The sequence below is a fragment of the Eulemur rufifrons genome, chromosome 30 (genome assembly GCF_041146395.1).
Source record: "Eulemur rufifrons isolate Redbay chromosome 30, OSU_ERuf_1, whole genome shotgun sequence".
Taxonomy (NCBI): domain Eukaryota; kingdom Metazoa; phylum Chordata; class Mammalia; order Primates; family Lemuridae; genus Eulemur; species Eulemur rufifrons.
Window position 1 is genome coordinate 37,879,882 of NC_091012.1, and position 72,089 is coordinate 37,951,970.

Consider the following 72,089-nt stretch of genomic DNA (forward strand, 5'->3'; position numbering starts at 1 on the left):
TTTCTAATTTTTTGTAGAGACATGGTCTCACTATGCTTCTCAGGCTGGTCTTGAACTCCTGGTCTCAAGTGATTCTCCTCTCTTAGCCTCCCAAAATACTGGGATTACAGGCATGAGCCACCACACCCAGCCTACTTGAGAATAAATTTAACCAAGAGGTGAATGATCTCTACTCTGAAAACTATAAACGATTGATGAAAGAAATTGAAGAATACACAACTAAGTGTAAAGAAATCCTATGTTCACGGACTGGAAGAAGAAATAGTGTTAAAATATCTGTACTACCCAATGTGATCTACAGATTCAATGCAATCTCTACCAAGATACCAATGACATTCTTCACAGAAATAGAAAACACAATCCTAAAATTTGTATGAAACCACAAAAGATTCCAAGTAGCCCAGCAATCCCATGACTGGGTATATATCCAAGGGAAATGAAATCAGTATGTCAAAGACACATCTGCACTCCCATGTTTACTGCAGCACTATTCACAATATCCAAGATTTGGAATCAACTTAAATGTCGCTCAAGAAATGAATGGATGCCTGTCTGACAGACCTTCAGCATGGCTGCTGTCACCATGTTCTCTTGGGCAGCCATTGCGGGGGTCTCAGCCTGGGCCTTGCAGCCGCAATGGGTCCAAGTTCGAAATATGGCAACTTTGAAAGATATTACCAGGTGACTAAAGTCCACCAAAAACATCCAGAAAATTACCAAGTCTATGAAAATGGTAGCAGCAGCAAAATATGCCTGACCTGAGAGGGAGCTGAAACCAGCTAGAGTGTATGGAATAGGATCTTTGGCTCTGTATGAAAAAGCTGATACTAAGGTGCCTGAAGACAAGAAGAAGCACCTCCTTATAGGGGTGTCCTCAGATAAAGGACTTTGTGGTGCTATCCATTTCTCAGTTGCTAAGCAGATGAAAAGCGAGGTGGCTACACTCACAGCGACTGGAAAAGAAGTTATGATTGTTGGAATTGGCAATAAAATCAGGGGCATACTTCATAGGACTCATTCTGACCAGTTTCTGGTGACATTCAAAGAAGTGGGAAGAAAGCATCCTACTTTTCGAGATGTGTCAGTCATTGCCCTTGAGTTATTAAACTCTGGTTATGAGTTTGATGAAGGCTCTGTCGTCTTCAATCGGTTCAGGTCTGTCATCTCCTATAAGACAGAAGAGAAACCCATCTTCTCCCTTAATACCATTGCAAGTGCCGAGAGTATGAGTATCTACGATGATATTGATGCTGATGTGTTGCAAAATTACCAAGAACACAATCTGGCTAACATCATCTACTACTCTTTGAAGGCATCTACCACCAGTGAGCAGAGTGCTAGGATGACAGCCATGGACAACGCCAGCAAGAACACTTCTGAGATGATTGATAAATTGACTTTGACATTCAACTGCACCTGCCAAGCTGTCATCACAAAAGGGTTGATTGAAATTATCTCTGGTGCTACAGCTCTGGATTAGTGAAAATCAAGTTCCATTCTCACATAAGAAGTAAAGGAGGAAAATTCAGCCAGCTGACTTGTTTTTAACTTACTGCTGTTTTGTCAGAAGAAGTTGTTGCTCCATTGTTTGAATTACTGAAGACAGCAAGATATCTGTAAATTATCTTACAATAAACAACTTAAAATAAGAAAAAATAGAAATGAATGGATAAAGAAAATATGGCATATACACACAATGGAGTACTATTCAGCCATAAAAAAGAAGGAAATACCGTCATTTGCAACAACGTGGATGAACCTGGAGAACATTATGTTAAGTGAAATAAGCCAGACAGAAAGACAAATACTGTATGATCTCACTCATGTGGAATCTAAAAATGTTGAACTCATAGAAGTGGAGAGTGGAATGGTGGTTACCAGAAGCTTGGGTGCTTACAGGGAATGGAGGGATGGGAAGATATTGGTCAAAGCATATATAATAACAGTTAGATAGGAGGAATATTTTTAATATGTCCAGAATAGGCAAATATATAGACACTGAAAGTAAATAAGTGATCACTTGGGGCTGGGTGGGAGCAATGAGGAGGATATATGAAGAAGGGAGGAGGAAGAGGGAATGATTACTAACTGTTATGGGGCTTCCTTGTTGGGTGACAAAAATGTTCTAAAATTGTTTGTGGTAATGGTTGCACAATCTGTTAACAAACTAAGAAAACATTGTATTGTATACTTTAAATGAGTCAAGTGCATGGTATATGAATTATATCTCAATAAACCTGTACAAATATTAAACACATAAAACAATGAAAAAAGATGGTATTGGAGAAAATAATACAAAAGACTTCATATACTAATTTTCTTAAGAAAGATCTAATTTTACTAACATAGTAATAGCTGTAATGTCCCTATTGTATAAATAGCTCTAAGTAAAGAAAATTACTGTAATCTCATTAAGATTTAAAAAAGTTCCAAATAAAATCATGAAACTGCTTTTCAATTCTCATATGTGCAAAGATTCCAGATAATATTTCTGCCCTTGACAACATGGCAGTATTTCTGCCCTTGACAAACAGGCAGTATCAGAGCCCAGTGCTGAGAGAATCAGTTAGTATAATAGAACTAAAGGATAATTTGATAATAGCCATCGAAATGATAAATATTAATATTTGGACTGAGGTGATATTTGCTAGACTCTGTAAATCTACAAAAGTCATTGAACTATACTCTTAAGAGAACTTTGTGGTATATAAATTATACCTCAATAACCTCATTTTAAAATGTTTAAAATGTAAGAGTACAGACTTTACCAGTATACAATATATACATGTAACAATTCAACTTGTACCCTCTAAATCTATCAAAATTTTAAAAAAGGGGAAAAAAACGAAGAAATGTGAATAAAATAAAATAAAATGCTTAAAATTCATGTCATTTGACATAGTAATTCCACTACTATGAATGTATACTAAAGAAAATGTTTTTTACCTGAAAAAAGGAAGTGTAGGATTACATAGAGTCTAATGATTACCACTTTTAACCAGATTTTACACATACTAGAACAGAGAAACAATTTTTACATTTTAAAACAGAAATCACCACAAACATTAGAGCATAACAGCCTACAGCTTTAGGGAAGTGGGACTTCAAATTCCAATCTACATTCACTCTACAGGTCACATTAGGGTGTTGGATTAACACAAGAAAGGAAAGACTGAAAGAGGATAAGAGACAGACTTTATATATGGTAGCTCTAGGGAAAAGAAGATGGATGACCAGAGACATTGGCTCCCAGATCGTCTCAGACAGAAGGAAAAGTTTTAGATAAAACAAACAAACAAAGAAAGAAAACCCACCATAGATTGCGATTCTGAGGGAAATGTGCCAGAACGAACCAGAGATTCCATGGGAAGAAGGTGCGGAGCAGAATTAGAAGGAGCAAGATATCGGCAGAGATCAACCCACAAGAGGCTTGGAGCCAGCAGAAAGGGTAGGTGGGGGTTATGTTTCTCCTTCCCTCACATCTCTGGAAGTCAGTGGGGTCCTGAACTGCTGGAGAGCCTTTCTACCCTCATGAGCCCAAGGGCTGCTGCCGCCAGTGAACTGGGAGCTTCATGAGGACAAAGCACCAGGCTGCCAGCCCCCTTCTCAATACTGTAGACCCGAGCTGAGACGGCAGGTGCCATACTGCTTCTCCACCCACTATGCATCTTTGTCCTTCCCAAGTAGCTTCAGCTCCTCAGTTTTTGCCTTGCTAGTTCCCACACAAACATTTCCCAACTCCTGCCCAGACTGCCTGAGCCAGAGGGGCCGGTGGATCCCGGGGGATCTGTGTAACCCCAGAGCGTGGACATTCTGGGTGAGCTGCCATCTAGAGAGAGGGACAGAGATGACCAGAGTGTTAGCTGTCCTCCCACCAGAGTCTTTTCTTCCCCTGCCCCTCCTCCACCTGATGCTGCCAAGAGGTACGACTGAGCTGAGACTCTCAGAAGTGCCTGCTTCCCCTCTATTTAGTGTGCCTACCACACTGAGGCTTCCACAGAGAGTGGGACTCACACCTTTCCTCTTAAAGATGTGCAGCAGGCCAAGAGATGCTCAGACTGTGAGATCCCTGCCTTCCAGCCCTCCCAGGTGCTGCTCACCTGGCTGCTCCAGCAGAGCAGGGCAAACCCTGAAGCTGAGGGACATCAAACCTGCTAGAGCACTCCATGAGCAACTCGGGACCAGCATGCTTCTCCCTAGCACAGTCAAGAGCTTGAACTTGGGGACCGGGAGACAGGCCCACAGGCCAGATCCCATATCCTCAGGACTCGATTGGTTGCTCAGGGGCACAGAGGGGAGATTTGTGAACTAATCTCAGGATGCAAGGGAGTCCATGTGGGCAGAACTGAAAGGAGAGTGCAGTGTGGATCCCAGCCACACCACACTCGTGGAGCATACGTCCCTTCATAAGAAAGCTGTGCTCTAATCCAGGGGCAAGATCCTTGACAGAGAAGCTCCCAGCCTGCAGCATCAGTGCTGGTGAGCTCAGTTAGTTCAAACTCCTGCCTGTGGCCAGATGCCAGAAGGAGACTGCAGGGAAGAGGAGGGGGAAGAAGAGTGAAACCCACTCCTGACAGCCACATTGTGAATCTCAGATGGCCCCACACTCACAAGCAGACTTTCAGGCGTGGCAGGGCTGCTTCAGCCCCTCCCTGTTGGCTTTCCCAGTGCCTGAGAGCCGACCCTCAACCTCTGCCAAGACAGATCCCTTAATGCCTTTTGTGGAGCCTGAAGGCAGGCTCACTGGACTCAGTCCCACCCAGCCTAACTCCTCCACCCAACACTGCTGTGGTGGAGAATAAGGACTCACCTGGAAGCTCCAGGGCTACCAATAAAATAAAATACCTAGGAATATACTTAACCAAGGAGGTAAAAGATCTCTACAAAACATTGAGGAAAGAATTCACAGATGACACAAATGGAAAAACATACCATTCTCGTGAATCGGTAGAATCAACATTGTTAAAATGTCCATACTACCCAAAGTGATTTACAGATTTAATGCAATCCCCATCAAAATACCAATGTCATACTTCACAGGTCTAGAAAAAATAATTCTATGCTTTGTTTGGAACCATAAAAGAGCCCTAATAGTCAAAGCAATTCTAAGCAAAAAGAACAAATCTGGAGGCATCACATTACCAGACTTTAAACTATACTACAAGGCTATAGTAACCAAAACAGTATGGTATTGGATGAAAATAGAGACATAGACCAATGGAACAGAACAGAGAATCCAAATACAAAACAGTCTACCTATAGCCAACTGATCTTCGACAAAGCAGAAAACAAGATTCACTGAGGAAAAGAAGCCCTATTCAATAAATGGTGATGGGAAAATTGGATAGCCACATGCAGAAGAATGAAACAGGATCCCTATCACTTACCACTCACAAAAATTAATTTAAGATGGATAAAATACTTAAATCTAAGGCATGAAACCATAAGAATTCTAGAGGAAAATGTACAAAAAACTCTTCTTGATACTGGCCTAGGCAAAGAATGCATGACTAAGACGCCAAAGGTAATTATGGCAGCAACAAAAATAAATAAATGGGACTTGATTAAATTAAAACGCTTCTGTACAGCTGAGGAAATAATCAACAAATCAATTAGGCAACGTACAAAATGAGAGAAAATATTTGCGAACTATACATGCAATAAAGGGCTAACATCCAGAATCTACAAAGAACTCAAGCAAATCAGCAAGAAAAAAAAAACAACAAACAACCCCATTAAAAAGTGAGCAAAAACGTGAACAGAAGTTCTTCAAAAGAAGATAGACAAGCTGCCAACAAACACATGAAAAAATGCTCAATTCCACTAATCATTGGAGTAATGAAAATTAAAACCATAATGAGATATCACCTTACTCCTGTCAGAAATGGCTTTTATTTAAAAAGTCCAAAAACAATAGATCCTGGTGTGGATATAGAGAGAAAGGTATGCTTACACACTGTTGGTAGGTCTGCAAATTAGTACAACTTGTATGGAAAACAATATGGAGGTTTCTCAAAGAACTAAAAGTAGACCTACCATTAGATCCAACAATTCCACTACGGGGTATCTATCGGAAGGAAAAGAAGTCATTTTATCAAAAAGACACCTGCACTTGAATGTTTATTGCAGCACAATTCACAATTGCCAAGATGTGGAATCAGCCCAAGTGCCCATGAATTCATGAGTAGATTGACAAAATGTGGTATATGTATACCATGGAGAATTACTCAGCCATTTAAAAGGATGAATTAGTAATGCCTTTTGCAGCAATTTAGATAGAACTGCAGTCCATTATCCTAAGTGAAGTATCTCAAGAATGGAGAAACAGGCCGGGCGCGGTGGCTCACGCCTGTAATCCTAGCACTCTGGGAGGCCGAGGTGGGCGGATTGTTTGAGCTCAGGAGTTCGAGACCAGCTCTGAGCAAGAGCGAGACCCCATCTCTACTAAAAATAGAAAGAAATTATATGGACAGCTAAAAATATATATAGAAAAAATTAGCCGGGCATGGTGGTGCATGCCTGTAGTCCCAGCTACTCGGGAGGCTGAGACAGGAGGATCGCTTGAGCTTAGGAGTTTGAGGTTGCTGTGAGCTAGGTTGATGCCATGGCACTCACTCTAGCCTGGGCAACAGAGTGAGACTCTGTCTCAAAAAAAAAAAAAAATAAGAATGTATAAATATTGGCTCATCAATGGTAATAACTATTCCACATTGGTGCAAGATGCTAACAATATGAGAACTGTCTATACTTTCCACTCAATTTTTCTGTAAATCTAAAACTGTTGGAAAAATCATCTATGAACATAAAAAATTAAGTTGGGTCTGTAGATTCAGTGAACAGTTGACAAATAACCTAAGACTTTGACTATAATGGAACAAGTCTGTGTGTGTCAGGTGTTTAACAGTTATCCAACAATGTGCCCATAATGTCCCCAGTCCCATCACATTCTTCGTAGATGCTGTGGGGCCCCTGCTGCACCCTGTACACCTGTCTAATCACCTCCCCAAAGCTCAGAGCAGTGAGCTCTTCTCTGAGATTGTTGAATTATATAAAATGTGATTTGCCAAAGAGAAGAACTCATGAAGTTGAATATGGTTGGATTCCCTCCAAACAGAATGCAGCAAAGGCTGCATCTTCACCATTACACTGGGAAAATTTGGAAAGTAAATGAGAATTGCAAACTCCTCTACAGAATAATAGCAATGAGAGAAATAGTAATCCCTAACACTTGGAAACTGATCAATAATTAAAGTGTGACTTCATAGCCATGAATATGATCCTAGAGCCATTCTGTGAGGGAGTAGAACAAGTATAAGTATCTTTCCTCGGAGATGCAGAAACCAAGACTCATTGGAGTAACCTGACTTGCTCAAGGTCTTGCTGGTCCTTAGGAAAAACAGACAGTCAGTGCTTGGACCTTTTGATTCTGAATCTAGAATGGTTTCCATTTGATCACACCAAATCTTAGCATTTAATGGTAGAGGAAGTGAACACAAAGGCTTCCTAAAATACCCATGTTTGTCAGGGCTGCCGTAACAAAGTATCAAAGAGTGGTTTAAACAACATAAATTTATTCCATAACACTCTGCTACCCATAATGTCATAGTTTTGGACGGAATCCACTCTGGTCTGGCTCCCTGAAACTCCTACAATAGGCCTGCAAGTCTGTTTTGTCTTCACTTGCACCTGACACACAGGTAGAGGCCACGACTTTCTTGTATTGGGATTCTTGGTGTCTGACTCCCATTTAGCTGTCCCTGCCCTACAATCTGGACTTAACAGAAGTAGAGGCAAGAATATAACACACTTCCTACTGACTACAGGGAAATAGACGAGAACTGGAGACTTAAAAGGATAAATGTGAAAGCAGGGACTCTGAGGAGATGCAAAGGAGAGGGGACCAAGGTGTATGACATAAAACAGAAATATTTTCAGCTTTATTACCAATTTAGAGGCTAATTAGAAACACATAACTATGTGCAATGATTTATACACCGAATATTCAATAAGCATTTTTTGTAAGGCAGGCACTGGGTGCGGGGCAATGAACCAAATGTGATGTCTTCCATCTGGGACCTCACAATGGCCTGAGAAGTCCCAACAAGTGAATAAGCTGAACTCAGTTCCTTAAGTGTGTCAATAGTCTTGTCACCCATTACTATACTGTCTTGAATTAGGTAGAAAGTTTTATAAAGTTTACTCTGAAAAAATAATGGCCTCCACAAATAATTTTAAAATCAGAGAAGGTGAAATTTGTTGTTCTGGATTTTATGCTAGAGGGGCCTGGCAAGTGCTGAGTGTCCAGTTCTTTTAAATATTTTCCAGGTTCCTAATGTAAGCCAGGCTCTGGGCCAAGTACTACGGGTGAATACATTGAAATCATTCGCCACAAAAAGAGCCTACAGTAAAATGAAAGCAGACATGTAAACTAGAAAATACATCTTACAAGAACTGGTATAAGACAGTTGACCACTGAATGCTAGTAGAGCAGAGGGAACATATTTTAAGCAAACTTACAAGAAGGAAAGACTTTTCAAAAGACATGATGAACGTTCAACTGAGTTTGAAGGGGGAAAGGAATTTACTAGGTTTTATAAAAGAGGGGATAGATGGGAAAGGACATTTAGAAGGAAGACTATACTTGAACAAGGTACATATTGTCAAGATAGTGTATTAAGCAGATTGATTATGTCCAGAAATTAGAGATATATGTGGAATAAGATGATGGCAGAGAAGTAGGCAGAGGCCAGTTTGTGAAAGACCTTGTGTCCTAGGCATTTGAAATTCATGCTGAAAGCACTGGAGAGCTCCTGAAGAATTTTCAACCAAGAACATTTTCATAATTGCAGCTTGTTCTACTCTAAAAGCAGTGTGCATGATGGACTGAGAGGGACCAGAGTGGGGGTAAGAAAGTGAGGAGGCTAAAGGCACACATGCTGTTTGTCCAACATCACAGCCATCAAGGTACCAACTCTCTCCCATTCTTATATGCTGCTCAGGCCACACATGTGGGGCTCGTGTGTCTTCTTCTAACCTCAGGAGTGGACACATGACCTCAGGCCTGCATAATCAAAATACCTCTTTATCATCTTATCTCCTACCCACTTGGGCCATAGTGATGGATTTGGGGTTGAGCATGCATCTTTTGCTATTTTAAGAAAATAGCTTTTGTTGAACTATCAAGAAAGATTCTTTGGAATGGCTAGCTGAAGTTCTTGTACAGGCTCAGGGATGCAAGTGGCTGTCTTCCTACTAAGAGAAGCTGCCTGTTGGAGACAAAGAGTGGGTAAATAGAGTCCTGGTGAAATAATATGAACCTTTGCATCCAGAAAGCCTGGAAAAAATTTCACTCTTGTGACTTCTCAGTTCCATAATCCAATAAATTCTTTCTCTTCCTCCTACTCTTCTTTTTCTTTCTTTCTTTCTTTGTTTCAGCTAGTTGGAGTTGAGTTTCTTATATTGAAAACTCAAAGTCCTGATTAATACAAGGTCCACTATAGTAATCCAACTGGACAAGTAGACAAAGTTTATTTTCTTTCCTAAATAACTAGCTGAAAGATGACGTTCCAAATGTTTACAGAACATGTACTGCGGCCAATCACTGTGTCAGGCATGTTCACATGTGTGTCTTATTTGATACTAAGAGCAGCCTGAGAGGTAGGAACTATTATCCTCATTTTATAAGCCTGAAAAAGGGCTTAGAAAGGTCTCTTGGTGGCAAAAATATCTGAAGGCATTTATTCCAAAACAGTGAACACTGGCCATTTCTGGGCAATTTGGTAACAAAGGAGTTTTGTTTAATATTTAAATTTAACATGAAACATGTAATTTTCATTAAAAATTAAAATTTTATGAAATCATAAATAAATAAATGGAAGCCTTGGCCAACATCACAAACCAGGATGATATAGATATAAATCCCAGCCTTCCCAAGTCCCTTCACACCACATTATCTTTTCTTAAGAGATAGTCACGTAGGCCAGTGGGGAATTGAGGGAAACCAGTAGCATCAGAAAGTAGTTTTCATCTGGCCTGGCTCTGACTGGGGCCATCCCTCTAAGCCACATGCCTTACTTCGTTCTCCTATCAGATGTGCACCAAGGCTAAGAGGCCACAGGGCTCTCCTTGCCATTCTTAGTAAATCAGTTTTGCAAAGTCTTTAGACCTTCTTGCAGAGCATTCAGGTATACAGGGTTGTGACTGAGCAACCACAATGGGACTCCCTTTAGGCCCTGGAGCAGTGTGGCACCAATCTGAAAGACTGAAGTTCACATAATCAAAGTCAAAAGAGTCTGTTCACCATTGTCATGTGCTTTCTAGAAAGAGACAGATACCTGGATGATGGCGCAGACTGCCTCCCTCACCATTTCATTCTATATGCCTGTACTGAGAGGATCAGCAGGAGGAGAGTTATCAAGTGCTTGCAAGGTCCCTAGGTCTGTACTGGCATTCAGGCCTTCCTCTGCTGCTGGGAATTCCTTGACAGAAGACATTGCAGTAGTGGGTACTCAGGAGAGAAGCAACTACAATGGGGGCATTTCTCCCAGGGTAAACACTGAATCCTTTCTTCCTGTTCTAGAGTAGATTTCCCTGAGCCCTGGGGCTTGGTTGTTCATGCAGACAGAATGGTAACCATTGAAACTGTCCCTAACTCAGTAATTCTCTCTGAGCTCCCTTTAGAGTACCTAAATACTCTTATTTTCCATCTCTCCTGAGAAAGAACGAAGAATGAGAGTAGGACTCATGTCTATCACATATTTGCCAAGGACCTTATACCTGAAGAATTTAGGTGACTGAGGGTGGGGAATATCTGAGTGATCAGATAAATAAGATAGACAGCTACAGATACCTGGAAGCTATATTTTTATTCTTTTATTTATAACATACTCATTATTATCCAAAAAGAGAACATATAACTCTTGAAATACTTGAAACATGAACGCCATCCAAGAAAGACAATGTGAAACAAGTACACATAACATTTAAATTTAAATACAAAAAATAAAACAAAATAAAATATTCATTATGTAACAGTCTTCTGCTAGGCACTGAAGAGAGAATGCTGAATAAGAGAGACAACTTAGATTCCCTTCTGTAAACCATGACATGTACCCCTCCCAAATTTTCTGTTGAGGACAGATTTCTATCATTGGGTGCCTTATAATTTTGGATTCTTTCCTCACTTATAAGGCCAAGCTCAATATGGTGACTTTCCTCAAACCTGAGACACTGGACACACTTCCCTTCTCCTGTGGAGTTTCTGGTTTCTAAGAAGGCTTGACTGCCTGCTAAACTTTCTCCTGCATACGCTACAAGTATAAGGCTGCTCACCTGGGTGCGTCCTCTAGTGTTTAATAAGGTGGGAGTTCTGAACGAATCTTTTCCCACATTCATTACATTTAAAGGGCTTCTCTCCTGTGTGAATTCTTTGGTGTGTCTGTAGATTTGTAATATGACTAAAGCTTTTCCCACACCATAAGCATCTATATGGTTTTATTCCTTGGTGTGTCATGAAGTGCTTATTACGATCTGAACTCCATCTAAATCTCCTATCACACTGTTGACATTTATAGGGTTTCTATTTAGTGTGAATTCTCTGGTGCTTAATAAGGTCAGAGCTAACGTTGAAGCTTTTCCCACATTCCTGACATGTAAAAGGTTTCTCTACTGTGTGGCCTTTCCCATGAAGATCTGTAAGTTTTGGAAGGTCTTCTTTACAAGTTGAAAGTTTCTTTCTTTTCTTCCCTGGAAAAGCTCGACACCATTTCTGAACCGTGTGTGTATCACCATGATTTTCCTTGTTCGTTGTTTTCTGGGAAACTTCCATTCTGGTCTTTTCTGATACTTTGCATCCTGGTATTTGTATTTCTGATGCAGGAGCAGATACAGGCTGATCGTTTCCAGTGTGTTTTTTGAGCATTAACCCTGTTAGAATCAACAGAAGAATCAGCCATCTGTATCTCAGTACAAGAAAACTACACAAATGAAGACAAAAGTCAATGATGATTGCTTTTAAAAAAAAATACAGGAACAAGTTGTTTCTAGTTCATTTCTCCTTGATCCTCCCCATGAGGCATAACAACAAACCCATTAAATAATGCTAGAGATAACACAAACAAAATTCTAAAAAGTGTTAAGAAAAAGACAAACCGGTTTTGGACCCCAGAACTAGAATCATAATGTAGCAGGCTGTCTTACATCCCCATATCCAACAGAAAAAGGCAACCCAGATCCCAGGTTGTTCCAACCCTCAACCTATCAACAGAAGGCTTCCTGGGTAGGTTTATTCCTTCCCCAGCATGAATGGGAAACCTGACAACATCAAGCAAACCACACATCACTGGCAAAGGGGATCAGCCTGGAGTCCTGTCAACAGTAAGTGGCAAGGAGAGGAATTTGCCCTCCCTACTGGGCTACAGACTCTCCTCAACCCAAGCCGAAAGATACCAAAACGTACAAGCAGAACTGGCAGTAGGGACCCAGCCCCATCAAGAGGAATGCTTGGGAAGCCTCTGGAATACTGTAGATATGAGACTCCCTCCACTCAGTAGGAGACACCAAAGTGGGCAGGCAGAACTGGCAAGAGGGAAACAGCCACAACAAGCGGCCTGGACTATGAAGTCTCTTAATCCCCATGGGTCTGAGACTCTCCTTCCCCACTGAGATATACCCTAGCCTAAGAAAATGCTTTCCACACCCTCAGGCAGCAGCAGCAGCAGCAAGGACCCATGGGAGCCCCAGAAGTACCAGATAAACCAAGGAGACCAAAATAACACCACACAGGCTCTGAAAATTATCACTGGAAGCATATCCTACAAAAGAAGGAAAGAACCTCTATGCTAAACTAAAACAGGGTGACTGCCTGCTAAAATAAAATATGATTTAACTACGACCCAGACTTTCCTAACATAATAGACAAAATGATCAAGCAATGGAAATATGACAAAAATGTAATCAAACTAAACATCAAAACCAGAAAACCTAAAAACATGTGGAAATCAAACAAAACACTTCCAAATAACCCATGATTCAAACAGAAAGTCTCAAAGGATATTTAAAAATAGAGTCAAACTGAGGAAGGAAATCGCAGAGCGTGTAAACAGGTGGAAAACCATACCATGCTCGTGGATCGGAAGAATCAACATTGTTAAAATGTCTATACCACCCAAAGTGATCTACAGATTCAATGCAATCCCTATTAAATTACCAACATCATTTTTCACAGATACAGAAAAACTAATTTTACGCTTTGTATGGAACCAGAGAAGACCCCGTGTAGCAAAAGAAATTTTAGGCAATAAAAACAAAATGGGAGATATTAATTTACCAGACTTCAAACTATACTACAAGGCCGTGGTTATTAAAACTGCATGGTATTGGCAAAAGTGCAGGGGCACAGACCAGTGGAACAGAACACAAAATCCAGATATAAAACCATCCTCATAGAGCCATCTAATCTTTGACAAAGCAGACAAAAATATACTCTGGGGAAAAGAATCTTTATTCGATAAATGGTGCTGGGAAAACTGGATAGCCACATGCAGAAGACTGAAACAGGACCCACAGCTTTCACCTCTCACAAGCACCACATATACTCAGCAGCAAATTCGTTTCCCTGATCATCACCGAAGTGCACATTTGGGAATAACACCAATTGGGTGTCAGACAGATGTGGGGGATGGCTGTCTACCTACATAATGAGTGTGATGTGCACTGTCTCGGGAATGGACAGGCTTGAAGCTCTGACTCGGGGGGTGGGGGACGTGGGCAATACACATAACCTAAACTTTTGTACCCCCATAATAAGCTGAAATAAAAAAATTGAGTTGAATGAACACAAAATTACAATATATCAAAATATATGGAATTCAAGTTGAAGAAGTCCTCAGAGAGAAATTTATAGCTCTAAATGTTAACAATAGAAAAGAGGAAAGGCCTCAAATCAATAATCTAAGTTCCTACCTCAAGAAACTAGAAAAAAGGGAAAATACGCCCAAAGCAGAATGAAACAGGAAATACCTATGAGGGCAGAGAGCATCATCGATAAAAGGTATGCTCTTCAACAAATTAATAAAACTGATAAAACTCTATCAAGATTGACAAAAATAAAAAGAAGACACAGATCACCAATATCCAGAAGGAAATAGAGCATACCACTACACATTCTACAGCAACTAAAAACATAAGAGAATACCATGAGCTTTAAGTTCACGAATTTTAAAAGTTAGGGAAAATGGAACAATTCCTTGAAAACCAGAAACTACTAAAATCCAACCAACATGAAGCAGATAACCCGAACAGTACTATGACCATTAAAGAAACTGAATTCATAATTTTAAAGCTTCCCCAAAAGAAATATGCAGATCCAGATGGTGTCACTGGAGAATTCTACCAAATATTTAAAGAATTAACGACTGTGATGAATGTCTTCCAAAAAAGAGGAGGAACTACTACCCAAATCATTTTATAAGGACAGTGTTACCCTGATACCAAAACCATACAAAGGCAGTACTAAATTAAAAGAAACAAAAACTACACACTAACATTTCCCAAGAATTTAAATGCAACAATTATCAACAAAATATTGGCAAACTCAGTGCAACAATGCAACAATGCATTGTTGCAACAGTGCAACAATGTATAAGGAGAATGATATACCATGACCAAGTGGGATTCATCGCAGGTATGCAAAGCTGGTTCAACATTTGAAAATCAATCAACATAACCCACCTGATCAACAAACTAAAGAGAAAAGATCATATGTTTCCATCAACTGACACAGAAAAAGTAATTGACAAAATCCCACATCCATTTATGAGTAAAAAAACACTCATAAAGTTAGGAATGATATCAACTTGATAAAGAATATCAAGAAAAACCCCTTAATAGGTAATGGTGAAAGACTGAATGTTTTCATGCTAAAATTGGGAACAAGATAAGGATGTCTGCTGTCACCACTCTTATTCAACATAGTGGATCTAATGCAATAAGGCAAGACAAAGAAATCAAAGGTATTGTAGATGATATGGATTGCCTATGTAGAAAATCTCAAGGAATCTACCAAAAAAACCCTTAGAACTAGTAAGTGAATTCAGTACAGTCACAGGATAAAATAACAAAACCCAAAATCAATGGCATTCCTATCTAAAAACAATGAACATGCAGAAACCAAAATTAAAAATAATACCATTTATAATTGCTCCAATGAAAATGAAAAGCTAGGGCATATACTCACCAAAACATACAGAGTATATGTATGCTGAAAACTACAAAAAGTTACTGGAAGAAATTAAAGAAGACCTAACTTAATAGAGACACACTGTGTTTGTGGATTGGAAGAATCAACATTTAATAGCAAAGATGTCAATCCTCCTCAAACGGATGTATAGCTTTAGTGCAACTTCTGGCAAAATCCCAACAAAGTTTATTGTAGACATAAATAAGCTTACACTAAAATTTACATGGAAAGGCATAGGCCCCAGAATAGCTGAAAGAATATTGACAAAGAATAAAGTGGGAAGAATCACTCTACCCGATAGATATGAAGGCTAGCTATACAGCTACAGTAATCAAAACAGTGCAATATTGGCAGAGGGATAGACACAGCTCAGTGGAACAGAATAGATGTACACAAATGTGCCCAACTGATCTTTGATGAAAAAGCACAAAAGCAATTCGATGGAGGAAGGACAGCCTTTTCAACAAATGACGCTGAAGTAATTGGACCTCCACAGGCAAAACAAACAAACAAAAAAAACCCTTAACCTCACATCTTATATAATAATTAACTCAAAATGAATCAGGGACTTAAATGTAAAAAATTTTAAATTATAAAAGTTTTAGGAGAAAACAAAGCAGAAAATTTTAGGGATAGAGAGGTAAGCTAGTTGGAGTTCTAGACTTGACACCAAAAACACAATCTATAAAAGGACAAAAGGGAAAATCAGTCCTTATCAAAGTTAAAAACTTTTACTTGTGGAAGCCCATGGGAAGAATATAAAGATGATATACAGACTAGGAAAAAATTCTTTGCAAACCATTTATCCAACAAAGCCCTAGAATCTAGAATATAGATCTAGATTCTAGGTCTGGTCACAGGTACCCCTCCCTTCCCTAATGAGAAAAGCAGCAGCCCCTCCTATCCCTCAATACCTGCCCCAAAACTGAAACAAAGAAATTCCTTACTCCTAGTGCCAACATCTCCTGGCTGAGGAAGCTCCCATCCCCCAGCCCTAAGAACCTATATAAACCCACCCAGACTTCTGGGCGGCACGGCTTCTCTGGGCCCACTCCGTGGGTCCCGTGAGGCTCACCCGGGTCCCTCTCTCGGGACTCTTTACCCCCACGCGGGAGTGCTCCAATAAAGCCTCTTTACTTAGCCCTTTCAACTCTGCTCGTCTTTCTTTCTCTGGCGCCGGCCACTCCAAAAAACCTTACAATCGTTAGCCATTAGAGAAATGCAAATCAAAAACACAATGAGATATCACTACACACCTATCAAAGTGGCTAAAATTTAAAAAGTACTGACAGTAAACACTGGCAAGGATGTGGAGACACTGGGTCTCTCACACATTACTAGAGGCAATGTAAACTGATGCAGCCACTGTGGAAAACAGTTTGGTACTTTTTTATAAAATTAAATATGCATTAATAATGACCATATCAACCAGCAATTGCACACTTGAGACATTTATCCCAGAGAAATGAAAATTTATCTCTACACGAAAACCTGTACACAAATGTTCATGGCAGCTTTATTCATAAGAGCCAAAAACTGGAGACAGCAAAAATATCCTTCCTTGGGTGAATGGTTAAACAAATGGTGGCATATCAATTCCAAGGGATGCTGATTAGCAGTAAAGAGGAATGAACTACTGATACATGCAACAATTTCGATACATTTCCAGGGAATTACTCTGAATGAAAAAAGCTAATCCCAAAAAGTTACGTACTTTGTAATTCCATTCACATAACGTTTTTCAAATGGCAAAATTTTAAGAATGTAGAACAGATTAGTGGTCGGCATGGGTTCACCGGGTGTGGCAGGGAAGTGTGCACGGTTTTAAAAGGGCAACACGGGGGATCCTTGTGCTAATGTAACTGTCCAGTATACTTTGGCTGTGGTGTTGAATACACACATCTGCACGTGGGGTAGAATTGTATAGAACTAAAACACACACACACACACACACACACACACACATGAATACAAGTGAAACTGGAGAAATCTGAATAAGATCAGTGGATTGTATCAATATCCTGGTTGTGATATCATACAATACTCTTGCAAAAGTTATCACTGTGGGAAACTGCGTAAAGTGTCCATGGGTTGTCTTTGTTATTACATTTTAAATCTACATGTGCATCTAAAATTATCTCAATAAAAACTTCAACTGAAAAAATATAGGAGCAGAGTCTTAACATGTTAAGCCCCTGTAAAGGTTTCTACAAGGAATGTTTCTCCTCTTCCCATGTATACACTTACCTGTAGGAGACTCTCTAAGGCTATCCCTGAACTCTTGGGGACCTTGGATCTATGGTTCTTCCCCTTGCTCTAAATAGGTCACTTTAAGTTCAGGATGCAATAATAATGCTCTGAGAATAAAACCTTGAGGTCATGGACTGTCATCTCAATTCCAGACTACCGTCAGGTAGAGTGAATAACACTTTTATACTTTTTTTTACTCCAAATGTTTAAATGGGCAGAATCTTGGATCCAATATCTTCTTTATACTCTACTGTGGATGTGGGTAGATATGCAATGAGGAAGCTAAGAAGTAAATGTAAGGCAGATAGAGGAAAACAACTTAGGGAATGGGAATCCCGTTATACTGAAGTAGACTTGGTTAGACATGATAGTGACTTAGACAAGGATGATGAAAGTGGAAGGGCTTGAGACATGGCTGGATTCAGGCTATAGCTTGAAGATAGACCTAAGAGAACCTGCCAATGGATCAGCTGTGGAGTATAACAGAAAGATTGGAGTCAAGGATGAGTGACAGGATTTTGGCCTTGGCAACTGGGTAAATGGGGGTTCCCTTTACTGAGATGGAAAAGATATGACAAGAGAAGGTTTTTAGGGTGGAGGTGAGGGTATGATAGATCAAGAATTCTATTTAGAATGTAGAAGTGAGACATGTGTATTAATAAAAAGCTCCCCTGGTGAACCAGGTAAGCCTTTTCTTTCCCCCACACCATCAAGCTGAGAACCAACCAGCTATTAGAACACTGGGACTCTCTCACAGGGTCCACTTTCCATAAACCGCGGACATAACATATTATTGAACTTCTACACAGAAGGAAGGAATATTTACCTATGCCGATGGCATTCTCATAGATATCCTGCATAACATTCATGTAGAGAGTCTTCTGAGAAGTATCCAATAATTGCCATTCTTCCTCAGAAAAATACATAGCCACATCTTCAAACGTCAACAAACTCTAGAGAACAGAATGGGCTGTAGTTTAGTACTTGCCACTCTAGAAGTTGTCCTACCACCCGTCTCTGAATTACACAGTAGGTCAGGGGCAGAAGAAGTTAACAACACAAGATTTAGGGGGAAAAAAGCAAGATGGCAGAAAGGAAGAAGCAAAGAGGATCAGTCAACAGCCTAGGAGGTGCCCAATTCCCACAGTGCCAAGCCTATTTGGCTAGAAGACAGTTGGGGCCAACATGCCTCAAAGCACCTGCTGGACACTATGGGTCCTAGTCAGCAGGGGCAAGCAGACACAAGGCCATGTTCAGGTTGCCTGAAAAACCTGGAGAGTACAGCTCACCTGGGACTTAGGCAAGATGAGCTCAGATGCCATCTTCTGGTCTTTGGGGCTTTTCTGCTCAGAAGAGACTAAAATCTGTTCAGCCTGCGCAGCTGTAAGTGGAAAAAAGCCAGAGAAAATGTCTCTTTCCTGTTTACGAACATCCTGAGCTGATTTCTAAAATACATCAGGATGCCTTCACTAAAGACAGGTCACCTTGACAAGTGTGTGTGTGGTGCCCAGAAGTGGCCTTTTCATTGTAAATAAGAACCAAATATCCACCACTCATAGAACTGGTTCCCCGGTTAGTTCATTATTTCTCCAGATTTCATGAGAGAAATCAGTAAAAGGAAATACATACATTTTTCCTCCCATAAAATAAATTGTTTATTGAGCTGGGCAAAATAGGTCTGAAAATGAAGGACTTAGGTCCCCAGTGTACAGCAGGAAATGTGGAAGACTTTTCTCTTTCATTAGTTTTTCCCTGTTGTACAATTTTCTTCACATTCTGCTATTGACAGCTCATGTCTGATCCCAGTTTCTCCTGCAACTTGTGAGAGTGAGGTGGCCCCACCTGCCCCTGCTCCATCTTCTTCTCTTCTTTCAAATTTCAAAGGAGCAGCGTTCACAGTGTGAGTATCAGGGTTCGTGGTTTGGATATTTCTGTCCCCCAGGCCAACCCCGACCTTCACCCACCTTTGATCTACAGTAATCCCACCTGGGAGACATCACAGCTGCTAGCATAGCTGTACACCTGGAAATTTCCCATGACATCCTAGCTGAACCAATTACTCTCACAGCTCCCAGGAGAAAAGAATTATGATCAAGCTCCTCACCTCTTTCATATACAGGATGGCTTTCTTTGTGAGTATTCCTGCTCAGCTGTTCTCGTAGTACCTGGCGTGTGTTCCAACATTCATTCTGGAACATGCCCATCGGTTGGGGCTCTCCTGGCTTCCACCTGAAGCCTGGGGCCACTGCTGTTCCTCCCACGAGCACTGCTTCCTTTCCCAGCTCATGGGCTGTGACCTAGAAATAATCCCCATCCTCATCAACACAGAACTTACTTTTGGTTTTGGGGTGGTAGTGGAGGGAGGAACAAGAGTAGGGCCCAGATTTGGGGAGTACGTGACATCAATGAAAGGAATAAAAAGACTGAGGAGGTACTGTGCCACTATGCTCCCATAAAGAACTATACTCAAAACCTGGGAAAGTTAGGATAAAATGGAAAAGGCTATGAACAATGCCACTACCCCTCCAACCCAGCAATCCCCATCCCTGTGCACAGAGACCCAGCTCAAGCTATAGGCAGCGTTGGGCAGCCAGCCTGTTCCCCTTGACTGGCTTGCTTTATTGGCTTGGGTCCTTGCCTTAATGGATTTCTATCTCCTAGTTTTCTCCAAAGGATAAGAAATTGAATTAAAAAACTCATTCTTGTCAGCCAGAATTTCCAATCCTCCCATAGCCAGGGAAACATTTCATGGGGAAAGAGAATGGAATGGAGGATGGGGGAAGAGTAGGGCTCCAACCTCCCTCCACATAACTTGGTTGTAATAAGACATCAAAAATATGTCCTGCCTCAGATTCTTTAAGGTGGGCTCCTGAGGAAAGGAAGTGTGCTGCCATCTCCCAGAGGCATACCTTGGTTCCCCACTCTCCAGCACGGCCAAGGACAGGCCACAAAGGGAGGGCACTGGAGGCTCTTTTCTCCCGGCCCAGAGATACGTGTTCCCACTACAGAGGACACTACCCCTCAGCATCCTGATTCCCTCCACTTCTCTGTTGGCATTTGTCTTTGTTCCATATCTTTGTTTCCCTTTTTTCCCTTTTTATTTCTTCTCTTTTATTGCAGTCTCCCTAGAGTTGTTTGATTTATATTTCTGTTTCTCTCCTTTGGTCTCTCTAAGCAGTGTCCATTTTTTGGACCTTTTCTCCTTTCCCAACTCCTTCTGGCCTTTTATTTCTGTTTCTAAGAACTTAAGTCGTGCTTCTTTAGCCATGCCACACTAGGCCCACCACTTTCAATTCACACTGGTCCTAAATTGGGAAAAAATATATTTCTTTTCTCTTACGCCAGGAAAGACTCTGCCAGGAACTCTGAAACCCTTGGCCTGACTATTACTGCATGTCTGTGATTTCGGATCCCACCTAGTTGTCCTAAAGGAACAACAGAAGAGTGACTCAATCTTTCTTATTCCCTCACAACCTCCCACCCCAATATATGCACCACTATCCTATTTCATTGCATATGTAAGGAATCTTTTGTCTTACCTCATTCTTTGTTCCATCAGGTTTTCTCTGCAAGCATTCTACCAGGAACACAGCCTGTTTGACATTCTGGGGATGATGCTCTCCTGTGTGAATTCTTTGGTGTGTCTGTAGATGTGTATTATGACTAAAGCTTTTCCCACACCATGAGCATCTATATGGTTTTATTCCTTGGTGTGTCATGAAGTGCTTCTTACGATCTGAACTCCATCTAAATCTCCTATCACACTGTTGACATTTATAGGGTTTCTCTTCAGTGTGAATTCTCTGGTGCTTAATAAGGTCAGAGCTAACTTTGAAGCTTTTCCCACATTCCTGACACGTAAAAGGTTTCTCTACTGTGTGGCCTTTCCCATGAAGATCTGTAAGTTTTGGAAGCTCTTCTTTACAAGATGAAAGTTTCTTTCTTTTCTTCCCTGGAAAAGCTCGACACCATTTCTGAACCCTGTGTGTATCACCATGATTTACCTTGTTCGTTGTTTTCTGGGAAACTTCCATTCTGGTCTTTTCTGATACTTTGCATCCTGGTATTTGTATTTCTGATGCAGGAGCAGATACAGGCTGATCGTTTCCAGTGTGTTTTTTGAGCATTAACCCTGTTAGAATCAACAGAAGAATCAGCCATCTGTATCTCAGTACAAGAAAACTACACAAATGGAGACAAAAGTCAATGATGATTGCTTTTAAAAAAAATACAGGAACAAGTTATTTCTAGTTCATTTCTCCTTGATCCTCCCCATGAGGCATAACAACAAACCCATTAAATAATGCTAGAGATAACACAAACAAAATTCTAAAAAGTGTTAAGAAAAAGACAAACCGGTTTTGGACCCCAGAACTAGAATCATAATGTAGCAGGCTGTCTTACATCCCCATACCCAACAGAAAAAGGCAACCCAGATCCCAGGTTGTTCCAACCCTCAACCTATCAACAGAAGGCTTCCTGGGTAGGTTTATTCCTTCCCCAGCATGAATGGGAAACCTGACAACATCAAGCAAACCACACATCACTGGCAAAGGGGATCAGCCTGGAGTCCTGTCAACAGTAAGTGGCAAGGAGAGGAACTTGCCCTCCCTACTGGGCTACAGACTCTCCTCAACCCAAGCCGAAAGATACCAAAACGTACAAGCAGAACTGGCAGTAGGGACCCAGCCCCATCAAGAGGAATGCTTGGGAAGCCTCTGGAATACTGTAGATATGAGACTCCCTCCACTCAGTAGGAGACACCAAAGTGGGCAGGCAGAACTGGCAAGAGGGAAACAGCCACAACAAGCGGCCTGGACTATGAAGTCTCTTAATCCCCATGGGTCTGAGACTCTCCTTCCCCACTGAGATATACCCTAGCCTAAGAAAATGCTTTCCACACCCTCAGGCAGCAGCAGCAGCAGCAAGGACCCATGGGAGCCCCAGAAGTACCAGATAAACCAAGGAGACCAAAATAACACCACACAGGCTCTGAAAATTATCACTGGAAGCATATCCTACAAAAGAAGGAAAGAACCTCTAGGCTAAACTAAAACAGGGTGACTGCCTGCTAAAATAAAATATTATTTAACTACGACCCAGACTTTCCTAACATAATAGACAAAATGATCAAGCAATGGAAATATGACAAAAATGTAATCAAACTAAACATCAAAACCAGAAAACCTAAAAACATGTGGAAATCAAACAAAACACTTCCAAATAACCCATGATTCAAACAGAAAGTCTCAAAGGATATTTAAAAATAGAGTCAAACTGAGGAAGGAAATCGCAGAGCGTGTAAACAGGTGGAAAACCATACCATGCTCGTGGATCGGAAGAATCAACATTGTTAAAATGTCTATACCACCCAAAGTGATCTACAGATTCAATGCAATCCCTATTAAATTACCAACATCATTTTTCACAGATACAGAAAAACTAATTTTACGCTTTGTGTGGAACCAGAGAAGACCCCGTGTAGCAAAAGAAATTTTAGGCAATAAAAACAAAATGGGAGATATTAATTTACCAGACTTCAAACTATACTACAAGGCCGTGGTTATTAAAACTGCATGGTATTGGCACAAGTGCAGGGGCACAGACCAGTGGAACAGAACACAAAATCCAGATATAAAACCATCCTCATAGAGCCATCTAATCTTTGACAAAGCAGACAAAAATATACTCTGGGGAAAAGAATCTTTATTCGATAAATGGTGCTGGGAAAACTGGATAGCCACATGCAGAAGACTGAAACAGGACCCACAGCTTTCACCTCTCACAAGCACCACATATACTCAGCAGCAAATTCGTTTCCCTGATCATCACCGAAGTGCACATTTGGGAATAACACCAATTGGGTGTCAGACAGATGTGGGGGATGGCTGTCTACCTACATAATGAGTGTGATGTGCACTGTCTCGGGAATGGACAGGCTTGAAGCTCTGACTCGGGGGGTGGGGGACGTGGGCAATATACATAACCTAAACTTTTGTACCCCCATAATAAGCTGAAATAAAAAAATTGAGTTGAATGAACATAAAATTACAATATATCAAAATATATGGAATTCAAGTTGAAGAAGTCCTCAGAGAGAAATTTATAGCTCTAAATGTTAACAATAGAAAAGAGGAAAGGCCTCAAATCAATAATCTAAGTTCCTACCTCAAGAAACTAGAAAAAAGGGAAAATACGCCCAAAGCAGAATGAAACAGGAAATACCTATGAGGGCAGAGAGCATCATCGATAAAAGGTATGCTCTTCAACAAATTAATAAAACTGATAAAACTCTATCAAGATTGACAAAAATAAAAAGAAGACACAGATCACCAATATCCAGAAGGAAATAGAGCATACCACTACACATTCTACAGCAACTAAAAACATAAGAGAATACCATGAGCTTTAAGTTCACGAATTTTAAAAGTTAGGGAAAATGGAACAATTCCTTGAAAACCAGAAACTACTAAAATCCAACCAACATGAAGCAGATAACCCGAACAGTGCTATGACCATTAAAGAAACTGAATTCATAATTTTAAAGCTTCCCCAAAAGAAATATGCAGATCCAGATAGTGTCACTGGAGAATTCTACCAAATATTTAAAGAATTAACGACTGTGATGAATGTCTTCCAAAAAAGAGGAGGAACTACTACCCAAATCATTTTATAAGGACAGTGTTACCCTGATACCAAAACCATACAAAGGCAGTACTAAATTAAAAGAAACAAAAACTACACACTAACATTTCCCAAGAATTTAAATGCAACAATTATCAACAAAATATTGGCAAACTCAGTGCAACAATGCAACAATGCATTGTTGCAACAGTGCAACAATGTATAAGGAGAATGATATACCATGACCAAGTGGGATTCACTGCAGGTATGCAAAGCTGGTTCAACATTTGAAAATCAATCAACATAACCCACCTGATCAACAAACTAAAGAGAAAAGATCATATGTTTCCATCAACTGACACAGAAAAAGTAATTGACAAAATCCCACATCCATTTATGAGTAAAAAAATACTCATAAAGTTAGGAATTATATCAACTTGATAAAGAATATCAAGAAAAACCCCTTAATAGGTAATGGTGAAAGACTGAATGTTTTCATGCTAAAATTGGGAACAAGATAAGGATGTCTGCTGTCACCACTCTTATTCAACATAGTGGATCTAATGCAATAAGGCAAGACAAAGAAATCAAAGGTATTGTAGATGATATGGATTGCCTATGTAGAAAATCTCAAGGAATCTACCAAAAAAACCCTTAGAACTAGTAAGTGAATTCAGTACAGTCACAGGATAAAATAACAAAACCCAAAATCAATGGCATTCCTATCTAAAAACAATGAACATGCAGAAACCAAAATTAAAAATAATACCATTTATAATTGCTCCAATGAAAATGAAAAGCTAGGGCATATACTCACCAAAACATACAGAGTATATGTATGCTGAAAACTACAAAAAGTTACTGGAAGAAATTAAAGAAGACCTAACTTAATAGAGACACACTGTGTTTGTGGATTGGAAGAATCAACATTTAATAGCAAAGATGTCAATCCTCCTCAAACGGATGTATAGCTTTAGTGCAACTTCTGGCAAAATCCCAACAAAGTTTATTGTAGACATAAATAAGCTTACACTAAAATTTACATGGAAAGGCATAGGCCCCAGAATAGCTGAAAGAATATTGACAAAGAATAAAGTGGGAAGAATCACTCTACCTGATAGATATGAAGGCTAGCTATACAGCTACAGTAATCAAAACAGTGCAATATTGGCAGAGGGATAGACACAGCTCAGTGGAACAGAATAGATGTACACAAATGTGCCCAACTGATCTTTGATGAAAAAGCACAAAAGCAATTCGATGGAGGAAGGACAGCCTTTTCAACAAATGACGCTGAAGTAATTGGACCTCCACAGGCAAAACAAACAAACAAAAAAAACCCTTAACCTTACATCTTATATAATAATTAACTCAAAATGAATCAGGGACTTAAATGTAAAAAATTTTAAATTATAAAAGTTTTAGGAGAAAACAAAGCAGAAAATTTTAGGGATAGAGAGGTAAGCTAGTTGGAGTTCTAGACTTGACACCAAAAACACAATCTATAAAAGGACAAAAGGGAAAATCAGTCCTTATCAAAGTTAAAAACTTTTACTTGTGGAAGCCCATGGGAAGAATATAAAGATGATATACAGACTAGGAAAAAATTCTTTGCAAACCATTTATCCAACAAAGCCCTAGAATCTAGAATATAGATCTAGATTCTAGGTCTGGTCACAGGTACCCCTCCCTTCCCTAATGAGAAAAGCAGCAGCCCCTCCTATCCCTCAATACCTGCCCCAAAACTGAAACAAAGAAATTCCTTACTCCTAGTGCCAACATCTCCTGGCTGAGGAAGCTCCCATCCCCCAGCCCTAAGAACCTATATAAACCCACCCAGACTTCTGGGCGGCACGGCTTCTCTGGGCCCACTCCGTGGGTCCCGTGAGGCTCACCCGGGTCCCTCTCTCGGGACTCTTTACCCCCACGCGGGAGTGCTCCAATAAAGCCTCTTTACTTAGCCCTTTCAACTCTGCTCGTCTTTCTTTCTCTGGCGCCGGCCACTCCAAAAAACCTTACAATCGTTAGCCATTAGAGAAATGCAAATCAAAAACACAATGAGATATCACTACACACCTATCAAAGTGGCTAAAATTTAAAAAGTACTGACAGTAAACACTGGCAAGGATGTGGAGACACTGGGTCTCTCACACATTACTAGAGGCAATGTAAACTGATGCAGCCACTGTGGAAAACAGTTTGGTACTTTTTTATAAAATTAAATATGCATTAATAATGACCATATCAACCAGCAATTGCACACTTGAGACATTTATCCCAGAGAAATGAAAATTTATCTCTACACGAAAACCTGTACACAAATGTTCATGGCAGCTTTATTCATAAGAGCCAAAAACTGGAGACAGCAAAAATATCCTTCCTTGGGTGAATGGTTAAACAAATGGTGGCATATCAATTCCAAGGGATGCTGATTAGCAGTAAAGAGGAATGAACTACTGATACATGCAACAATTTCGATACATTTCCAGGGAATTACTCTGAATGAAAAAAGCTAATCCCAAAAAGTTACGTACTTTGTAATTCCATTCACATAACGTTTTTCAAATGGCAAAATTTTAAGAATGTAGAACAGATTAGTGGTCGGCATGGGTTCACCGGGTGTGGCAGGGAAGTGTGCACGGTTTTAAAAGGGCAACACGGGGGATCCTTGTGCTAATGTAACTGTCCAGTATACTTTGGCTGTGGTGTTGAATACACACATCTGCACGTGGGGTAGAATTGTATAGAACTAAAACACACACACACACACACACACACACACACATGAATACAAGTGAAACTGGAGAAATCTGAATAAGATCAGTGGATTGTATCAATATCCTGGTTGTGATATCATACAATACTCTTGCAAAAGTTATCACTGTGGGAAACTGCGTAAAGTGTCCATGGGTTGTCTTTGTTATTACATTTTAAATCTACATGTGCATCTAAAATTATCTCAATAAAAACTTCAACTGAAAAAATATAGGAGCAGAGTCTTAACATGTTAAGCCCCTGTAAAGGTTTCTACAAGGAATGTTTCTCCTCTTCCCATGTATACACTTACCTGTAGGAGACTCTCTAAGGCTATCCCTGAACTCTTGGGGACCTTGGATCTATGGTTCTTCCCCTTGCTCTAAATAGGTCACTTTAAGTTCAGGATGCAATAATAATGCTCTGAGAATAAAACCTTGAGGTCATGGACTGTCATCTCAATTCCAGACTACCGTCAGGTAGAGTGAATAACACTTTTATACTTTTTTTTACTCCAAATGTTTAAATGGGCAGAATCTTGGATCCAATATCTTCTTTATACTCTACTGTGGATGTGGGTAGATATGCAATGAGGAAGCTAAGAAGTAAATGTAAGGCAGATAGAGGAAAACAACTTAGGGAATGGGAATCCCGTTATACTGAAGTAGACTTGGTTAGACATGATAGTGACTTAGACAAGGATGATGAAAGTGGAAGGGCTTGAGACATGGCTGGATTCAGGCTATAGCTTGAAGATAGACCTAAGAGAACCTGCCAATGGATCAGCTGTGGAGTATAACAGAAAGATTGGAGTCAAGGATGAGTGACAGGATTTTGGCCTTGGCAACTGGGTAAATGGGGGTTCCCTTTACTGAGATGGAAAAGATATGACAAGAGAAGGTTTTTAGGGTGGAGGTGAGGGTATGATAGATCAAGAATTCTATTTAGAATGTAGAAGTGAGACATGTGTATTAATAAAAAGCTCCCCTGGTGAACCAGGTAAGCCTTTTCTTTCCCCCACACCATCAAGCTGAGAACCAACCAGCTATTAGAACACTGGGACTCTCTCACAGGGTCCACTTTCCATAAACCGCGGACATAACATATTATTGAACTTCTACACAGAAGGAAGGAATATTTACCTATGCCGATGGCATTCTCATAGATATCCTGCATAACATTCATGTAGAGAGTCTTCTGAGAAGTATCCAATAATTGCCATTCTTCCTCAGAAAAATACATAGCCACATCTTCAAACGTCAACAAACTCTAGAGAACAGAATGGGCTGTAGTTTAGTACTTGCCACTCTAGAAGTTGTCCTACCACCCGTCTCTGAATTACACAGTAGGTCAGGGGCAGAAGAAGTTAACAACACAAGATTTAGGGGGAAAAAAGCAAGATGGCAGAAAGGAAGAAGCAAAGAGGATCAGTCAACAGCCTAGGAGGTGCCCAATTCCCACAGTGCCAAGCCTATTTGGCTAGAAGACAGTTGGGGCCAACATGCCTCAAAGCACCTGCTGGACACTATGGGTCCTAGTCAGCAGGGGCAAGCAGACACAAGGCCATGTTCAGGTTGCCTGAAAAACCTGGAGAGTACAGCTCACCTGGGACTTAGGCAAGATGAGCTCAGATGCCATCTTCTGGTCTTTGGGGCTTTTCTGCTCAGAAGAGACTAAAATCTGTTCAGCCTGCGCAGCTGTAAGTGGAAAAAAGCCAGAGAAAATGTCTCTTTCCTGTTTACGAACATCCTGAGCTGATTTCTAAAATACATCAGGATGCCTTCACTAAAGACAGGTCACCTTGACAAGTGTGTGTGTGGTGCCCAGAAGTGGCCTTTTCATTGTAAATAAGAACCAAATATCCACCACTCATAGAACTGGTTCCCCGGTTAGTTCATTATTTCTCCAGATTTCATGAGAGAAATCAGTAAAAGGAAATACATACATTTTTCCTCCCATAAAATAAATTGTTTATTGAGCTGGGCAAAATAGGTCTGAAAATGAAGGACTTAGGTCCCCAGTGTACAGCAGGAAATGTGGAAGACTTTTCTCTTTCATTAGTTTTTCCCTGTTGTACAATTTTCTTCACATTCTGCTATTGACAGCTCATGTCTGATCCCAGTTTCTCCTGCAACTTGTGAGAGTGAGGTGGCCCCACCTGCCCCTGCTCCATCTTCTTCTCTTCTTTCAAATTTCAAAGGAGCAGAGTTCACAGTGTGAGTATCAGGGTTCGTGGTTTGGATATTTCTGTCCCCCAGGCCAACCCCGACCTTCACCCACCTTTGATCTACAGTAATCCCACCTGGGAGACATCACAGCTGCTAGCATAGCTGTACACCTGGAAATTTCCCATGACATCCTAGCTGAACCAATTACTCTCACAGCTCCCAGGAGAAAAGAATTATGATCAAGCTCCTCACCTCTTTCATATACAGGATGGGTTTCTTTGTGAGTATTCCTGCTCAGCTGTTCTCGTAGTACCTGGCGTGTGTTCCAACATTCATTCTGGAACATGCCCATCGGTTGGGGCTCTCCTGGCTTCCACCTGAAGCCTGGGGCCACTGCTGTTCCTCCCACGAGCACTGCTTCCTTTCCCAGCTCATGGGCTGTGACCTAGAAATAATCCCCATCCTCATCAACACAGAACTTACTTTTGGTTTTGGGGTGGTAGTGGAGGGAGGAACAAGAGTAGGGCCCAGATTTGGGGAGTACGTGACATTAATGAAAGGAATAAAAAGACTGAGGAGGTACTGTGCCACTATGCTCCCATAAAGAACTATACTCAAAACCTGGGAAAGTTAGGATAAAATGGAAAAGGCTATGAACAATGCCACTACCCCTCCAACCCAGCAATCCCCATCCCTGTGCACAGAGACCCAGCTCAAGCTATAGGCAGCGTTGGGCAGCCTGCCTGTTCCCCTTCACTGGCTTGCTTTATTGGCTTGGGTCCTTGCCTTTATGGATTTCTATCTCCTAGTTTTCTCCAAAGGATAAGAAATTGAATTAAAAAACTCATTCTTGTCAGCCAGAATTTCCAATCCTCCCATAGCCAGGGAAACATTTCATGGGGAAAGAGAATGGAATGGAGGATGGGGGAAGAGTAGGGCTCCAACCTCCCTCCACATAACTTGGTTGTAATAAGACATCAAAAATATGTCCTGCCTCAGATTCTTTAAGGTGGGCTCCTGAGGAAAGGAAGTGTGCTGCCATCTCCCAGAGGCATACCTTGGTTCCCCACTCTCCAGCACGACCAAGGACAGGCCACAAAGGGAGGGCACTGGAGGCTCTTTTCTCCCGGCCCAGAGATACGTGTTCCCACTACAGAGGACACTACCCCTCAGCATCCTGATTCCCTCCACTTCTCTGTTGGCATTTGTCTTTGTTCCATATCTTTGTTTCCCTTTTTTCCCTTTTTATTTCTTCTCTTTTATTGCAGTCTCCCTAGAGTTGTTTGATTTATATTTCTGTTTCTCTCCTTTGGTCTCTCTAAGCAGTGTCCATTTTTTGGACCTTTTCTCCTTTCCCAACTCCTTCTGGCCTTTTATTTCTGTTTCTAAGAACTTAAGTCGTGCTTCTTTAGCCATGCCACACTAGGCCCACCACTTTCAATTCACACTGGTCCTAAATTGGGAAAAAATATATTTCTTTTCTCTTACGCCAGGAAAGACTCTGCCAGGAACTCTGAAACCCTTGGCCTGACTATTACTGCATGTCTGTGATTTCGGATCCCACCTAGTTGTCCTAAAGGAACAACAGAAGAGTGACTCAATCTTTCTTATTCCCTCACAACCTCCCACCCCAATATATGCACCACTATCCTATTTCATTGCATATGTAAGGAATCTTTTGTCTTACCTCATTCTTTGTTCCATCAGGTTTTCTCTGCAAGCATTCTACCAGGAACACAGCCTGTTTGACATTCTGGGGATGATGCTCTCCTGTGTGAATTCTTTGGTGTGTCTGTAGATGTGTATTATGACTAAAGCTTTTCCCACACCATGAGCATCTATATGGTTTTATTCCTTGGTGTGTCATGAAGTGCTTCTTACGATCTGAACTCCATCTAAATCTCCTATCACACTGTTGACATTTATAGGGTTTCTCTTCAGTGTGAATTCTCTGGTGCTTAATAAGGTCAGAGCTAACTTTGAAGCTTTTCCCACATTCCTGACACGTAAAAGGTTTCTCTACTGTGTGGCCTTTCCCATGAAGATCTGTAAGTTTTGGAAGCTCTTCTTTACAAGATGAAAGTTTCTTTCTTTTCTTCCCTGGAAAAGCTCGACACCATTTCTGAACCCTGTGTGTATCACCATGATTTACCTTGTTCGTTGTTTTCTGGGAAACTTCCATTCTGGTCTTTTCTGATACTTTGCATCCTGGTATTTGTATTTCTGATGCAGGAACAGATACAGGCTGATCGTTTCCAGTGTGTTTTTTGAGCATTAACCCTGTTAGAATCAACAGAAGAATCAGCCATCTGTATCTCAGTACAAGAAAACTACACAAATGGAGACAAAAGTCAATGATGATTGCTTTTAAAAAAAATACAGGAACAAGTTATTTCTAGTTCATTTCTCCTTGATCCTCCCCATGAGGCATAACAACAAACCCATTAAATAATGCTAGAGATAACACAAACAAAATTCTAAAAAGTGTTAAGAAAAAGACAAACCGGTTTTGGACCCCAGAACTAGAATCATAATGTAGCAGGCTGTCTTACATCCCCATACCCAACAGAAAAAGGCAACCCAGATCCCAGGTTGTTCCAACCCTCAACCTATCAACAGAAGGCTTCCTGGGTAGGTTTATTCCTTCCCCAGCATGAATGGGAAACCTGACAACATCAAGCAAACCACACATCACTGGCAAAGGGGATCAGCCTGGAGTCCTGTCAACAGTAAGTGGCAAGGAGAGGAACTTGCCCTCCCTACTGGGCTACAGACTCTCCTCAACCCAAGCCGAAAGATACCAAAACGTACAAGCAGAACTGGCAGTAGGGACCCAGCCCCATCAAGAGGAATGCTTGGGAAGCCTCTGGAATACTGTAGATATGAGACTCCCTCCACTCAGTAGGAGACACCAAAGTGGGCAGGCAGAACTGGCAAGAGGGAAACAGCCACAACAAGCGGCCTGGACTATGAAGTCTCTTAATCCCCATGGGTCTGAGACTCTCCTTCCCCACTGAGATATACCCTAGCCTAAGAAAATGCTTTCCACACCCTCAGGCAGCAGCAGCAGCAGCAAGGACCCATGGGAGCCCCAGAAGTACCAGATAAACCAAGGAGACCAAAATAACACCACACAGGCTCTGAAAATTATCACTGGAAGCATATCCTACAAAAGAAGGAAAGAACCTCTAGGCTAAACTAAAACAGGGTGACTGCCTGCTAAAATAAAATATTATTTAACTACGACCCAGACTTTCCTAACATAATAGACAAAATGATCAAGCAATGGAAATATGACAAAAATGTAATCAAACTAAACATCAAAACCAGAAAACCTAAAAACATGTGGAAATCAAACAAAACACTTCCAAATAACCCATGATTCAAACAGAAAGTCTCAAAGGATATTTAAAAATAGAGTCAAACTGAGGAAGGAAATCGCAGAGCGTGTAAACAGGTGGAAAACCATACCATGCTCCTGGATCGGAAGAATCAACATTGTTAAAATGTCTATACCACCCAAAGTGATCTACAGATTCAATGCAATCCCTATTAAATTACCAACATCATTTTTCACAGATACAGAAAAACTAATTTTACGCTTTGTATGGAACCAGAGAAGACCCCGTGTAGCAAAAGAAATTTTAGGCAATAAAAACAAAATGGGAGATATTAATTTACCAGACTTCAAACTATACTACAAGGCCGTGGTTATTAAAACTGCATGGTATTGGCACAAGTGCAGGGGCACAGACCAGTGGAACAGAACACAAAATCCAGATATAAAACCATCCTCATAGAGCCATCTAATCTTTGACAAAGCAGACAAAAATATACTCTGGGGAAAAGAATCTTTATTCGATAAATGGTGCTGGGAAAACTGGATAGCCACATGCAGAAGACTGAAACAGGACCCACAGCTTTCACCTCTCACAAGCACCACATATACTCAGCAGCAAATTCGTTTCCCTGATCATCACCGAAGTGCACATTTGGGAATAACACCAATTGGGTGTCAGACAGATGTAGGGGATGGCTGTCTACCTACATAATGAGTGTGATGTGCACTGTCTCGGGAATGGACAGGCTTGAAGCTCTGACTCGGGGGGTGGGGGACGTGGGCAATATACATAACCTAAACTTTTGTACCCCCATAATAAGCTGAAATAAAAAAATTGAGTTGAATGAACATAAAATTACAATATATCAAAATATATGGAATTCAAGTTGAAGAAGTCCTCAGAGAGAAATTTATAGCTCTAAATGTTAACAATAGAAAAGAGGAAAGGCCTCAAATCAATAATCTAAGTTCCTACCTCAAGAAACTAGAAAAAAGGGAAAATACGCCCAAAGCAGAATGAAACAGGAAATACCTATGAGGGCAGAGAGCATCATCGATAAAAGGTATGCTCTTCAACAAATTAATAAAACTGATAAAACTCTATCAAGATTGACAAAAATAAAAAGAAGACACAGATCACCAATATCCAGAAGGAAATAGAGCATACCACTACACATTCTACAGCAACTAAAAACATAAGAGAATACCATGAGCTTTAAGTTCACGAATTTTAAAAGTTAGGGAAAATGGAACAATTCCTTGAAAACCAGAAACTACTAAAATCCAACCAACATGAAGCAGATAACCCGAACAGTGCTATGACCATTAAAGAAACTGAATTCATAATTTTAAAGCTTCCCCAAAAGAAATATGCAGATCCAGATGGTGTCACTGGAGAATTCTACCAAATATTTAAAGAATTAACGACTGTGATGAATGTCTTCCAAAAAAGAGGAGGAACTACTACCCAAATCATTTTATAAGGACAGTGTTACCCTGATACCAAAACCATACAAAGGCAGTACTAAATTAAAAGAAACAAAAACTACACACTAACATTTCCCAAGAATTTAAATGCAACAATTATCAACAAAATATTGGCAAACTCAGTGCAACAATGCAACAATGCATTGTTGCAACAGTGCAACAATGTATAAGGAGAATGATATACCATGACCAAGTGGGATTCATCGCAGGTATGCAAAGCTGGTTCAACATTTGAAAATCAATCAACATAACCCACCTGATCAACAAACTAAAGAGAAAAGATCATATGTTTCCATCAACTGACACAGAAAAAGTAATTGACAAAATCCCACATCCATTTATGAGTAAAAAAACACTCATAAAGTTAGGAATGATATCAACTTGATAAAGAATATCAAGAAAAACCCCTTAATAGGTAATGGTGAAAGACTGAATGTTTTCATGCTAAAATTGGGAACAAGATAAGGATGTCTGCTGTCACCACTCTTATTCAACATAGTGGATCTAATGCAATAAGGCAAGACAAAGAAATCAAAGGTATTGTAGATGATATGGATTGCCTATGTAGAAAATCTCAAGAAATCTACCAAAAAAACCCTTAGAACTAGTAAGTGAATTCAGTACAGTCACAGGATAAAATAACAAAACCCAAAATCAATGGCATTCCTATCTAAAAACAATGAACATGCAGAAACCAAAATTAAAAATAATACCATTTATAATTGCTCCAATGAAAATGAAAAGCTAGGGCATATACTCACCAAAACATACAGAGTATATGTATGCTGAAAACTACAAAAAGTTACTGGAAGAAATTAAAGAAGACCTAACTTAATAGAGACACACTGTGTTTGTGGATTGGAAGAATCAACATTTAATAGCAAAGATGTCAATCCTCCTCAAACGGATGTATAGCTTTAATGCAACTTCTGGCAAAATCCCAACAAAGTTTATTGTAGACATAAATAAGCTTACACTAAAATTTACATGGAAAGGCATAGGCCCCAGAATAGCTGAAAGAATATTGACAAAGAATAAAGTGGGAAGAATCACTCTACCCGATAGATATGAAGGCTAGCTATACAGCTACAGTAATCAAAACAGTGCAATATTGGCAGAGGGATAGACACAGCTCAGTGGAACAGAATAGATGTACACAAATGTGCCCAACTGATCTTTGATGAAAAAGCACAAAAGCAATTCGATGGAGGAAGGACAGCCTTTTCAACAAATGACGCTGAAGTAATTGGACCTCCACAGGCAAAACAAACAAACAAACAAAACCCTTAACCTCACATCTTATATAATAATTAACTCAAAATGAATCAGGGACTTAAATGTAAAAAATTTTAAATTATAAAAGTTTTAGGAGAAAACAAAGCAGAAAATTTTAGGGATAGAGAGGTAAGCTAGTTGGAGTTCTAGACTTGACACCAAAAACACAATCTATAAAAGGACAAAAGGGAAAATCAGTCCTTATCAAAGTTAAAAACTTTTACTTGTGGAAGCCCATGGGAAGAATATAAAGATGATATACAGACTAGGAAAAAATTCTTTGCAAACCATTTATCCAACAAAGCCCTAGAATCTAGAATATAGATCTAGATTCTAGGTCTGGTCACAGGTACCCCTCCCTTCCCTAATGAGAAAAGCAGCAGCCCCTCCTATCCCTCAATACCTGCCCCAAAACTGAAACAAAGAAATTCCTTACTCCTAGTGCCAACATCTCCTGGCTGAGGAAGCTCCCATCCCCCAGCCCTAAGAACCTATATAAACCCACCCAGACTTCTGGGCGGCACGGCTTCTCTGGGCCCACTCCGTGGGTCCCGTGAGGCTCACCCGGGTCCCTCTCTCGGGACTCTTTACCCCCACGCGGGAGTGCTCCAATAAAGCCTCTTTACTTAGCCCTTTCAACTCTGCTCGTCTTTCTTTCTCTGGCGCCGGCCACTCCAAAAAACCTTACAATCGTTAGCCATTAGAGAAATGCAAATCAAAAACACAATGAGATATCACTACACACCTATCAAAGTGGCTAAAATTTAAAAAGTACTGACAGTAAACACTGGCAAGGATGTGGAGACACTGGGTCTCTCACACATTACTAGAGGCAATGTAAACTGATGCAGCCACTGTGGAAAACAGTTTGGTACTTTTTTATAAAATTAAATATGCATTAATAATGACCATATCAACCAGCAATTGCACACTTGAGACATTTATCCCAGAGAAATGAAAATTTATCTCTACACGAAAACCTGTACACAAATGTTCATGGCAGCTTTATTCATAAGAGCCAAAAACTGGAGACAGCAAAAATATCCTTCCTTGGGTGAATGGTTAAACAAATGGTGGCATATCAATTCCAAGGGATGCTGATTAGCAGTAAAGAGGAATGAACTACTGATACATGCAACAATTTCGATACATTTCCAGGGAATTACTCTGAATGAAAAAAGCTAATCCCAAAAAGTTACGTACTTTGTAATTCCATTCACATAACGTTTTTCAAATGGCAAAATTTTAAGAATGTAGAACAGATTAGTGGTCGGCATGGGTTCACCGGGTGTGGCAGGGAAGTGTGCACGGTTTTAAAAGGGCAACACGGGGGATCCTTGTGCTAATGTAACTGTCCAGTATACTTTGGCTGTGGTGTTGAATACACACATCTGCACGTGGGGTAGAATTGTATAGAACTAAAACACACACACACACACACACACACACACACATGAATACAAGTGAAACTGGAGAAATCTGAATAAGATCAGTGGATTGTATCAATATCCTGGTTGTGATATCATACAATACTCTTGCAAAAGTTATCACTGTGGGAAACTGCGTAAAGTGTCCATGGGTTGTCTTTGTTATTACATTTTAAATCTACATGTGCATCTAAAATTATCTCAATAAAAACTTCAACTGAAAAAATATAGGAGCAGAGTCTTAACATGTTAAGCCCCTGTAAAGGTTTCTACAAGGAATGTTTCTCCTCTTCCCATGTATACACTTACCTGTAGGAGACTCTCTAAGGCTATCCCTGAACTCTTGGGGACCTTGGATCTATGGTTCTTCCCCTTGCTCTAAATAGGTCACTTTAAGTTCAGGATGCAATAATAATGCTCTGAGAATAAAACCTTGAGGTCATGGACTGTCATCTCAATTCCAGACTACCGTCAGGTAGAGTGAATAACACTTTTATACTTTTTTTTACTCCAAATGTTTAAATGGGCAGAATCTTGGATCCAATATCTTCTTTATACTCTACTGTGGATGTGGGTAGATATGCAATGAGGAAGCTAAGAAGTAAATGTAAGGCAGATAGAGGAAAACAACTTAGGGAATGGGAATCCCGTTATACTGAAGTAGACTTGGTTAGACATGATAGTGACTTAGACAAGGATGATGAAAGTGGAAGGGCTTGAGACATGGCTGGATTCAGGCTATAGCTTGAAGATAGACCTAAGAGAACCTGCCAATGGATCAGCTGTGGAGTATAACAGAAAGATTGGAGTCAAGGATGAGTGACAGGATTTTGGCCTTGGCAACTGGGTAAATGGGGGTTCCCTTTACTGAGATGGAAAAGATATGACAAGAGAAGGTTTTTAGGGTGGAGGTGAGGGTATGATAGATCAAGAATTCTATTTAGAATGTAGAAGTGAGACATGTGTATTAATAAAAAGCTCCCCTGGTGAACCAGGTAAGCCTTTTCTTTCCCCCACACCATCAAGCTGAGAACCAACCAGCTATTAGAACACTGGGACTCTCTCACAGGGTCCACTTTCCATAAACCGCGGACATAACATATTATTGAACTTCTACACAGAAGGAAGGAATATTTACCTATGCCGATGGCATTCTCATAGATATCCTGCATAACATTCATGTAGAGAGTCTTCTGAGAAGTATCCAATAATTGCCATTCTTCCTCAGAAAAATACATAGCCACATCTTCAAACGTCAACAAACTCTAGAGAACAGAATGGGCTGTAGTTTAGTACTTGCCACTCTAGAAGTTGTCCTACCACCCGTCTCTGAATTACACAGTAGGTCAGGGGCAGAAGAAGTTAACAACACAAGATTTAGGGGGAAAAAAGCAAGATGGCAGAAAGGAAGAAGCAAAGAGGATCAGTCAACAGCCTAGGAGGTGCCCAATTCCCACAGTGCCAAGCCTATTTGGCTAGAAGACAGTTGGGGCCAACATGCCTCAAAGCACCTGCTGGACACTATGGGTCCTAGTCAGCAGGGGCAAGCAGACACAAGGCCATGTTCAGGTTGCCTGAAAAACCTGGAGAGTACAGCTCACCTGGGACTTAGGCAAGATGAGCTCAGATGCCATCTTCTGGTCTTTGGGGCTTTTCTGCTCAGAAGAGACTAAAATCTGTTCAGCCTGCGCAGCTGTAAGTGGAAAAAAGCCAGAGAAAATGTCTCTTTCCTGTTTACGAACATCCTGAGCTGATTTCTAAAATACATCAGGATGCCTTCACTAAAGACAGGTCACCTTGACAAGTGTGTGTGTGGTGCCCAGAAGTGGCCTTTTCATTGTAAATAAGAACCAAATATCCACCACTCATAGAACTGGTTCCCCGGTTAGTTCATTATTTCTCCAGATTTCATGAGAGAAATCAGTAAAAGGAAATACATACATTTTTCCTCCCATAAAATAAATTGTTTATTGAGCTGGGCAAAATAGGTCTGAAAATGAAGGACTTAGGTCCCCAGTGTACAGCAGGAAATGTGGAAGACTTTTCTCTTTCATTAGTTTTTCCCTGTTGTACAATTTTCTTCACATTCTGCTATTGACAGCTCATGTCTGATCCCAGTTTCTCCTGCAACTTGTGAGAGTGAGGTGGCCCCACCTGCCCCTGCTCCATCTTCTTCTCTTCTTTCAAATTTCAAAGGAGCAGAGTTCACAGTGTGAGTATCAGGGTTCGTGGTTTGGATATTTCTGTCCCCCAGGCCAACCCCGACCTTCACCCACCTTTGATCTACAGTAATCCCACCTGGGAGACATCACAGCTGCTAGCATAGCTGTACACCTGGAAATTTCCCATGACATCCTAGCTGAACCAATTACTCTCACAGCTCCCAGGAGAAAAGAATTATGATCAAGCTCCTCACCTCTTTCATATACAGGATGGGTTTCTTTGTGAGTATTCCTGCTCAGCTGTTCTCGTAGTACCTGGCGTGTGTTCCAACATTCATTCTGGAACATGCCCATCGGTTGGGGCTCTCCTGGCTTCCACCTGAAGCCTGGGGCCACTGCTGTTCCTCCCACGAGCACTGCTTCCTTTCCCAGCTCATGGGCTGTGACCTAGAAATAATCCCCATCCTCATCAACACAGAACTTACTTTTGGTTTTGGGGTGGTAGTGGAGGGAGGAACAAGAGTAGGGCCCAGATTTGGGGAGTACGTGACATTAATGAAAGGAATAAAAAGACTGAGGAGGTACTGTGCCACTATGCTCCCATAAAGAACTATACTCAAAACCTGGGAAAGTTAGGATAAAATGGAAAAGGCTATGAACAATGCCACTACCCCTCCAACCCAGCAATCCCCATCCCTGTGCACAGAGACCCAGCTCAAGCTATAGGCAGCGTTGGGCAGCCTGCCTGTTCCCCTTCACTGGCTTGCTTTATTGGCTTGGGTCCTTGCCTTTATGGATTTCTATCTCCTAGTTTTCTCCAAAGGATAAGAAATTGAATTAAAAAACTCATTCTTGTCAGCCAGAATTTCCAATCCTCCCATAGCCAGGGAAACATTTCATGGGGAAAGAGAATGGAATGGAGGATGGGGGAAGAGTAGGGCTCCAACCTCCCTCCACATAACTTGGTTGTAATAAGACATCAAAAATATGTCCTGCCTCAGATTCTTTAAGGTGGGCTCCTGAGGAAAGGAAGTGTGCTGCCATCTCCCAGAGGCATACCTTGGTTCCCCACTCTCCAGCACGGCCAAGGACAGGCCACAAAGGGAGGGCACTGGAGGCTCTTTTCTCCCGGCCCAGAGATACGTGTTCCCACTACAGAGGACACTACCCCTCAGCATCCTGATTCCCTCCACTTCTCTGTTGGCATTTGTCTTTGTTCCATATCTTTGTTTCCCTTTTTTCCCTTTTTATTTCTTCTCTTTTATTGCAGTCTCCCTAGAGTTGTTTGATTTATATTTCTGTTTCTCTCCTTTGGTCTCTCTAAGCAGTGTCCATTTTTTGGACCTTTTCTCCTTTCCCAACTCCTTCTGGCCTTTTATTTCTGTTTCTAAGAACTTAAGTCGTGCTTCTTTAGCCATGCCACACTAGGCCCACCACTTTCAATTCACACTGGTCCTAAATTGGGAAAAAATATATTTCTTTTCTCTTACGCCAGGAAAGACTCTGCCAGGAACTCTGAAACCCTTGGCCTGACTATTACTGCATGTCTGTGATTTCGGATCCCACCTAGTTGTCCTAAAGGAACAACAGAAGAGTGACTCAATCTTTCTTATTCCCTCACAACCTCCCACCCCAATATATGCACCACTATCCTATTTCATTGCATATGTAAGGAATCTTTTGTCTTACCTCATTCTTTGTTCCATCAGGTTTTCTCTGCAAGCATTCTACCAGGAACACAGCCTGTTTGACATTCTGGGGATGATGCTCTCCTGTGTGAATTCTTTGGTGTGTCTGTAGATGTGTATTATGACTAAAGCTTTTCCCACACCATGAGCATCTATATGGTTTTATTCCTTGGTGTGTCATGAAGTGCTTCTTACGATCTGAACTCCATCTAAATCTCCTATCACACTGTTGACATTTATAGGGTTTCTCTTCAGTGTGAATTCTCTGGTGCTTAATAAGGTCAGAGCTAACTTTGAAGCTTTTCCCACATTCCTGACACGTAAAAGGTTTCTCTACTGTGTGGCCTTTCCCATGAAGATCTGTAAGTTTTGGAAGCTCTTCTTTACAAGATGAAAGTTTCTTTCTTTTCTTCCCTGGAAAAGCTCGACACCATTTCTGAACCCTGTGTGTATCACCATGATTTACCTTGTTCGTTGTTTTCTGGGAAACTTCCATTCTGGTCTTTTCTGATACTTTGCATCCTGGTATTTGTATTTCTGATGCAGGAACAGATACAGGCTGATCGTTTCCAGTGTGTTTTTTGAGCATTAACCCTGTTAGAATCAACAGAAGAATCAGCCATCTGTATCTCAGTACAAGAAAACTACACAAATGGAGACAAAAGTCAATGATGATTGCTTTTAAAAAAAATACAGGAACAAGTTATTTCTAGTTCATTTCTCCTTGATCCTCCCCATGAGGCATAACAACAAACCCATTAAATAATGCTAGAGATAACACAAACAAAATTCTAAAAAGTGTTAAGAAAAAGACAAACCGGTTTTGGACCCCAGAACTAGAATCATAATGTAGCAGGCTGTCTTACATCCCCATACCCAACAGAAAAAGGCAACCCAGATCCCAGGTTGTTCCAACCCTCAACCTATCAACAGAAGGCTTCCTGGGTAGGTTTATTCCTTCCCCAGCATGAATGGGAAACCTGACAACATCAAGCAAACCACACATCACTGGCAAAGGGGATCAGCCTGGAGTCCTGTCAACAGTAAGTGGCAAGGAGAGGAACTTGCCCTCCCTACTGGGCTACAGACTCTCCTCAACCCAAGCCGAAAGATACCAAAACGTACAAGCAGAACTGGCAGTAGGGACCCAGCCCCATCAAGAGGAATGCTTGGGAAGCCTCTGGAATACTGTAGATATGAGACTCCCTCCACTCAGTAGGAGACACCAAAGTGGGCAGGCAGAACTGGCAAGAGGGAAACAGCCACAACAAGCGGCCTGGACTATGAAGTCTCTTAATCCCCATGGGTCTGAGACTCTCCTTCCCCACTGAGATATACCCTAGCCTAAGAAAATGCTTTCCACACCCTCAGGCAGCAGCAGCAGCAGCAAGGACCCATGGGAGCCCCAGAAGTACCAGATAAACCAAGGAGACCAAAATAACACCACACAGGCTCTGAAAATTATCACTGGAAGCATATCCTACAAAAGAAGGAAAGAACCTCTAGGCTAAACTAAAACAGGGTGACTGCCTGCTAAAATAAAATATTATTTAACTACGACCCAGACTTTCCTAACATAATAGACAAAATGATCAAGCAATGGAAATATGACAAAAATGTAATCAAACTAAACATCAAAACCAGAAAACCTAAAAACATGTGGAAATCAAACAAAACACTTCCAAATAACCCATGATTCAAACAGAAAGTCTCAAAGGATATTTAAAAATAGAGTCAAACTGAGGAAGGAAATCGCAGAGCGTGTAAACAGGTGGAAAACCATACCATGCTCCTGGATCGGAAGAATCAACATTGTTAAAATGTCTATACCACCCAAAGTGATCTACAGATTCAATGCAATCCCTATTAAATTACCAACATCATTTTTCACAGATACAGAAAAACTAATTTTACGCTTTGTATGGAACCAGAGAAGACCCCGTGTAGCAAAAGAAATTTTAGGCAATAAAAACAAAATGGGAGATATTAATTTACCAGACTTCAAACTATACTACAAGGCCGTGGTTATTAAAACTGCATGGTATTGGCACAAGTGCAGGGGCACAGACCAGTGGAACAGAACACAAAATCCAGATATAAAACCATCCTCATAGAGCCATCTAATCTTTGACAAAGCAGACAAAAATATACTCTGGGGAAAAGAATCTTTATTCGATAAATGGTGCTGGGAAAACTGGATAGCCACATGCAGAAGACTGAAACAGGACCCACAGCTTTCACCTCTCACAAGCACCACATATACTCAGCAGCAAATTCGTTTCCCTGATCATCACCGAAGTGCACATTTGGGAATAACACCAATTGGGTGTCAGACAGATGTAGGGGATGGCTGTCTACCTACATAATGAGTGTGATGTGCACTGTCTCGGGAATGGACAGGCTTGAAGCTCTGACTCGGGGGGTGGGGGACGTGGGCAATATACATAACCTAAACTTTTGTACCCCCATAATAAGCTGAAATAAAAAAATTGAGTTGAATGAACATAAAATTACAATATATCAAAATATATGGAATTCAAGTTGAAGAAGTCCTCAGAGAGAAATTTATAGCTCTAAATGTTAACAATAGAAAAGAGGAAAGGCCTCAAATCAATAATCTAAGTTCCTACCTCAAGAAACTAGAAAAAAGGGAAAATACGCCCAAAGCAGAATGAAACAGGAAATACCTATGAGGGCAGAGAGCATCATCGATAAAAGGTATGCTCTTCAACAAATTAATAAAACTGATAAAACTCTATCAAGATTGACAAAAATAAAAAGAAGACACAGATCACCAATATCCAGAAGGAAATAGAGCATACCACTACACATTCTACAGCAACTAAAAACATAAGAGAATACCATGAGCTTTAAGTTCACGAATTTTAAAAGTTAGGGAAAATGGAACAATTCCTTGAAAACCAGAAACTACTAAAATCCAACCAACATGAAGCAGATAACCCGAACAGTGCTATGACCATTAAAGAAACTGAATTCATAATTTTAAAGCTTCCCCAAAAGAAATATGCAGATCCAGATGGTGTCACTGGAGAATTCTACCAAATATTTAAAGAATTAACGACTGTGATGAATGTCTTCCAAAAAAGAGGAGGAACTACTACCCAAATCATTTTATAAGGACAGTGTTACCCTGATACCAAAACCATACAAAGGCAGTACTAAATTAAAAGAAACAAAAACTACACACTAACATTTCCCAAGAATTTAAATGCAACAATTATCAACAAAATATTGGCAAACTCAGTGCAACAATGCAACAATGCATTGTTGCAACAGTGCAACAATGTATAAGGAGAATGATATACCATGACCAAGTGGGATTCACTGCAGGTATGCAAAGCTGGTTCAACATTTGAAAATCAATCAACATAACCCACCTGATCAACAAACTAAAGAGAAAAGATCATATGTTTCCATCAACTGACACAGAAAAAGTAATTGACAAAATCCCACATCCATTTATGAGTAAAAAAATACTCATAAAGTTAGGAATGATATCAACTTGATAAAGAATATCAAGAAAAACCCCTTAATAGGTAATGGTGAAAGACTGAATGTTTTCATGCTAAAATTGGGAACAAGATAAGGATGTCTGCTGTCACCACTCTTATTCAACATAGTGGATCTAATGCAATAAGGCAAGACAAAGAAATCAAAGGTATTGTAGATGATATGGATTGCCTATGTAGAAAATCTCAAGGAATCTACCAAAAAAACCCTTAGAACTAGTAAGTGAATTCAGTACAGTCACAGGATAAAATAACAAAACCCAAAATCAATGGCATTCCTATCTAAAAACAATGAACATGCAGAAACCAAAATTAAAAATAATACCATTTATAATTGCTCCAATGAAAATGAAAAGCTAGGGCATATACTCACCAAAACATACAGAGTATATGTATGCTGAAAACTACAAAAAGTTACTGGAAGAAATTAAAGAAGACCTAACTTAATAGAGACATACTGTGTTTGTGGATTGGAAGAATCAACATTTAATAGCAAAGATGTCAATCCTCCTCAAACGGATGTATAGCTTTAATGCAACTTCTGGCAAAATCCCAACAAAGTTTATTGTAGACATAAATAAGCTTACACTAAAATTTACATGGAAAGGCATAGGCCCCAGAATAGCTGAAAGAATATTGACAAAGAATAAAGTGGGAAGAATCACTCTACCCGATAGATATGAAGGCTAGCTATACAGCTACAGTAATCAAAACAGTGCAATATTGGCAGAGGGATAGACACAGCTCAGTGGAACAGAATAGATGTACACAAATGTGCCCAACTGATCTTTGATGAAAAAGCACAAAAGCAATTCGATGGAGGAAGGACAGCCTTTTCAACAAATGACGCTGAAGTAATTGGACCTCCACAGGCAAAACAAACAAACAAAAAAAACCCTTAACCTCACATCTTATATAATAATTAACTCAAAATGAATCAGGGACTTAAATGTAAAAAATTTTAAATTATAAAAGTTTTAGGAGAAAACAAAGCAGAAAATTTTAGGGATAGAGAGGTAAGCTAGTTGGAGTTCTAGACTTGACACCAAAAACACAATCTATAAAAGGACAAAAGGGAAAATCAGTCCTTATCAAAGTTAAAAACTTTTACTTGTGGAAGCCCATGGGAAGAATATAAAGATGATATACAGACTAGGAAAAAATTCTTTGCAAACCATTTATCCAACAAAGCCCTAGAATCTAGAATATAGATCTAGATTCTAGGTCTGGTCACAGGTACCCCTCCCTTCCCTAATGAGAAAAGCAGCAGCCCCTCCTATCCCTCAATACCTGCCCCAAAACTGAAACAAAGAAATTCCTTACTCCTAGTGCCAACATCTCCTGGCTGAGGAAGCTCCCATCCCCCAGCCCTAAGAACCTATATAAACCCACCCAGACTTCTGGGCGGCACGGCTTCTCTGGGCCCACTCCGTGGGTCCCGTGAGGCTCACCCGGGTCCCTCTCTCGGGACTCTTTACCCCCACGCGGGAGTGCTCCAATAAAGCCTCTTTACTTAGCCCTTTCAACTCTGCTCGTCTTTCTTTCTCTGGCGCCGGCCACTCCAAAAAACCTTACAATCGTTAGCCATTAGAGAAATGCAAATCAAAAACACAATGAGATATCACTACACACCTATCAAAGTGGCTAAAATTTAAAAAGTACTGACAGTAAACACTGGCAAGGATGTGGAGACACTGGGTCTCTCACACATTACTAGAGGCAATGTAAACTGATGCAGCCACTGTGGAAAACAGTTTGGTACTTTTTTATAAAATTAAATATGCATTAATAATGACCATATCAACCAGCAATTGCACACTTGAGACATTTATCCCAGAGAAATGAAAATTTATCTCTACACGAAAACCTGTACACAAATGTTCATGGCAGCTTTATTCATAAGAGCCAAAAACTGGAGACAGCAAAAATATCCTTCCTTGGGTGAATGGTTAAACAAATGGTGGCATATCAATTCCAAGGGATGCTGATTAGCAGTAAAGAGGAATGAACTACTGATACATGCAACAATTTCGATACATTTCCAGGGAATTACTCTGAATGAAAAAAGCTAATCCCAAAAAGTTACGTACTTTGTAATTCCATTCACATAACGTTTTTCAAATGGCAAAATTTTAAGAATGTAGAACAGATTAGTGGTCGGCATGGGTTCACCGGGTGTGGCAGGGAAGTGTGCACGGTTTTAAAAGGGCAACACGGGGGATCCTTGTGCTAATGTAACTGTCCAGTATACTTTGGCTGTGGTGTTGAATACACACATCTGCACGTGGGGTAGAATTGTATAGAACTAAAACACACACACACACACACACACACACACACATGAATACAAGTGAAACTGGAGAAATCTGAATAAGATCAGTGGATTGTATCAATATCCTGGTTGTGATATCATACAATACTCTTGCAAAAGTTATCACTGTGGGAAACTGCGTAAAGTGTCCATGGGTTGTCTTTGTTATTACATTTTAAATCTACATGTGCATCTAAAATTATCTCAATAAAAACTTCAACTGAAAAAATATAGGAGCAGAGTCTTAACATGTTAAGCCCCTGTAAAGGTTTCTACAAGGAATGTTTCTCCTCTTCCCATGTATACACTTACCTGTAGGAGACTCTCTAAGGCTATCCCTGAACTCTTGGGGACCTTGGATCTATGGTTCTTCCCCTTGCTCTAAATAGGTCACTTTAAGTTCAGGATGCAATAATAATGCTCTGAGAATAAAACCTTGAGGTCATGGACTGTCATCTCAATTCCAGACTACCGTCAGGTAGAGTGAATAACACTTTTATACTTTTTTTTACTCCAAATGTTTAAATGGGCAGAATCTTGGATCCAATATCTTCTTTATACTCTACTGTGGATGTGGGTAGATATGCAATGAGGAAGCTAAGAAGTAAATGTAAGGCAGATAGAGGAAAACAACTTAGGGAATGGGAATCCCGTTATACTGAAGTAGACTTGGTTAGACATGATAGTGACTTAGACAAGGATGATGAAAGTGGAAGGGCTTGAGACATGGCTGGATTCAGGCTATAGCTTGAAGATAGACCTAAGAGAACCTGCCAATGGATCAGCTGTGGAGTATAACAGAAAGATTGGAGTCAAGGATGAGTGACAGGATTTTGGCCTTGGCAACTGGGTAAATGGGGGTTCCCTTTACTGAGATGGAAAAGATATGACAAGAGAAGGTTTTTAGGGTGGAGGTGAGGGTATGATAGATCAAGAATTCTATTTAGAATGTAGAAGTGAGACATGTGTATTAATAAAAAGCTCCCCTGGTGAACCAGGTAAGCCTTTTCTTTCCCCCACACCATCAAGCTGAGAACCAACCAGCTATTAGAACACTGGGACTCTCTCACAGGGTCCACTTTCCATAAACCGCGGACATAACATATTATTGAACTTCTACACAGAAGGAAGGAATATTTACCTATGCCGATGGCATTCTCATAGATATCCTGCATAACATTCATGTAGAGAGTCTTCTGAGAAGTATCCAATAATTGCCATTCTTCCTCAGAAAAATACATAGCCACATCTTCAAACGTCAACAAACTCTAGAGAACAGAATGGGCTGTAGTTTAGTACTTGCCACTCTAGAAGTTGTCCTACCACCCGTCTCTGAATTACACAGTAGGTCAGGGGCAGAAGAAGTTAACAACACAAGATTTAGGGGGAAAAAAGCAAGATGGCAGAAAGGAAGAAGCAAAGAGGATCAGTCAACAGCCTAGGAGGTGCCCAATTCCCACAGTGCCAAGCCTATTTGGCTAGAAGACAGTTGGGGCCAACATGCCTCAAAGCACCTGCTGGACACTATGGGTCCTAGTCAGCAGGGGCAAGCAGACACAAGGCCATGTTCAGGTTGCCTGAAAAACCTGGAGAGTACAGCTCACCTGGGACTTAGGCAAGATGAGCTCAGATGCCATCTTCTGGTCTTTGGGGCTTTTCTGCTCAGAAGAGACTAAAATCTGTTCAGCCTGCGCAGCTGTAAGTGGAAAAAAGCCAGAGAAAATGTCTCTTTCCTGTTTACGAACATCCTGAGCTGATTTCTAAAATACATCAGGATGCCTTCACTAAAGACAGGTCACCTTGACAAGTGTGTGTGTGGTGCCCAGAAGTGGCCTTTTCATTGTAAATAAGAACCAAATATCCACCACTCATAGAACTGGTTCCCCGGTTAGTTCATTATTTCTCCAGATTTCATGAGAGAAATCAGTAAAAGGAAATACATACATTTTTCCTCCCATAAAATAAATTGTTTATTGAGCTGGGCAAAATAGGTCTGAAAATGAAGGACTTAGGTCCCCAGTGTACAGCAGGAAATGTGGAAGACTTTTCTCTTTCATTAGTTTTTCCCTGTTGTACAATTTTCTTCACATTCTGCTATTGACAGCTCATGTCTGATCCCAGTTTCTCCTGCAACTTGTGAGAGTGAGGTGGCCCCACCTGCCCCTGCTCCATCTTCTTCTCTTCTTTCAAATTTCAAAGGAGCAGAGTTCACAGTGTGAGTATCAGGGTTCGTGGTTTGGATATTTCTGTCCCCCAGGCCAACCCCGACCTTCACCCACCTTTGATCTACAGTAATCCCACCTGGGAGACATCACAGCTGCTAGCATAGCTGTACACCTGGAAATTTCCCATGACATCCTAGCTGAACCAATTACTCTCACAGCTCCCAGGAGAAAAGAATTATGATCAAGCTCCTCACCTCTTTCATATACAGGATGGGTTTCTTTGTGAGTATTCCTGCTCAGCTGTTCTCGTAGTACCTGGCGTGTGTTCCAACATTCATTCTGGAACATGCCCATCGGTTGGGGCTCTCCTGGCTTCCACCTGAAGCCTGGGGCCACTGCTGTTCCTCCCACGAGCACTGCTTCCTTTCCCAGCTCATGGGCTGTGACCTAGAAATAATCCCCATCCTCATCAACACAGAACTTACTTTTGGTTTTGGGGTGGTAGTGGAGGGAGGAACAAGAGTAGGGCCCAGATTTGGGGAGTACGTGACATTAATGAAAGGAATAAAAAGACTGAGGAGGTACTGTGCCACTATGCTCCCATAAAGAACTATACTCAAAATCTGGGAAAGTTAGGATAAAATGGAAAAGGCTATGAACAATGCCACTACCCCTCCAACCCAGCAATCCCCATCCCTGTGCACAGAGACCCAGCTCAAGCTATAGGCAGCGTTGGGCAGCCTGCCTGTTCCCCTTCACTGGCTTGCTTTATTGGCTTGGGTCCTTGCCTTTATGGATTTCTATCTCCTAGTTTTCTCCAAAGGATAAGAAATTGAATTAAAAAACTCATTCTTGTCAGCCAGAATTTCCAATCCTCCCATAGCCAGGGAAACATTTCATGGGGAAAGAGAATGGAATGGAGGATGGGGGAAGAGTAGGGCTCCAACCTCCCTCCACATAACTTGGTTGTAATAAGACATCAAAAATATGTCCTGCCTCAGATTCTTTAAGGTGGGCTCCTGAGGAAAGGAAGTGTGCTGCCATCTCCCAGAGGCATACCTTGGTTCCCCACTCTCCAGCACGGCCAAGGACAGGCCACAAAGGGAGGGCACTGGAGGCTCTTTTCTCCCGGCCCAGAGATACGTGTTCCCACTACAGAGGACACTACCCCTCAGCATCCTGATTCCCTCCACTTCTCTGTTGGCATTTGTCTTTGTTCCATATCTTTGTTTCCCTTTTTTCCCTTTTTATTTCTTCTCTTTTATTGCAGTCTCCCTAGAGTTGTTTGATTTATATTTCTGTTTCTCTCCTTTGGTCTCTCTAAGCAGTGTCCATTTTTTGGACCTTTTCTCCTTTCCCAACTCCTTCTGGCCTTTTATTTCTGTTTCTAAGAACTTAAGTCGTGCTTCTTTAGCCATGCCACACTAGGCCCACCACTTTCAATTCACACTGGTCCTAAATTGGGAAAAAATATATTTCTTTTCTCTTACGCCAGGAAAGACTCTGCCAGGAACTCTGAAACCCTTGGCCTGACTATTACTGCATGTCTGTGATTTCGGATCCCACCTAGTTGTCCTAAAGGAACAACAGAAGAGTGACTCAATCTTTCTTATTCCCTCACAACCTCCCACCCCAATATATGCACCACTATCCTATTTCATTGCATATGTAAGGAATCTTTTGTCTTACCTCATTCTTTGTTCCATCAGGTTTTCTCTGCAAGCATTCTACCAGGAACACAGCCTGTTTGACATTCTGGGGATGATGCTCTCCTGTGTGAATTCTTTGGTGTGTCTGTAGATGTGTATTATGACTAAAGCTTTTCCCACACCATGAGCATCTATATGGTTTTATTCCTTGGTGTGTCATGAAGTGCTTCTTACGATCTGAACTCCATCTAAATCTCCTATCACACTGTTGACATTTATAGGGTTTCTCTTCAGTGTGAATTCTCTGGTGCTTAATAAGGTCAGAGCTAACTTTGAAGCTTTTCCCACATTCCTGACACGTAAAAGGTTTCTCTACTGTGTGGCCTTTCCCATGAAGATCTGTAAGTTTTGGAAGCTCTTCTTTACAAGATGAAAGTTTCTTTCTTTTCTTCCCTGGAAAAGCTCGACACCATTTCTGAACCCTGTGTGTATCACCATGATTTACCTTGTTCGTTGTTTTCTGGGAAACTTCCATTCTGGTCTTTTCTGATACTTTGCATCCTGGTATTTGTATTTCTGATGCAGGAACAGATACAGGCTGATCGTTTCCAGTGTGTTTTTTGAGCATTAACCCTGTTAGAATCAACAGAAGAATCAGCCATCTGTATCTCAGTACAAGAAAACTACACAAATGGAGACAAAAGTCAATGATGATTGCTTTTAAAAAAAATACAGGAACAAGTTATTTCTAGTTCATTTCTCCTTGATCCTCCCCATGAGGCATAACAACAAACCCATTAAATAATGCTAGAGATAACACAAACAAAATTCTAAAAAGTGTTAAGAAAAAGACAAACCGGTTTTGGACCCCAGAACTAGAATCATAATGTAGCAGGCTGTCTTACATCCCCATACCCAACAGAAAAAGGCAACCCAGATCCCAGGTTGTTCCAACCCTCAACCTATCAACAGAAGGCTTCCTGGGTAGGTTTATTCCTTCCCCAGCATGAATGGGAAACCTGACAACATCAAGCAAACCACACATCACTGGCAAAGGGGATCAGCCTGGAGTCCTGTCAACAGTAAGTGGCAAGGAGAGGAACTTGCCCTCCCTACTGGGCTACAGACTCTCCTCAACCCAAGCCGAAAGATACCAAAACGTACAAGCAGAACTGGCAGTAGGGACCCAGCCCCATCAAGAGGAATGCTTGGGAAGCCTCTGGAATACTGTAGATATGAGACTCCCTCCACTCAGTAGGAGACACCAAAGTGGGCAGGCAGAACTGGCAAGAGGGAAACAGCCACAACAAGCGGCCTGGACTATGAAGTCTCTTAATCCCCATGGGTCTGAGACTCTCCTTCCCCACTGAGATATACCCTAGCCTAAGAAAATGCTTTCCACACCCTCAGGCAGCAGCAGCAGCAGCAAGGACCCATGGGAGCCCCAGAAGTACCAGATAAACCAAGGAGACCAAAATAACACCACACAGGCTCTGAAAATTATCACTGGAAGCATATCCTACAAAAGAAGGAAAGAACCTCTATGCTAAACTAAAACAGGGTGACTGCCTGCTAAAATAAAATATTATTTAACTACGACCCAGACTTTCCTAACATAATAGACAAAATGATCAAGCAATGGAAATATGACAAAAATGTAATCAAACTAAACATCAAAACCAGAAAACCTAAAAACATGTGGAAATCAAACAAAACACTTCCAAATAACCCATGATTCAAACAGAAAGTCTCAAAGGATATTTAAAAATAGAGTCAAACTGAGGAAGGAAATCGCAGAGCGTGTAAACAGGTGGAAAACCATACCATGCTCGTGGATCGGAAGAATCAACATTGTTAAAATGTCTATACCACCCAAAGTGATCTACAGATTCAATGCAATCCCTATTAAATTACCAACATCATTTTTCACAGATACAGAAAAACTAATTTTACGCTTTGTATGGAACCAGAGAAGACCCCGTGTAGCAAAAGAAATTTTAGGCAATAAAAACAAAATGGGAGATATTAATTTACCAGACTTCAAACTATACTACAAGGCCGTGGTTATTAAAACTGCATGGTATTGGCACAAGTGCAGGGGCACAGACCAGTGGAACAGAACACAAAATCCAGATATAAAACCATCCTCATAGAGCCATCTAATCTTTGACAAAGCAGACAAAAATATACTCTGGGGAAAAGAATCTTTATTCGATAAATGGTGCTGGGAAAACTGGATAGCCACATGCAGAAGACTGAAACAGGACCCACAGCTTTCACCTCTCACAAGCACCACATATACTCAGCAGCAAATTCGTTTCCCTGATCATCACCGAAGTGCACATTTGGGAATAACACCAATTGGGTGTCAGACAGATGTAGGGGATGGCTGTCTACCTACATAATGAGTGTGATGTGCACTGTCTCGGGAATGGACAGGCTTGAAGCTCTGACTCGGGGGGTGGGGGACGTGGGCAATATACATAACCTAAACTTTTGTACCCCCATAATAAGCTGAAATAAAAAAATTGAGTTGAATGAACATAAAATTACAATATATCAAAATATATGGAATTCAAGTTGAAGAAGTCCTCAGAGAGAAATTTATAGCTCTAAATGTTAACAATAGAAAAGAGGAAAGGCCTCAAATCAATAATCTAAGTTCCTACCTCAAGAAACTAGAAAAAAGGGAAAATACGCCCAAAGCAGAATGAAACAGGAAATACCTATGAGGGCAGAGAGCATCATCGATAAAAGGTATGCTCTTCAACAAATTAATAAAACTGATAAAACTCTATCAAGATTGACAAAAATAAAAAGAAGACACAGATCACCAATATCCAGAAGGAAATAGAGCATACCACTACACATTCTACAGCAACTAAAAACATAAGAGAATACCATGAGCTTTAAGTTCACGAATTTTAAAAGTTAGGGAAAATGGAACAATTCCTTGAAAACCAGAAACTACTAAAATCCAACCAACATGAAGCAGATAACCCGAACAGTGCTATGACCATTAAAGAAACTGAATTCATAATTTTAAAGCTTCCCCAAAAGAAATATGCAGATCCAGATAGTGTCACTGGAGAATTCTACCAAATATTTAAAGAATTAACGACTGTGATGAATGTCTTCCAAAAAAGAGGAGGAACTACTACCCAAATCATTTTATAAGGACAGTGTTACCCTGATACCAAAACCATACAAAGGCAGTACTAAATTAAAAGAAACAAAAACTACACACTAACATTTCCCAAGAATTTAAATGCAACAATTATCAACAAAATATTGGCAAACTCAGTGCAACAATGCAACAATGCATTGTTGCAACAGTGCAACAATGTATAAGGAGAATGATATACCATGACCAAGTGGGATTCACTGCAGGTATGCAAAGCTGGTTCAACATTTGAAAATCAATCAACATAACCCACCTGATCAACAAACTAAAGAGAAAAGATCATATGTTTCCATCAACTGACACAGAAAAAGTAATTGACAAAATCCCACATCCATTTATGAGTAAAAAAATACTCATAAAGTTAGGAATGATATCAACTTGATAAAGAATATCAAGAAAAACCCCTTAATAGGTAATGGTGAAAGACTGAATGTTTTCATGCTAAAATTGGGAACAAGATAAGGATGTCTGCTGTCACCACTCTTATTCAACATAGTGGATCTAATGCAATAAGGCAAGACAAAGAAATCAAAGGTATTGTAGATGATATGGATTGCCTATGTAGAAAATCTCAAGGAATCTACCAAAAAAACCCTTAGAACTAGTAAGTGAATTCAGTACAGTCACAGGATAAAATAACAAAACCCAAAATCAATGGCATTCCTATCTAAAAACAATGAACATGCAGAAACCAAAATTAAAAATAATACCATTTATAATTGCTCCAATGAAAATGAAAAGCTAGGGCATATACTCACCAAAACATACAGAGTATATGTATGCTGAAAACTACAAAAAGTTACTGGAAGAAATTAAAGAAGACCTAACTTAATAGAGACACACTGTGTTTGTGGATTGGAAGAATCAACATTTAATAGCAAAGATGTCAATCCTCCTCAAACGGATGTATAGCTTTAGTGCAACTTCTGGCAAAATCCCAACAAAGTTTATTGTAGACATAAATAAGCTTACACTAAAATTTACATGGAAAGGCATAGGCCCCAGAATAGCTGAAAGAATATTGACAAAGAATAAAGTGGGAAGAATCACTCTACCCGATAGATATGAAGGCTAGCTATACAGCTACAGTAATCAAAACAGTGCAATATTGGCAGAGGGATAGACACAGCTCAGTGGAACAGAATAGATGTACACAAATGTGCCCAACTGATCTTTGATGAAAAAGCACAAAAGCAATTCGATGGAGGAAGGACAGCCTTTTCAACAAATGACGCTGAAGTAATTGGACCTCCACAGGCAAAACAAACAAACAAAAAAAACCCTTAACCTCACATCTTATATAATAATTAACTCAAAATGAATCAGGGACTTAAATGTAAAAAATTTTAAATTATAAAAGTTTTAGGAGAAAACAAAGCAGAAAATTTTAGGGATAGAGAGGTAAGCTAGTTGGAGTTCTAGACTTGACACCAAAAACACAATCTATAAAAGGACAAAAGGGAAAATCAGTCCTTATCAAAGTTAAAAACTTTTACTTGTGGAAGCCCATGGGAAGAATATAAAGATGATATACAGACTAGGAAAAAATTCTTTGCAAACCATTTATCCAACAAAGCCCTAGAATCTAGAATATAGATCTAGATTCTAGGTCTGGTCACAGGTACCCCTCCCTTCCCTAATGAGAAAAGCAGCAGCCCCTCCTATCCCTCAATACCTGCCCCAAAACTGAAACAAAGAAATTCCTTACTCCTAGTGCCAACATCTCCTGGCTGAGGAAGCTCCCATCCCCCAGCCCTAAGAACCTATATAAACCCACCCAGACTTCTGGGCGGCACGGCTTCTCTGGGCCCACTCCGTGGGTCCCGTGAGGCTCACCCGGGTCCCTCTCTCGGGACTCTTTACCCCCACGCGGGAGTGCTCCAATAAAGCCTCTTTACTTAGCCCTTTCAACTCTGCTCGTCTTTCTTTCTCTGGCGCCGGCCACTCCAAAAAACCTTACAATCGTTAGCCATTAGAGAAATGCAAATCAAAAACACAATGAGATATCACTACACACCTATCAAAGTGGCTAAAATTTAAAAAGTACTGACAGTAAACACTGGCAAGGATGTGGAGACACTGGGTCTCTCACACATTACTAGAGGCAATGTAAACTGATGCAGCCACTGTGGAAAACAGTTTGGTACTTTTTTATAAAATTAAATATGCATTAATAATGACCATATCAACCAGCAATTGCACACTTGAGACATTTATCCCAGAGAAATGAAAATTTATCTCTACACGAAAACCTGTACACAAATGTTCATGGCAGCTTTATTCATAAGAGCCAAAAACTGGAGACAGCAAAAATATCCTTCCTTGGGTGAATGGTTAAACAAATGGTGGCATATCAATTCCAAGGGATGCTGATTAGCAGTAAAGAGGAATGAACTACTGATACATGCAACAATTTCGATACATTTCCAGGGAATTACTCTGAATGAAAAAAGCTAATCCCAAAAAGTTACGTACTTTGTAATTCCATTCACATAACGTTTTTCAAATGGCAAAATTTTAAGAATGTAGAACAGATTAGTGGTCGGCATGGGTTCACCGGGTGTGGCAGGGAAGTGTGCACGGTTTTAAAAGGGCAACACGGGGGATCCTTGTGCTAATGTAACTGTCCAGTATACTTTGGCTGTGGTGTTGAATACACACATCTGCACGTGGGGTAGAATTGTATAGAACTAAAACACACACACACACACACACACACACACACATGAATACAAGTGAAACTGGAGAAATCTGAATAAGATCAGTGGATTGTATCAATATCCTGGTTGTGATATCATACAATACTCTTGCAAAAGTTATCACTGTGGGAAACTGCGTAAAGTGTCCATGGGTTGTCTTTGTTATTACATTTTAAATCTACATGTGCATCTAAAATTATCTCAATAAAAACTTCAACTGAAAAAATATAGGAGCAGAGTCTTAACATGTTAAGCCCCTGTAAAGGTTTCTACAAGGAATGTTTCTCCTCTTCCCATGTATACACTTACCTGTAGGAGACTCTCTAAGGCTATCCCTGAACTCTTGGGGACCTTGGATCTATGGTTCTTCCCCTTGCTCTAAATAGGTCACTTTAAGTTCAGGATGCAATAATAATGCTCTGAGAATAAAACCTTGAGGTCATGGACTGTCATCTCAATTCCAGACTACCGTCAGGTAGAGTGAATAACACTTTTATACTTTTTTTTACTCCAAATGCTTAAATGGGCAGAATCTTGGATCCAATATCTTCTTTATACTCTACTGTGGATGTGGGTAGATATGCAATGAGGAAGCTAAGAAGTAAATGTAAGGCAGATAGAGGAAAACAACTTAGGGAATGGGAATCCCGTTATACTGAAGTAGACTTGGTTAGACATGATAGTGGCTTAGACAAGGATGATGAAAGTGGAAGGGCTTGAGACATGGCTGGATTCAGGCTATAGCTTGAAGATAGACCTAAGAGAACCTGCCAATGGATCAGCTGTGGAGTATAACAGAAAGATTGGAGTCAAGGATGAGTGACAGGATTTTGGCCTTGGCAACTGGGTAAATGGTGGTTCCCTTTACTGAGATGGAAAAGATATGACAAGAGAAGGTTTTTAGGGTGGAGGTGAGGGTATGATAGATCAAGAATTCTATTTAGAATGTAGAAGTGAGACATGTGTATTAATAAAAAGCTCCCCTGGTGAACCAGGTAAGCCTTTTCTTTCCCCCACACCATCAAGCTGAGAACCAACCAGCTATTAGAACACTGGGACTCTCTCACAGGGTCCATTTTCCATAAACCGAGGACATAACATATTATTGAACTTCTACACAGAAGGAAGGAATATTTACCTATGCCGATGGCATTCTCATAGATATCCTGCATAACATTCATGTAGAGAGTCTTCTGAGAAGTATCCAATAATTGCCATTCTTCCTCAGAAAAATACAGAGCCACATCTTCAAACGTCAACAAACTCTAGAGAACAGAATGGGCTGTAGTTTAGCACTTGCCACTCTAGAAGTTGTCCTACCACCCGTCTCTGAATTACACAGTAGGTCAGGGGCAGAAGAAGTTAACAACACAAGATTTAGGGGGAAAAAAGCGAGATGGCAGAAAGGAAGAAGCAAAGAGGATCAGTCAACAGCCTAGGAGGTGCCCAATTCCCACAGTGCCAAGCCTATTTGGCTAGAAGACAGTTGGGGCCAACATGCCTCAAAGCACCTGCTGGACACTATGGGTCCTAATCAGCAGGGGCAAGCAGACACAAGGCCATGTTCAGGTTGCCTGAAAAACCTGGAGAGTACAGCTCACCTGGGACTTAGGCAAGATGAGCTCAGATGCCATCTTCTGGTCTTTGGGGCTTTTCTGCTCAGAAGAGACTAAAATCTGTTCAGCCTGCGCAGCTGTAAGTGGAAAAAAGCCAGAGAAAATGTCTCTTTCCTGTTTACGAACATCCTGAGCTGATTTCTAAAATACATCAGGATGCCTTCACTAAAGACAGGTCACCTTGACAAGTGTGTGTGTGGTGCCCAGAAGTGGCCTTTTCATTGTAAATAAGAACCAAATATCCACCACTCATAGAACTGGTTCCCCGGTTAGTTCATTATTTCTCCAGATTTCATGAGAGAAATCAGTAAAAGGAAATACATACATTTTTCCTCCCATAAAATAAATTGTTTATTGAGCTGAGCAAAATAGGTCTGAAAATGAAGGACTTAGGTCCCCAGTGTACAGCAGGAAATGTGGAAGACTTTTCTCTTTCATTAGTTTTTCCCTGTTGTACAATTTTCTTCACATTCTGCTATTGACAGCTCATGCCTGATCCCAGTTGCTCCTGCAACTTGTGAGAGTGAGGTGGCCCCACCTGCCCCTGCTCCATCTTCTTCTCTTCTTTCAAATTTCAAAGGAGCAGAGTTCACAGTGTGAGTATCAGGGTTCGTGGTTTGGATATTTCTGTCCCCCAGGCCAACCCCGACCTTCACCCACCTTTGATCTACAGTAATCCCACCTGGGAGACATCACAGCTGCTAGCATAGCTGTACACCTGGAAATTTCCCATGACATCCTAGCTGAACCAATTACTCTCACAGCTCCCAGGAGAAAAGAATTATGATCAAGCTCCTCACCTCTTTCATATACAGGATGGGTTTCTTTGTGAGTATTCCTGCTCAGCTGTTCTCGTAGTACCTGGCGTGTGTTCCAACATTCATTCTGGAACATGCCCATCGGTTGGGGCTCTCCTGGCTTCCACCTGAAGCCTGGGGCCACTGCTGTTCCTCCCACGAGCACTGCTTCCTTTCCCAGCTCATGGGCTGTGACCTAGAAATAATCCCCATCCTCATCAACACAGAACTTACTTTTGGTTTTGGGGTGGTAGTGGAGGGAGGAACAAGAGTAGGGCCCAGATTTGGGGAGTACGTGACATCAATGAAAGGAATAAAAAGACTGAGGAGGTACTGTGCCACTATGCTCCCATAAAGAACTATACTCAAAATCTGGGAAAGTTAGGATAAAATGGAAAAGGCTATGAACAATGCCACTACCCCTCCAACCCAGCAATCCCCATCCCTGTGCACAGAGACCCAGCTCAAGCTATAGGCAGCGTTGGGCAGCCTGCCTGTTCCCCTTCACTGGCTTGCTTTATTGGCTTGAGTCCTTGCCTTTATGGATTTCTATCTCCTAGTTTTCTCCAAAGGATAAGAAATTGAATTAAAAAACTCATTCTTGTCAGCCAGAATTTCCAATCTTCCCATAGCCAGGGAAACATTTCATGGGGAAAGAGAATGGAATGGAGGATGGGGGAAGAGTAGGGCTCCAACCTCCCTCCACATAACTTGGTTGTAATAAGACATCAAAAATATGTCCTGCCTCGGATTCTTTAAGGTGGACTCCTGAGGAAAGGAAGTGTGCTGCCAGCTCCCAGAGGCATACCTTGGTTCCCCACTCTCCAGCACGGCCAAGGACAGGCCACAAAGGGAGGGCACTGGAGGCTCTTTTCTCCCGGCCCAGAGATACGTGTTCCCACTACAGAGGACACTACCCCTCAGCATCCTGATTCCCTCCACTTCTCTGCTGGCATTTGTCTTTGTTCCATATCTTTGTTTCCCTTTTTTTCCTTTTTATTTCTTCTCTTTTATTGCAGTCTCCCTAGAGTTGTTTGATTTATATTTCTGTTTGTCTCCTTTGGTCTCTCTAAGCAGTGTCCATTTTTTGGACCTTTTCTCCTTTCCCAACTCCTTCTGGCCTTTTATTTCTGTTTCTAAGAACTTAAGTCGTGCTTCTTTAGCCATGCCACACTAGGCCCACCACTTTCAATTCACACTGGTCCTAAATTGGGAAAAAATATATTTCTTTTCTCTTACGCCAGGAAAGACTCTGCCAGGAACTCTGAAACCCTTGGCCTGACTATTACTGCATGTCTGTGATTTCGGATCCCACCTAGTTGTCCTAAAGGAACAACAGAAGAGTGACTCAATCTTTCTTATTCCCTCACAACCTCCCACCCCAATATATGCACCACTATCCTATTTCATTGCATATGTAAGAAATCTTTTGTCTTACCTCATTCTTTGTTCCATCAGGTTTTCTCTGCAAGCATTCTACCAGGAACACAGCCTGTTTGACATTCTGGGGATGATGCTTCCGCACCCAGTTCTGGATGTCTCTGGGCAGCATGGCCAGGAACTGGTCTAGCACCAGCAGTTGGAAGATCTGCTCTTTCGAGTTAATCTCTGGCCTCAGCCACTGACGGCATAATTTCTGAAGCTGGCTGACAGCCTCGAGCGGCCCAGGTGCTTCATGATAACTGAAGCTCCTGAAGAGCCTGCGAGCGCTCTCAGGATCAAGATCCTCTATTTGTATGCTGTATTTCTTACTTTGACTAGATCTCTCTTTTACAGACCCCTTACTCTCCCACATAGACCCCATCTGGAGGTTCAAGCATGCATCTGCCTTCAGCTCTCTCCTCAGCATTTGCTCCACTGCCCCGTACCACCTTACACAGCTGAGACCCCGTCAAACAGATCTTCTTCCCAAGGGTACTGAGGGAGAGCAGGAAAAAAATACATGTCAAGAAGAAAGCCATGTGGCATGTATTTACTTGCTCTTTATCATCACAAAAAAATTAACAGAAAAGTTCCCGTTCTGCCTCCCCTATAAAATGAACTGCTAAGTATTAGGACACTCATTATGATAGATTATTCAGGAGGTATTAATATGTTTCTCTCCTTTTCTTTGCTACTCAACTTTGAAACAAGGCACAGCTCAGAGAAGGTAAATGTCAATCAATGTCTTTCTCTCTCTCTCTCTCTCTTTTTTTTTTTTTTTTTTTTGGTTAATAGTAGAGGAAAGGTTGGTGGGTGAGAAAACTAGCACCCATTGGCCAAATGGAGCTTTGAGATTATTTAATACTTAATCTGTGTGTTTCCTGTCCCAGCTTCACAAACAGGGCATATTTGAGTTTCTCTAAATTTTAAAAGATCATCTCAGTTTTTTTTTTCTTAAGTCAGCAGAAAAATGACTTCTGTGCCCCTTCTCATGAAGATTGAAGCCTTTATTTCATGGAACATTCGATACTCCCCTTTCCATCGTCTTAATGCCAGTAGGAGAACTGAGACAATGAGATCAGAGTAGAAGTAATTAGGGAAAAAGTAACCTTATTCCTCTCAGAAAATGTCCCTCCACTAAGCAAGCAGATCGTCAACACTGGTGGGGGCAGGGAAAGCACTTCTTTGAAAGACTTATAAAGGGCACTGTACACATTTGTACTTGTGCATTTAACTTTCTGTTTAACTTGAAAAACTTACAGCTGTCCTTTGCTTACAGATATCCAAATGTCAGGTCACACAGAAAAATAAATAAATAAAGAGAGAGAGAGAGATGGTGATGATTAAGGTTCTTGGTAGACAAGAAAGGTCTTAGTAATTGTAATCCTCCTGACTTTACATTTCCTCTGGATGTGACTTTACATATCCTCAAGGCTGAGAATAGCCTTGAGAGCCTGATTTTCCGAGGCGATCCAGCAGAAACAGCAAAACATTATTTTGAGGCTGCCACGGGTTGGCTTCTTGTTGCCCATCCAGACTCAGGAGGTACAAGGACATTTCTTATCTTTTTAGTCAGCAGAAGCCATTGTTTTTAATGCTCAAATAACCCTGTCTCCTGTGTTATGATCATAAGGCAGCAAAAATCTAGAAGTTTCGTTGGGTGCAGTGGTAGACATTACCACAGACAGGGACGCCCATAAGCACGCTGAACGCGGGCAGCCGCCGAGTGTGCTTCACAGGCATCCCTGGGTTATATATTTGCTATAGGGTAGAAAGAGGTTGCTTCCGAGCATTAGAAATGCCTATGGGAGCCTACCCCCGGGCTTTGCTGAGGACCGGTCCCACCAGCTCTCTGGCGGACCTGCCGCCTGGCACAGACGCCACGGTGTTCTGGAAAATGCTGCGTCCCGCCCCCCACCCCCACCCATCGCCACCGAGCAGCCCCGAAAGACTGCAACTGGCAGGAGCAGCCAGTATCTCTCAAGGGCCCCTCGACAAGTTCCAAAGGGAAATCATCTTGTCAGTCACCTCCAGTCAGCTCTGGCTTCTGTGGACGCCACTTACCTCTTCGTCGGCTCCACGATAAAGTCGCCACCCCTCGCCGCTGCTGCGCCACGAGGGGACGCTACCTCAGGAAAGCGCGAAACGCCTGGCGAGTGGAACTCCAAAGTTCTGGAAACTTTGGAAGCGGACTTGGAAGATCGGTTCCCCAGCGGCTGCTCCACCTCCCTGCGAAATCCAGATCCGGATCCGTTTTTCTGCGGTCGCCTTCTGTGGGCGGAGCCCCAACCAGAAGAGGAAGAATGCGTTCCCCGTGGCTTCGTGACGGCCAGGCCCAGCCTTCTCCCTCCCTCTACCTGTGAAGTCTCAGCCTAGCCTAGTTAAGAACTGTCTGGCAAATGTTAGAGAGTACATGTGGTGTTTGTTTTTCCGTCAAGATACTTCACGTAGTTAGTGGCCTCCAGCTCCATCCAAGTTGCTGCAAAAGACATTACTTCATTCCTTTTGTGGCTGAGTAGTACTCCATGGTGTATATAAACCACATTTTCTTTAACCACTCCTGAATTGATGGGCACTTAGGTTAATTCCATATCGTTGCAATTGTACTGCAATAAACATTCGAGTGCAGGTGATATTTGGGATCTAAACAATGGGCACACACAGGCACAGAGAGATGGAAAGGACATTGGAAACCAAGAAGGGGGAGGTTGGGAGGGGGTGAGGGGTAAAATCTGACCTGTTGGGTGTAACAAACACTGTTGTGGTGATGGGCACACTAAAAGCCCTGACTTAAGCATTATACAAGGTATCCATGTAATAAAAACCTTTGCACCCCCTTAATATTTTGAAATAAAAAAAGAAATATATTTTCAAGTTACCAAATTTAATATGCTAAAAATCTTTTTAAAAAATAATTTCATCAAGGAGATATCATATGCTGGACAGTTATTATTAATAAAAACAACTTAATATTTTCAATAGAATATTTTACACTGGAGAAAAGGGAAGAGCACATTTAAATTGAATATTATTTGGTTTTCTTATGTGACCACAATAAAGAGAGAAACGTATAAAATGAAAAAAAAAAAAAGAACTGTCTCGCGGGTCGATTCCGTTCGGGTGGAACCGGCCTCCTGCTCCAGTTCGGTCCCCGATGCAAGAAATACTTAATGCCACTGAGTCCCCAGGCCTACTGGAAGCCAAGAGGAGCCGTGCAAATGGCTGGTCCCCTGGCAATGATGTAGTCTACTGACTCCTGGTGCCAAGGTTTATCCTTGATTTGCTAGGTGTTGCACATCCAGACTGTTCCTGCTGGCTTCCTGATGGCTGGGGGCCCTTTCTACCCGAGCCTCGCCCTGTAAGGGTTGCCACATCAAAACTCTGGGGCCACGGAAGAGATAGGCTCACAAGGTCAAGGACCACTTAAGCATTCTTGTGCATGTGCTGTGCTCTCGGCCTTCCTGAGTCCCAGCCAGAGAGAGCTCGAGCTGTTAGTTTAGGTCTCGTGCTGTCATATCCTGTGCTTTTTCTACTGCATTCTGCTTCGTCGGAGAACAGGGATTTTGCTTCTGTCTTGTATCTCCTGTAGTGCTTACCATAATCCTCTGGGTAAGGTAGGTAGTCCATAAATATTTACTGAATCATCTTTCTAAGAACCTGAACATCTCAGGTTGTCAATATTCTCCAAATTCTCAGTATTTACCATGTTGGGCCATTTGGACAAAAACTGTCAATGTGAAGCAAAGAGGAAAAACTGTGTGTAGCTCACTTGTACGATGGTGATGAAACTGACACCTTTTGGAAGTCAGTGTAAGAAACCACTGAGACGAGCAGAAGAGAGATTTGCACGCGCAGAAGGAAAATAAAGAGTGCCTGTTTGACTTTTTACATATAAATGCACATCAGTCTAAGTTAAAGTCAATCATCATTTGAAAAGCAAAGCTGCCCAAAAGTGTGCAAGAGGACACAGTGAATTATCTGTAAACTTAGTAAAGACGTTTGGTTCATAGGAGAATCATTTGCAGAATGGTTCTCTCAAAACTGTTCCTCAAGTCAGGCATTATCAACATACGTGTTACGACTCAATGAAGAGAAGTCAGGGCACTGTTAACTTCTGCATAATTCCCAGGCTTACCCTTCAACTGAATCACTAACCAGTGGAGATAGTCAGACAAGAGGCATTTTCTTTCCCTTAAACACTTCAACCTTGATTGACTCAATAAGCCAAAGTGTGATCCTGAGCTTCAAACAACTTTATAAGTGGAAGCAACTTGAAGAGAATATTGTAATTTTGAGTAAAGTCATCATGAACAAGACAAAGAAGTTAAAAGAGATTCCAAAATTGAAACCTAGAACACAAGAATGTTGGAACTGTTTTTTATTTCAGCATATTATGGGGGCACAAATGTTTAGGTTACGTGTATTGCCCTTGCCCCTCCCCCCGAGTCAGAGCCTCAAGCGTGTCCATCCCCCAGACGGTGTGCATCGCACTCATTATGTCTGTATATACCCATCCCCTCCTCCCCCCTCCCATCTGCGTGACACCCGATTAATGTTATTCCTACATGTGCACTTAGGTGTTGATCAGTGGAACCAATTTGATGGTGAGTACATGTGGTGCTTATTTTTCCATTCTTGGGATACTTCACTTAGTAGAATGGGTTCCAGCTCTATCCAGGAAAATACAAGAGGTGCTATATCCCCATTATTTCTTATAGCTGATTAGTACTCCATGGTATACATATACCACATTTTATTAATTGTTTTGGAACTTTTTGATAAAGGCCAAAGAATGTTGGAACTTTTAACTTGCAAAGTAGGGATGGTGTAAAACAAATAACTAGAGCAAATGCATAAGAAATCTTTACACAAAGGAACCTGAAATGATCTTGAAGCTGCTTTAATCACTTCAGGCTGCTATAACAAATACTATTGACAGGGGCTTAATCAAAAAACATTTATTTCTCATGATCTGGAGGCTGGAAGTCTGACATCAGGGTATCACCAAGATTGGGTTCTTGGTGAGGGCCTTTTTCCTGGTTACGTCTTCACATAGCCTTTCCATGGTGCATGCATGGAAAGAGAGAGAGAGAGAGAGAGAGAGAGAGATCTAGTATGTCTTCCTCTTTTTTTAATAAGGGCATTAATTCCATCATGAGTACTCCACACTAATGACCTCATCCAAACCTCTCAAAGGCTCCACCTCCAAATACCATCACATTGGAGATTAGGACTTCAACATAGGAATTTTTGGTATACACATTCAGTTCACAGCAGCTTAAAAGAGGAGAATTGTAGGTACATTTTTGAGAAATATGGAGAATTGGAAACCAACATGGAAGAAGATAGGATGTGGTTAAAATAGGAATGAAGAAGAAAAGAATTGCCTCCAAAAAACAAAAGTTGTGATTACAAAGGAAGTTATACAAAAAGGAGGAGAGACTGATGAAGCACAACAACAGACTGCTGAATTTAAATTATCTGCTCTAAGACAGAATTTGGATTACCTCATTGATTTTGTTGATGCTACAACTGAAATTTGAAAGGTTTCATTGCATGCTGAAGGAGATGCAGCAAGTAGTAATCAAAAAACAGTTCCAGAGTAGATTCAATTCTTTTTTTTTATTATATCTTATCATCATGGGGTGCAAAAGTTCAGGCCACATACACTGCCCATGTCCCGCCCATCCCCCCGAGTCAGAACTTCAAGCGTGTCCATTCCCCAGACAGTGCCCATTGCACTCATCATGTAGTTATACCCCCATCCCCTCTCCCAACCGCCCACCTCAGTCCGATACCCAATTGGTGTTATTCCCAAATGTGCACTTAGGTGATGATCAGGGAAACGAATTTGCTGGTGAGTACACGTGGTGCTTCTTTTTCCATTCTTGGGATACTTCACTTAATAGAATGGGTTCCAACTCTATCCAGGAGAACAAAAGGGACTCTATATCACCGTTATTTCTTATAGCTGAGTAATACTCCATGGTATACATATACCACAATTTACTAATCCACTCATGAATTGATGGGCATTTGGGTTGTTTCCACATCTTTGCAATTGTGAGTTGTGCTGCTATAAACATTCGGGTACAGGTGTCTTTGTCATAGAATGACTTTTGTTCCTCTGGGTAGATGCCCAATAATGGGATTGCTGGATCGAATGGTAGGTCTACTTGAATCTGTTTAAGTTATCTCCATAATGCTTTCCACAGGGGTTGCACGAGTTTGCAGTCCCACCAGCAGTGTATGAGTGTTCCTGTCTCTCCACATCCACGCCAACATGTGTTGAAACCCGGGCCTCGTAATATTAAAGAGTTGTTAAACATGCCTTTTACTTCTGGTTCTAGTAATTAGATTTTAAAACAGCTATAGTGTGATATAACTCACAAATGTTTAATAATACAATTCACGCATTTAAAGTGTACTAAAAGTCAGTGGTGTTTAGCATATTCAAAGAGATGTACAACCAACATGGCAATCAATTATAGAATATTTACATCACCTCAAAAGGAAACATTGAACCTTGTGTCTCTAACATCTCATTTCCTGCCATCCTTTATCTCCCCACCACCATCAACCCTGGGCAACTGCTGATCTCCCTTCTGTCTCTATACCCTTGCTTATTATGGACATTTCATAGAAATGAAATCACACGATATGTGATCTTTTGTGCCTCCTTTCTTACATTAAGCATCATGTTTTCAAGCTTCATCCATGTTGTAGCATGTGTCAGTACTTCATTTTTTTTACTGCTGAGTAATATTCCATTGTATGAATATACCACAATTTGTTTATCCATTCATCAGTTAATTGATATTTGGAGTGTTTCCACTTTTTGGCTATTATGAATAATGTTGCCATGGATGTTCATGTATAAACTTTGTGTGGACATATGTTTTTATTTCTTTTGTGTATATTTCTACTGGTGTAATTGCTGGATCATATGTTAACTCTATGTTTAACTGTTTGAGGAACTGCCAGATTACTTTTCAAAGTGGCTACACCATTTTACATTTCCACCAGCAGTGTATGAGGTTTCTGATTTCTTCACATCCTTGCTGACATTTGTATTTGTCTGCCTTTTTTATTATATCCATCCTAGTGGGTGTGAGGTGATATCTTATTGTGCTTTGATTTGCGTTTCACTTATAACTAATGATATTGAGCATATTTTCATGTGCTTATTAGCCATTTATATATATTCTTTGGGTAAATTTCTATTCAGAACCTTTGTCCATTTTTAATTGAGTAATTTGTCTTTTATTATTGAGTTGTAATAGTTGTTTATATCTAAATATAAGTTGTTTATCAGATTTATGATTTGCAAATTTTCTTCCATTCTGTGTGTTAACTTTTAACATTCTTGATGGTGTCCTTTGCTGCACAAAAGTTAATTTTTGCAATGTCTAGTTTATCTATTTTTTTCTTTGGTTGCTTGGGTAATGTCTAAAAAAAACAACCGGCCAGGGGTGGTGCCTCACGCCTGTAATCCTAGCACTCTGGGAGGCCGAGGCAGGAGGATTGCTTGAACTCAGGAGTTCCAGACCAGCCTGAGCAAGAGTGAGACCCCATCTCTACTAAAAATAGAAAGAAATTAGCCAAACAACTAAAAATAGAAAAAATTAGCTGGGCATGGTGGTAGGTGCCTGTAGTCCCAGCTACCCAGGAGGCTGAAGCAGTAGGATTGCTTGAGCCCAGGAGTCTGAGGTTGCTGTGAGCTAGGCTGATGCCACTGCACTCTAGCCTGGGGAAGAGAGTGAGACTCTGTCTCAAAAAACAAAACAAAACAAAAACACAAAAAAACAACAACAACAAAAACAAACAATCCAAAAACACAAAGATTTACACCTATATTTTCATTTAGATTTTTTAGAGTGTTAGCTCTTTATATTTAGGTAGGTCTCTCTTCCGTTTTGAGTTAATTTTCATGTATGGTGTAAGGTAGGGGTGCAACTTCTTTTTTTGCAGATGGATATCCAGTTGTCCTAGAATCCTTTGTTGAATGACTCTTCTTTCCTCCATTAAATTGTCTTGTCACTCTTGTTGAAAATCAATTGACTGTAGCTGTATGGGTTTGTCTTTGGAGTCTCAATTCTATTCCATTGATCTATATGTCTATCCTTACACAAGTACCACACTGTCTTGATTGCTGTTTCTTTGTATAGTAAGTTTTAAAATAAAAAAGTATGAGTACTACATCTTTGTTCTTCTTTTTCAAGATTGTTTTAGCTGTTCTGGGTCCCTTGAATTTCCATATAAATTTTAGGATCAAGTTGGTTTTTGCAAAGAAGTCATCTGGGATTTAATGGGGATTGTGTTGAATTTGTAAATCAATTTGGGGAATATTGCCATCTTAATGTTGTTTTCCAATTTATAAACATGATATGTCTTTCCATTTATGTAGGTCATCTTGAATCTCTTTCAACAATGTTTTTATAGTTTTTAAAGTATTGTTATGGTCTGAGACGCGAGAAATGACCACCTAAAGACCAAATTGAGCCAAATTAGGAGTCTTTATTAGCTGGCCAGCGACTACTCTCTGCACCACCAAAGGCGGCCGCACAGAGAGCAGCCCTGAGCCTTTGAAGCAGAAAGCTTTTATGGCAGGTGAAAAACCACTAGGGCAGAGCAAGCATGATTACAAGGGCAAAAAGCAGCATTACATCACTCTCATGTCCTGGTGCAACAGGATCTGGGCAGTTTAGGGCTTGGTCATGCAGAACATGGGTGTTGCATTCCCACACTTGGGGCACTATCTTTAGCAAGCAGTTTTACAGAAGCGAGATAGCAGGTTAATGATTTTTGGTGCGAAACTCACACTGTGACATTACAGAAATAGCTTTGACAATGTTAAAATTTCAGCCTTTAACATTATATGGCCAAAAGATATAATAGTCAGTAGTCTTGAAGCTTTTGGCACTTAACAAGTATAAGTTTTGTGTTTTCCTGTTAAGTTTATTCCTAAGAATCTTATTACATTTGATGCTATTACAAATAGATTTGTTTTCTAAATTTCATTTTTGGTTTGCTCATTGCAAGTGTATAGAAAAGCAATTGATATTTTTATATTAATATTGTGTCCTGCAACTTTGCTAACCTTGCTTATTAGTTGTATTAGTCTTTTAGTGGATATCTTAGAATTTTCTATATATAAGATTGTGCCATCTGCAAATAGAGATGGTTTTATTTCCTTTCTTCCAAACTGGATGCCTTTTATTTGCTTTACTTACTTAATTCCTCTAGCTAGGACCTCTAGTACAATGTTAAATGTAAGTTATGGGAGCACATATTCTTGTCTTCTTTCTGATCTTAGGGAGAAAGAATTTAATATTTCAAGATTATGTATGATGTTAACTGTGGGTTTTACATAGGTGCTCTTTATCAGGTTGAGAAATGAACTGAGGATATCAATGTTAACTGCAAGATAGACCAATATTTTTAGGATGTGGTATGATTAATTTTTCATTAACAACCATTTTCTGACATTGTTTAATTTTTCTGGGCCATTCTGTTGCCTTTATACAGTGTACTTGTGTCAGGCAATAAATAACCTTAACCCTTCCACTTGTAAAAGAAATGCATATAATCCCTTCTTATTTAAGAAATTATATGACCAGAAAGAAATGAGTCTTCCTTTCATGAATGGAAGTCAATTTTTATTCAGAAAGTGCTTGTAAGCTAGAGAGAAGGCTGACAGAAAACGCTTCAAAACAATTTTTTTTCTTTCACTGATCTTGCTATTCTTGAGCTACTGAGGAAAAAGAAAAGTTAGAAATGTTCTTATTCTAATACATTTGCTATTTAGTTTTCTTGTAACACGAGTCAAGACTTAGTTGTTTCAATCCTTTGTGACACATTTAGATAAACTGCAACTGTTGAAACAGTGGTGATGATTTTGCACATTCCAAAATTTTATAAGTTGATGTAGTGATTCAACAGGAAGCTTCTAAATGCTTTTTAAGAGGGTTCTGAGTCTAAAACCTCAAATTTCTGATTATGATGTTGAGACCCATAAGTTCCTTTATTACATCAGTAAAAAACGTTAGAGAATGGGATTTATCTGACTTCCCACTGACTTCCTCTGATGAAGAAGACGGGTCAAAGAAAGGGAGACAAATGAGAGAACATCATAACTTTTTAAAATTGACTAGGAAAACCCATACTAAACTTGGGCAGGACTGAGACAAGACTGATAAGAGAAGAGAAGCAGGGGGTGTTTTGATCACTTGAACTGCTATTTTCACAATCTGTTACCAATGAAATTTGTTTTGCTTTCTCTTTCTCTCAAAGAATATATAGTTAGATATCTTCCTCCAGAGCGCTATCCTGAGATTCTTTCCTGGCATCATAATTTTCTACTAGAATACGTCCTGGTGTTCTCTTTCTCATATAGACATACTCTTAGAGTTCCTATCCCCAATTTCCCATTCTAAAACATTATACTTTCCCCTAGTAAGTCTCAGAATGCAATTTTCCGGTTTTCCCTAGCCTATGTCCTCTCACCATTAATGATCAATAATTCAGGAGGTTCTTAGCTTCCTTTCTGGGGACAAATAAAAAACCAAAGTATCATATCTTTGAAAAACTAGATCTTCTTTCAGCTAGTTCATAATAAAGCACATGTTCTAAACAAAGAGGCAGGGGAGGGATTGGGAGAGGGAAGGAACAAGAAAGAAGAGGAAGTAGGAGGAAGAAACCTCATGATAACGATAATGTCACACTGAACAATCATTGAGCTTGAACCTTTGTTATTATGTAGTAGTTCAACCCCAGGGTATCCCATGCCCACACACTGCCTCAGCCTATTCGCTGCCACCTTTGTTGGAACCTTTCTGAACAACCCATTGAGACCACAAAGGAAATCAGATTTTCTAACCAATGCAGAGGGCAAACAAATCAACACTGAAAGTTAAGGCAAAGACCCTCAATGAAGATTCACTCACTTTCATGTTTCTTTAAGATATTCAATGCCATGCAAACACTTTCAACAGGGAAGAGTGTAATTCCTGATTACACTTGGATCTATGTTTTCAAAATTTCCCAGAGTATCCATATTTATGAAGTCTCCTACCCAAGGACAAGCCTTAGGAACTCTGTTTATCTTTTTCTGACAAGAGATGGGGAAATGTATATCTTTGCAAAGGGCAGACTAACTCAGCCTCTTGATTCCTCTGCCAATTCCTGGCTGACCTGAAAACTTCATGTTGCTCTAGCCCTTAGGTCTCTGGTTCCTTCTGTCTCGGGTGACATTTACTTGCTTGGCCTGCCAATAGGCACTACCGTCAGGCCCTGAGAGGCTTTATGATTGCTAATCTGAACTGCTCGTGGCTTCCCCGATAGGGCCTTCAGGAAAGTTGCACTTCACAATCAATCTTTTGTTGAACTCTAGCTGGTTTCCCAGGATACCCGGCCTCTCTTCTTTAGTGTGAAGAGGTTCAGAAGCCCAAGTGTTCCTGATGAATGTCCAAAATCAGGATGAAATAACAAAAAAAAAAAACCATATAGATTCCCACAATTGCTGAGACAGACTTGTACATAACAAGGCATCCAAATCACAACTTGAATAAATATACTAACAGAGTGAGTATACCTTGGGACAGAAAGGACTCATTAGAGAATCATATCCAGATGTTACTTCAAAGACTTGCCATCCTCACTTATTCAGACAGAATAAAATTTAAAATTGCTTTTCAGTGTCCTGCTAATTGTTTGTTTCCCCTTCACCTCCTTCACAATGACCCACCCTGCTTTGCTTTGTAGAAATTACCCCCCAAAGTACAGATCAACAGGTCAACTGGGGGCAAGGAAGACCAGCTCTAAAACAGGATCCTCTGAATATGCCATGTTACTGGGCCAAAGAAAAATCCCATTGATTCTATCCAGTGTAATTTCTCTAATGACTCAAAAGGCATGAAGTCTGAAAAAACCTTTCTCTACATTCAGGACAATTTATAAGATCTCTCTCCTTGATGGATTTTCAGGTTACAAATCTGATTAGAAGTAAGAGAAACTGTCTCCACACTCATGACACATATAGAGTTTCTTTCCTGTATGGATTCTCTGCAGTTTAAATTGGAGCTGGGTGAGGAATTATCCCCACAAAGGAGACAACTATATGGTTTCTCTCCCGTGTGGGTTCTCTGACAACTGGTCAAGTGCATACCCTGCCAGAAGCTTTCCCCATAAGCCAAACATTCAGAGTTCTTTTCTCTACCTTGTGAAACAAAAAAGAAGTAAAAATCTCTCTTGCTCATGAGTTCTTCACAAATTACAATGTGTCAACTATGAAAGAAACTTTC

General features: G+C 40.6%; 3 protein-coding genes and 1 pseudogene across 3 annotated transcripts; 1 reads left to right on the top strand and 3 right to left on the bottom strand.

Moving 5' to 3' along the window:
* Positions 1-583: 583 nt before the first annotated feature.
* Positions 584-1,578, top strand: LOC138378260 (ATP synthase subunit gamma, mitochondrial-like). Its single transcript, XM_069463610.1, is given in 1 exon segment — positions 584-1,578. A coding segment is annotated over 1 exon segment (897 nt). The 3' UTR covers positions 1,481-1,578.
* Positions 1,579-11,215: 9,637 nt separating this feature from the next.
* Positions 11,216-21,102, bottom strand: LOC138378002 (zinc finger protein 75D-like; annotated as a pseudogene).
* On the bottom strand, positions 20,905-30,771 carry LOC138378867 (zinc finger protein 75D-like). Its single transcript, XM_069464190.1, has 6 exons — positions 30,722-30,771; positions 29,287-29,479; positions 28,472-28,563; positions 28,009-28,135; positions 21,028-21,620; positions 20,905-20,913 (listed from the first exon to the last, which is right to left on the bottom strand). Exons 2-6 carry the CDS (start codon positions 29,384-29,386, stop codon positions 20,905-20,907), a joined length of 921 nt encoding a protein of 306 aa, XP_069320291.1. The 5' UTR covers positions 29,387-29,479; positions 30,722-30,771.
* A 1,316-nt stretch (positions 30,772-32,087) lies between these two features.
* Positions 32,088-60,253, bottom strand: LOC138378868 (zinc finger protein 75D-like). Its single transcript, XM_069464191.1, has 10 exons — positions 59,804-60,253; positions 58,369-58,561; positions 57,554-57,645; positions 57,091-57,217; positions 50,173-50,702; positions 40,416-40,745; positions 38,981-39,173; positions 38,166-38,257; positions 37,703-37,829; positions 32,088-32,200 (listed from the first exon to the last, which is right to left on the bottom strand). Exons 1-10 carry the CDS (start codon positions 60,212-60,214, stop codon positions 32,088-32,090), a joined length of 2,208 nt encoding a protein of 735 aa, XP_069320292.1. The 5' UTR covers positions 60,215-60,253.
* Positions 60,254-72,089: the final 11,836 nt, after the last annotated feature.

Coding starts and splice junctions, on each gene's coding strand:
- LOC138378867 (XM_069464190.1), bottom strand. CDS start 29,386: ATGGGCATGTTCCAGAATGAATGTTGGAACACACGCCAGGTACTACGA. Junction 28,564..29,286: donor CCATCCTGTATATGAAAGAG/GTGAGGAGCTTG, acceptor TTCCACTTACAG/CTGCGCAGGCTGAACAGATT. Junction 28,136..28,471: donor TCATCTTGCCTAAGTCCCAG/GTGAGCTGTACT, acceptor TCTGTTCTCTAG/AGTTTGTTGACGTTTGAAGA.
- LOC138378868 (XM_069464191.1), bottom strand. CDS start 60,214: ATGCTGAGGAGAGAGCTGAAGGCAGATGCATGCTTGAACCTCCAGATG. Junction 39,174..40,415: donor CTGATGGAACAAAGAATGAG/GTAAGACAAAAG, acceptor GATTATTTCTAG/GTCACAGCCCATGAGCTGGG. Junction 37,830..38,165: donor TCATCTTGCCTAAGTCCCAG/GTGAGCTGTACT, acceptor TCTGTTCTCTAG/AGTTTGTTGACGTTTGAAGA.